The 70,962-nt window shown below is 38.8% G+C and overlaps 5 protein-coding genes, 2 long non-coding RNA genes and 2 pseudogenes across 10 annotated transcripts in view; 3 read left to right on the top strand and 6 right to left on the bottom strand.

The window, feature by feature from the left end:
- Nucleotides 1-4,237, top strand: part of LOC144644107 (tumor susceptibility gene 101 protein-like) — a 9,755-nt gene extending 5,518 nt beyond the window's left edge. Inside the window, exons 5-10 of one of the 2 annotated variants that reach the window (XM_078503521.1) lie at nucleotides 182-407; nucleotides 924-1,237; nucleotides 1,491-1,583; nucleotides 1,869-2,005; nucleotides 2,751-2,853; nucleotides 3,498-4,237. In XM_078503521.1, the coding sequence (XP_078359647.1) occupies nucleotides 182-407; nucleotides 924-1,237; nucleotides 1,491-1,583; nucleotides 1,869-2,005; nucleotides 2,751-2,853; nucleotides 3,498-3,590 (966 nt within the window). In that variant the 3' untranslated portion in view covers nucleotides 3,591-4,237. Of the gene's footprint in view, nucleotides 1-181; nucleotides 412-923; nucleotides 1,238-1,490; nucleotides 1,584-1,868; nucleotides 2,006-2,750; nucleotides 2,854-3,497 lie in introns of both variants that reach the window. The other variant, XM_078503520.1, reaches the window with a different exon arrangement.
- A 4,964-nt stretch (nucleotides 4,238-9,201) lies between these two features.
- LOC144644106 (uncharacterized) lies at nucleotides 9,202-11,258 on the top strand. 2 transcript variants are annotated; one of them, XR_013569040.1, is made up of 2 exons: nucleotides 9,202-9,829; nucleotides 10,586-11,258. It is a non-coding gene; the product is annotated as an uncharacterized LOC144644106 (long non-coding RNA). The 2 variants fall into 2 exon arrangements; XR_013569042.1 differs by having other exon boundaries at nucleotides 9,214-9,848.
- A 2,407-nt stretch (nucleotides 11,259-13,665) lies between these two features.
- LOC144641979 (uncharacterized) lies at nucleotides 13,666-15,154 on the bottom strand. The gene is made up of 2 exons (XR_013568667.1): nucleotides 14,563-15,154; nucleotides 13,666-13,938 (listed from the first exon to the last, which is right to left on the bottom strand). It is a non-coding gene; the product is annotated as an uncharacterized LOC144641979 (long non-coding RNA).
- A 1,820-nt stretch (nucleotides 15,155-16,974) lies between these two features.
- On the bottom strand, nucleotides 16,975-18,712 carry LOC144644105 (uncharacterized). Its single transcript, XM_078503519.1, has 2 exons — nucleotides 18,458-18,712; nucleotides 16,975-17,589 (listed from the first exon to the last, which is right to left on the bottom strand). The coding sequence occupies exons 1-2, from the start codon at nucleotides 18,710-18,712 to the stop codon at nucleotides 17,536-17,538; spliced, it is 309 nt and encodes a 102-aa protein (XP_078359645.1). The 3' UTR covers nucleotides 16,975-17,535.
- A 4,276-nt stretch (nucleotides 18,713-22,988) lies between these two features.
- Nucleotides 22,989-25,313, bottom strand: LOC144644104 (uncharacterized). Its single transcript, XM_078503518.1, has 3 exons — nucleotides 24,831-25,313; nucleotides 24,682-24,749; nucleotides 22,989-24,550 (listed from the first exon to the last, which is right to left on the bottom strand). The coding sequence occupies exon 3, from the start codon at nucleotides 24,545-24,547 to the stop codon at nucleotides 24,035-24,037; it is 513 nt and encodes a 170-aa protein (XP_078359644.1). The 5' UTR covers nucleotides 24,548-24,550; nucleotides 24,682-24,749; nucleotides 24,831-25,313; the 3' UTR covers nucleotides 22,989-24,034.
- Nucleotides 25,314-25,548: 235 nt separating this feature from the next.
- LOC144644103 (uncharacterized) lies at nucleotides 25,549-28,049 on the top strand (annotated as a pseudogene).
- A 1,818-nt stretch (nucleotides 28,050-29,867) lies between these two features.
- Nucleotides 29,868-31,589, bottom strand: LOC144641978 (uncharacterized). Its single transcript, XM_078500986.1, has one exon. It carries the CDS (start codon nucleotides 31,104-31,106, stop codon nucleotides 30,603-30,605), a length of 504 nt encoding a protein of 167 aa, XP_078357112.1. The 5' UTR covers nucleotides 31,107-31,589; the 3' UTR covers nucleotides 29,868-30,602.
- A 1,918-nt stretch (nucleotides 31,590-33,507) lies between these two features.
- Nucleotides 33,508-45,990, bottom strand: LOC144644102 (NACHT domain- and WD repeat-containing protein 1-like; annotated as a pseudogene). Its single transcript, XR_013569039.1, has 15 exons — nucleotides 45,598-45,990; nucleotides 44,452-44,580; nucleotides 43,593-43,831; nucleotides 43,205-43,290; nucleotides 42,882-42,998; nucleotides 42,037-42,374; nucleotides 41,521-41,702; nucleotides 40,952-41,260; nucleotides 40,345-40,569; nucleotides 39,900-40,112; nucleotides 39,270-39,513; nucleotides 37,779-38,798; nucleotides 36,218-37,466; nucleotides 35,602-35,762; nucleotides 33,508-35,036 (listed from the first exon to the last, which is right to left on the bottom strand). The product of XR_013569039.1 is annotated as an NACHT domain- and WD repeat-containing protein 1-like (transcript).
- Nucleotides 45,991-47,880: 1,890 nt separating this feature from the next.
- LOC144644111 (src substrate cortactin-like) lies at nucleotides 47,881-65,449 on the bottom strand. The gene is given in 24 exon segments (XM_078503525.1): nucleotides 47,881-48,616; nucleotides 49,163-49,217; nucleotides 49,891-50,013; nucleotides 50,015-50,146; nucleotides 50,320-50,409; nucleotides 50,517-50,578; nucleotides 51,306-51,372; nucleotides 51,710-51,765; nucleotides 51,988-52,042; nucleotides 52,131-52,186; nucleotides 53,291-53,345; nucleotides 54,032-54,087; nucleotides 54,206-54,260; nucleotides 55,067-55,122; nucleotides 55,448-55,502; nucleotides 56,513-56,568; nucleotides 56,688-56,742; nucleotides 59,154-59,209; nucleotides 59,312-59,366; nucleotides 59,809-59,869; nucleotides 62,237-62,252; nucleotides 62,665-62,717; nucleotides 63,328-63,401; nucleotides 65,265-65,449. Coding segments are annotated over 24 exon segments (1,614 nt in total). The 5' UTR covers nucleotides 65,346-65,449; the 3' UTR covers nucleotides 47,881-48,482.
- Nucleotides 65,450-70,962: the final 5,513 nt, after the last annotated feature.

Raw genomic sequence — 70,962 nt, 5'->3', positions numbered from 1 at the left:
GCAATGCAATAATGTTGCGAGACAAATTGAAGAAAATGTTGCCTGTATTACTGGGCCTAAAACAGCTTAACTACATTAACATACATGTAAGTGAAGTGAAATTGAAGTTTACTTGTTTTACTGTTGTTGTCGTTGCTGTTGCTGTTTATGCAAATACATGTACATCACTTTTCTTTTTCAGCCCAGATCTGATCTTGCTGCCTTGCTTCAGATTCTTTGTGGTGTTTTTGCAGCACAACCTCCGGTTTATGCAAAAAGTACACCAACACCACCACAGCCAACTAACTACAACAGGCCACAACAACCAGGGTACCCTCCTCAATATGGAGGGTACCCCCCTAATCAAGCGCCATACCCTGTAGGAGGGCCTGCAAGGATGCCAATGCCGACACCGATGCCAATGCCAGGCAAGTTCATAACAATTAAAATCTATCTATTTACAGGAGAAGTTCATTCCAAAATGGCACCTTTTTCTTCGTGCAATGAAAAGATAATTCCAAGATATGTCATCCACCAGAGTTTCAGCTTCTAAAGAGTATTCAAGATTACTTACTTACTTACAGCCCATTATGCCTGTGTGGTACATAGGGCAGCGAGTATTCAAACTTTGTCTGTTTCAATAGTCTGAAAATCAAGAATCCTCCACCGCCATCTTGGACTAACCTAACAGTCTGGCAATGTATGTGTAACATCAAAGAGCTCGACCTGAACATCGCCAGGCTGCTAAGTTACTCCAAGATGGCGATGACTGCTTCTCAATTTTTTTATTGACTGACTGACGGACGGACGGATAGACTGACTGACTGATTGACTGACTGACTGACTGACTGACTGACTGACTGACTGACTGACTGACTGATTGATTGATTGATTGATTGATTGATTGATTGATTGATTGATTAGAATTATTTCTTTCTGTGCAGGTAGCAGCCCTGGTGGGACAAGTGGTAGCAGACCGCCTTATCCCCCTTACTCCACTCCAGGTGGGGCTGGTATGGGGCCATCTAATCCCCCATACCCAGTGACCAGTCAATCAACCTATCCTCCCAGCACTCAACCATCTTATCCTGGTCCAGCCAGCATCCCTTCTTCCACTCGACCCACTAATTCGGTCACAAAAGAGACTGTACTCGCCACAAGTAACAGTTTAAATGAAGATGACATCAAAGCATCACTGCGATATGCTGTGGAGGACAAAATTAAAAGAAGTACAAGAGCATTGTTTGAACAAGCACAGGTTATAATCAAATACTGTACTAACTTTACTTGCATGTATTTTTCTTCCAATGTTTATTTAACATTTGTGTTCACCTTTTCATTATCTGGTGAAGTGCATAGAAATTCATCTATTTTATTTCCTTTAGTCATGTTTAGTCATAGTTGCATTTCTTTTTATCTCAAATTAGACTCTAATGTTGTAGATCTAATACTGTTCAAAAGATAGGTTGAGCAAAAAGATATCCCTGTCTTATTTTAATCTTCTTCAACAGATCGAATTAGATGAGTTGAACAGAACCCAACAGGAATTAAAACAAGGAAGTGAAAAACTACAGGACATTCTTCAAAAACTGGAAAGAGAGCAGGTAACATGATTAAAACACAACTAAAGAAATAACACAGTGCAAACTGGAAAGAGAGCAGGTGAAATGCTTCAAACAGAACTACGAAATAACACAGTGCACAAACAAAACTCAGAAGCTTACTTAAGAAAAGCTTATTTACCCCAGTCCTACCATTAGGCCACTTTGCCTCTCCCAAGTCCCATAAGCAATCACAAAGTGTACAGTCACTTATGCAAGACTTGACTATTTTATTTTTTATGGATGTATGGATGTATGATTGTTTCCTGGAACTTTTTTTTTTCACAGGCTGATGTGGACAATGACATCAAGCTATTAACACAGAAAAATGAAGAGATTTCTGACGTCGTAACCAAGCTTGAAGCTAATTCTGATAAACTTGAGATTGATGAAGCAGTAGTGACAACCGCACCTCTCTACAATCAGTAAGTGTGTTCATTAATCGTCTGAATGCCATGCCATTGAAAATACCACGGCCACTTGACCTGTGAAACATATTCGCTCAACTGACTTTCCAATGACCTTTATTGGTATCATCATTTCCTTGTGCTAAAGCAATAGGCTGACAGTTTCTTTTCTCAGTTCCAGTCAAGCATAGTGTTAAGTGACTGGAAACTTGGCTACTGACCTTGAGTGATATGCTACTGAAGTCCATACATGTGTGTAGCGTGGGTCCTCCCCTCCTGCCCCTCCCACTTCACTTTGTTAGGTTTACATTGCAATTTACTTGCACCTATTTATGCACTTGCGTAGAGAAAGGTTCCACTGATAGACAATGGTCTGGGCTCAACCCCTGTATCTGGAATCCAAAATTCCTTTTTTGCTTGGTTTTGCATTGGCTTAGCTCTCAATGATAATTGTTGTCTTACAGTCCTCCAGCAAGCTATGCTAAAAACCAAAATCATGCTTGAACTGGTGAAGTGGGCACTTGAAGTCTTATTGTTGTATAGTTTAGGATAATTATTAGAAAACTGCTTTTTTTTACAAATAAAACTGATATACATGTTATTGCATTAACTGCACATGCTCTAATTTTACATTACATACTAATGTAATTTATTAGTTTTTATTGGTCAATTTCTATGTTTAGAGGACCCACTTATAGTGATTGGAGGCCTATGTATTCTGTGTAATTTTGACACAAGTTTTTTTTTGTTTTGTTTTCGCCAGAATTCTCATTCTGTTTGCAGAAGAAAATGCAGTTGAGGATACAATTTATTATCTCAGTGAATCATTACGAAAAGAAGCAATAGATTTAGAAGTCTTTCTTAAGGTAAGTAATCAATAATTATATCTAATATAAAATTCCTATACCTGTAAGGTTGCAAAAAATATGTTGTTAGTAGCAGCTGGAAAAAATAATATTAACCTTGAGGTGGTTAAATGTTACAGAAAAGAACTACACCCAGCTGTTACATTCGACGCACTTCATTATAATAATATAATAGTAATATTAAGGAAGTGGTCCTAACAAGAGTACTCGACGAGGACTCACCTTGTCTAGGGGTAGGGGGGTTATGCAAGATACTACCTGTCTTGTTAGCCAAATAAACAAAATTTATTGACCTCAAAATTTGAGTAGTTGGACTAGGTGTGCATGAAGCTTGCATTGCTGGAAAATGACACAAGAAGGTTTGAATATTTTTCTAAGTTCTACTCCTGATAGAGTTGGGGCTACACAAACAAGACACCATCTTTTAAGGTGGGGAAAGGAAGTGGGGTATATGAAGAGACCACCTGTCTTTTTGCAGAGTGGTGGGTCCTGTCAAAAGTTTTGACCATTTCCCTTAAAATGATAATTATATTATAATAATATCATAGTACTTATTTCTATAATAGTAAGTGACTTTGTCGGGAGCATTTCGCTGGTCTCCTCTTGGTTGTTTATCTCAGCACTTTTTTTCTTTTCTTTTGTAGAACATAAGGACATTGTCGAGAAAACAGTTTATGCTACGAGCGCTTCTTTACAAAGCAAGAAAAACGGCTGGTTTGACGGAAGTTGCAGGATAGACTGATAAATAGAATTTGCCTGAAAACAATCCCCGATTATCTCCTTGAGCTAGCCTTTATAATCAGCACTTCGTAGATTTTTTCTTTCCTGTTCGTTCTTTTGTTTACAAAATGTAGCAGGTAATTTGAATGAACATTTTTATGTATAAATGTTTTCATAATTGGCTGGGGGGGGGGGGAGGAGGATAAAAGCCCAATACTCAGGTTACTTTATGTGAAACTAGTTTCTATGTAACTAATGCTTGAAGAAGTTATAAAAAATTCACCAACAGCAATTTTATAAAGTCTGCTTCTTTTCTTCCCGTCTGCTTTTCCCAACAAAAAGTTGTGGAACAACTCCTGGGTATTCCCGGCACAAAAACTGGAAATATCTGCAGAACATTTGCTGAAAAGTAAGGCAAATATTCAGTACTCAAAGTACTGTGTTTTAAAATTCTCAAATGCAATGAACACTGACATTTTGAGAGTTGCCGTATACTTGTATGTAATCCTGTTGAAATTGTTGGGGTGTTGTCAACTTTGGGGAGGGTAGCATTGTACTGCTTGCATGGAATAGAATCTGTTTGATATATTTGATTGTAAAAAGTGGAGTAATACTTTGTGAATTGTTGTACTCAATAAAATACTAAGTCGATGAAATCACGGTACATACAGTGTAACATCACGTGTTAGATCTAGTAAGAAAATTAGGATTATTGGGATTCGGTTTACGCGTAGTATCTTGGGTCGTACTTCCCAAAAATGCTGTCTTTGTTTTGCCACAAAAGGCTACCGTCACAAACGGACCGGAGTGGTGTGGACATTTAGATTTTGTCTATTTGTTTTGCCACCGTATTAAAATTTCTTTTCTGACCACCATTACGAAAAGGGATAACGCAAATGCAAATTTGTACTCTTAGAGGAACATGAAGTCAAACGTCCAGAAAAAAAAATATACATGTGTATAAACATAGAACTATATATGTTGCTTCGCGTAGTCACAGGAGTGCTCGATGCAAATACATGTAGAGCGACATACAATTTGTGGGATAAAAATTAAAGATAGTTACTCGAGTTTCACTTATAAGCGATTATCAGACTGTGCCGTTGGAAGTTACTTTATATCTGACCGACCCCCCTCAACAAGAGATTTGAACTAATCACTAAATGCTGGTTGGCACGAGAGTAAATTCTACGCGGCCAATCACAAACATGATCTCTTCAACCACTCTGTTTAAATTTTATTCTCTGTGACTTCCAACGGCATTTGGATAGTCTTAGTCTTGGATAGTCTCTTTGGATAGTCTTCTAGGATCGCTTTAATAGTGCTTGAGACTCGAGAAATTGCCTTAAATTTTCTAACCCAACATTTGTATACGTGTTTATTATATCGTTATGGAGGTGAGGAGAGTGTTTGACCGGGAACTAAACCACTCGTAGATATCCATAGACTCCATACGGGACCCGAGTGGATTGACGTCACGATTCGCGCCTTTTCTACTTTGTTGAATGAACTTCGTTTCTTGTGATGTCGTTTGCTGTTAGCAAGCATCGACAAGCGGGTTTAATTTATTTATCTAAGCGACGAAAAAGAATGGGTTTTCCGAAACACTTAAGAGCGAGAACACGGTAATGGAAACCTTGACAATTTCAAGGCTTTTAGAGGGAATTCTTCGCAAGGAATGATTCCACAAAGTGCAAGATGTTGTAAAGTAGAAGTAGAAAACAAAAGCAGTTGAGAACTGACGTCACCAAGAGTGAAGACGCATCGGATTCAAATCAAAGTTAGTGATGTTTTCAGTTCTTACGTGTTACTTAGTTGACAAGTATTTTGTTTGATTGGAATTCAGTTAGTGTTTCTATATCCTGGGCACGGATGCTGTGTGTTTTCTATGAAGACGAACGGTGGTTTGTAAACATGACTGGCTCTCGTGAGATCGTTTTTGCCACGAGAACATAAAACTCGTATGTTCTCTCGTGTATAGTTACATGGTGCCATAACAAAAACAAGATACAATTTGCTACTATTTCGACAACAGAAATTCCTGGCAAAAACGAAAGGCATTTTTATCCGTCGTAGAAAAATGCAGATTGTTCAGTAGTTTTCGCTGCGGTGTTTTGATTGACAGTTTTGGGTGAGCGTGGCCAGGCCGGGTTCCTTTAAACCGGAACTTTTGTTGTAGCGGTTAGCTGTTGGGCCTCACGGGTCTCCACCACCATGAAAACCAAAATAATGATAATCTATCCGTTAACCAAAGCCTTGGAAGGTTAACTACACCCGCCCGTAAAATATCAACTTAGCCACACGCTGGCCCTGGGCGTGGAGACATTTCGGACTGAAATCAAATTTCAAGTGAAATTTGGACTCATCAGAGTAAAGTATTGGAATTATACCTACCTATTATACCCATGTTGTTAGTGCTGTAAACTAAAAATGCCGGTAGCATAATGCATCTGCAAGACAAGCCTTAAAAATAATGAAAACCATTTTGTTACTAGGCTTTAACCTAAAAACGAAAGATTGCAATTATTTGCCAACAGTTAAAAAAATATTGTTCTCACATGCTATTCTATTAACAACAATAATTATGACGTTAAGTGAATTAAACAAAACGTGTCAGTTATTTCGGGATCCTTTGAAGCACAAAATATTCAGCTGTAGTGACAGACGGAGTGTGGGAATTCGTTTGACTTGCCGCTATAACCTGGAGAAAATAACAGGTGGGGAAAACTATTAACCTGATTCTTGCCCCGTGGATATTTTTGACTTCACCTATTCGGCCACTATAAAGGTTGCGAAAGGAATATCCTATTCCTTTCATGAGACGATGAATAAAATAAAATTAAATTTACCTCCTCAAGGAAAAATTGCTTTGACTCGCCGCACAGCCCTGACGGAATTGGATCAGGTGGGGAAAACTATTAACCTGAAACCCGCCCCTCGGTTGTTCTTTTTATTTCACGTATACGGCTGTAAAGGACGTAAAAGGATATAATTAATCTAGACGACAAAGTTAAAATTACCTTGGAAACGTCCTTTGACTTTCCTAGTAAGCTGAGGGAACTGTGGGCAGCTCCAAATGTTTACTGAGGTCTAAAACAAAATCGCTCACTGATTTACAATCCCTGTCCACTTCCAACAATTCGCAGCTCATGAAACGTCCACCTCACACACCGTCTTATTTGTAACTCAATTATGCTGTGGCATTCTTGAACTTGTTTGAAATCAGGTTTGACTCCATTTTTTTCAATGCACTTCAATAAACAGACTGCTTCGAGATGTCTGTTGACTAGTACTATTATTGGTTGGCCTGCTGTTGTGGGCAATGTAGACTTAGGGATAGTCTCCTCTCCAGTCTTTACACTACTTTAATAAATGTAATAGTTCTCTTTTGTTCCCTTCTTCGTAGTTTTTCCAGACAGCTCTTCATTCCCCGGTGATAACTGCTCAGGTGGCCATCTGACCCCGGCTGTTGCCGATTAACTGTAATCCGGCATTAAGTAGTTAATCTTGTTTAAAGGTGGTTTCCATCGCTAATTTTAACTTATAATCTGGGATCAGATCGAAGAAGTAAATGCTCAAGGGTAAAAATAAAAGTAATCGTGATCGATAACTGAATTAAGAAGACTAATGATGAGTATTAATAAATAATTTAGGGAAGCATTGTTGTACGGTTACTTTAATTCTAGTTTGAAGAATCGGGCCGAGATATTTAGACGCCACAAGCGTAAAAGTATTTGCAACTGTCGCAAAGAAACTTCCGCTTCGCCCTCATTTTAAACCCACAGACTAGCACTGACCTTACTGGCATGAGTATGTGATGCAGTTTACTACGTAGACATAATACTCCCTTTAAGATCTCTAAATGTTGCACTTCAGTTTCCAATACTTTCGAAGTCGTTTCCCATCAAGCAGGGAAAATCACGGAGGTATTTTGGTATTTGGCACGGTCTGGTTGTGCATTCCTTACTTTGACCAGGTGGTCGTCATCAACATTCGTAATCTTTAAAACAAACATTTGCAATCATTGTTCTCATTTTTTTTTTTTTTTTACAAACTAATCTGTCCGATAGTTCGTCTTCCAGCTGAAGTTTCTAAGTCATTTATGCACAGAATAGAAAAAAACGTGTTTTTAGAATAATTTTTGCTCGGCTCGTGTGCTATGTGCTGCCCGGGGAAGTTCCTAAGAGGGCTTGTTGTTTTGAAGTATAACGTTTCAATAGCGGTGGATTCCAATATTGAAGCTTTTTAAAAGCTCCTTGAAATCAGTCACCGGAAGGTAATGCACGCGTGGTTCTAATCTTTGCTTTTTTATTATTATTATTATTAGTGCTGCTATTTACACAATACAACTTTGTCTGCTATACGCCTTCTCTGGGTTCTCAAATCGTCTTAGTCGCCCATTTCCCGAAAATCGCTTTAATTAGCCAAAAAGTGTCCTCGGCTCACCATAACTTCCCACCAATTTAGCGCTGATCCCCTAAAGTCGCCTAAATCGCCTTACGTCGCCCAAAATTATAGCCACGATCCAACCCACAGCAATGTATCACTTGTAAGGAAATTCCTGGGCACCTGGGCACTTGACGTGTGACACTCCAGTTTGCACGTGGTGTCGGGGAGATCCACGTTCTTGTGAATTTTTGTCATTTTTGTGAGAAAGCAATCTTTGAGAGTTTTGGATCATTTTTCTCCCATGCCTTTGAATCAAGGTGAAATGTTCGTTCGAAGATTCAGTTCATGTTCAGCACTTTCACTGTTGGCAAAGCATTGGTTAGGGATATATAAACGTTATATTTGTTTTGGGATTTTAACTCACTTTTACGACACAACAAGAAGGCTAAAACAAATGTGGAAACGAAAGCTGTCTAACAAAGCAAATTTGTAATCATACGGAACTTAGTGTTAAGTGGGATCATAATGCATGTTTAATTGATTTGGGACCCTGGTTTTAGGAACTGACAGTACTAATTGTGTTGCGTACACACATTAACCTTTCTTTGTACTCCTATCTCTAATAACATTCTTAATCTTCTCAGTAGCCTTCATTTATTATTTTTCTTAATACCCAGCTGCTTCAATTTTCCACCCCACTAACGTTTCTTGACAGTTCAGGCAGTGGGGTATATATTTTTAGAGGTTTTCTGGCGTTGCTATGCTGGAAATAACGAGAAGAGATTTTTAATCACGAGTCCAAGCCTTAGAGACGTGAGGCGAACTACTTGGCAAGATGTTTTAGTTCCCGAATGTTCCTCCAACACCAGTAAGTGGCTTATGTCTCCAGTAAACCTACGTAAGTATGCAGGCTGTTGTTTTTATGACTAAAATCATGTTATTTAAAGGTACAGAATTGACTAGAGATCTCGACTCATTGACGAGACACGTATCATTGACCAGAAACTGCCTTGAGGGTAGCCGGTTAAATGTGACAACAGGCGTATATTTCCGAGTTTCGTAGGTGGTTCATTGAACAGAGTTTCTTAATCGTTTCCTCCAATTCCTGCAAAAGACACTCTAGCTTCTTCTAGATTCTCGAAGAATCGTAAACACAATTCCTGATTCTCGTTTTGTCGTGGCGTGGAGCCGGTACCGAACCGTCGGGCACGCCGGTATATAATGCTTGATTTTTTGTAATGTTGGATTTTGTTGTGTAATAAAACAAAGGTCATATATTACGAAGTAAAGTGAGAAATAAAAACACCAAAAGCACTCCTTCTGTTGAGGTTAGCTCGAGAAACAAGCCTCGAAGAGTCGTGGAAGTCGCGGAAGCATAACTTGCAACCGGGGCAAATCTGGAGACTGGTTGCAAGCAAGCATGCAGCGAGGACATCATGCAACGGGGTCATAGTGCCCACGCTTTGGCCAGAATAGACCTTTGAAATAGGCGGATCTCATTAACAGTAAAGCAATTAAAATCTTATTATCTGATTGGCCATTGTTATAAGTACAGTGTGGGCTTTCATTCTTCGTTAACAATTTCCGGTATTGTGTTGATAAAAAGCCGTGGCTTGACAGCAGCGAACGTTAAAGATAAGCTCAAACTAAACATTGCATCGCGATGAAGGCCATTAACTCGATTGTCCTCTTGCACTCAATACTGGGGATTATCGTCATTGGACAGCAAATGGAGCAAGGAGACGGGAGAAAGATCATCATTGTTTTGACGGGACAACGAATTGAAGAACCCGTTGTAGAATCAAAACCTGACACGTCCAACTTCAGGGAGAAAAAACAGAAGAAAGATAGGTGGCTGCAACACTGGGTAAAGAGGATGCTGTTAAGTAAGAAAGTAGTAACGTTATTGAAGTATTTCGGCTTATGCCTTCAATTTTGCTAGTTTTTTTTTTCTTGTCGGAAATATGTGCCTAAGATCGAAGAAGTGTTACTGATAAGCAGTGTGGAATCGCAAGAAAAATCTGTCGTCAGGAAATTGATATAAGCATTAATCTCCATTCTTGTTTGCTTGATTTATTTTTAAATAAGAGGGTGTTGAAGGCAGACAGTTTTAAAGTAGATTAGACGTTGGATTTACGGAATCTTCCAAACACGGTACAAATTCGAGCGACCTTGGCAACCGACGCATAATCCAAGCTGAATAATTCCGAGCATTTTAAATAAATTCTCGCACCATCTCAGAAGTGTATTCCACAAATTTGAGACTACTGAGCTATAGACAAAGAAGACAAAGAAGCAGTATAATGACACACAAAAAGTCACGACTATTGTCAACTCGTCAGTCTTCAGCATTTGTTCTGTAATCAACGGGCGCTAAATTGCAACAGTTCATTTGGATTCGTCTCAGCTTAAAACCACAATTTAGTTTTTATGCAGATCACGTGAAATTTAATGCATTTGTCAAACCCGACAAACAAGCTTGAATAGTCATAAATCACACCGTCCAAACCGTATGCATGGCTGCTTCAATAGAGATGCTGCAACATGGACATTAAAAACGGTAATTGTTTCGGCAACAACTACGTCCTTAATTCATTATTTTGCTGTTTATTTATTGCAACAGAGAACAAGAAAGGCTGACAACTCTCGTAACCGGACTGGTGGACATGTTGAAAATACCAGACGTGATAAAATATAGTGGACGAGGTCTTGGTCTGATGCTGTTTGTTTACCGCCATCGGCACCAGAGAACGCCGTAAGAAAATAAAGATGTCAACTTGAAATTTAAATTTCATTAGAGGTGTAAATTAGGTATTATTGCAGACAGTTGTCAAGGTGATGTTGTTGTATATGTAAGCTATTTATAGAATGTTTGCCTGAGAATGCTATGAAATAGTTCTTCAGTCAAGGTGTATGTTGTGGTCAGACGTCGGATAAATTTTCACTTAAGAAGGGGCGGAAAGTGTTCGAAAGCTATCTCAACCACCTCAAAGGTTTGCAACGTATCTCTAAAGATGCATTTGCCAAGGACGTGGCCACCGTTTTGATGGAACAATCAAGACAACCCAATTAGAAAGCGTTTGATAATGTCCACCAACAAGACGGCGATGACGTCACGTGCAGACCAAGTCGAAGCTCTCCTTGATGTATCTTCCACCTTTTACAGTTGAGATGAAGAAGAAAGGCAAAAGAAATACACCAACTAATTAATATGCAGTTAGCGAGACAAAAAGCAAAATGTCAAAGCGCATAGTCAGAGCTGTAAAATGTACGTAATAAAGATAAATTATACGACAGATATTCGTGTTGTTTATGTTACATGAAATAAGCACAAAAACAAGGAGACAAGTAACACGGCTGGTCTCTTATCACGCCTCCTTCTCAGTTCTCTCCTTTTCTTCTCTTGAATCAGGCTAGTTGATTTTGGCAAACAGTCTCGGAAATGAAATTCAAGCTACCACTTCTTGTGCCGAAGAATCAATAAACTTCATACATTCTAACGGCAGGATACCACCACCTAACACCAAAATATTTTCATTGCCATACATTTCAAAGATTATTTTCGTTTTCACGAGCAGAATATGCTTGACCTCGCTCACCAGCAGCCGTTCTCACGGTCATTTAGTGTGAAAAATTCCGCCCCTAATTTGGGCATCTCTACTCATACTGATCGGAGTTTTGGATCTTGGCAAGATGAAGCTTAGCATATGGCTCTCAAGATGTACACTCAAGCCATTTCCGCAAGTGAATTGAGTATAGGTCTATTTAGTAACTGTGCACGGTCAGGTGATTCAATAGCATGGCCTCAAGATGGCAGAAGGGGAGGTATTTGTGTGCTTACTATTATCGTTACATACAGGGAATTCAAAACAATTGGTTTGTTCTCAACTACTACAGTGCCTCTACTGTGAAGAAGTTAAAATAAAACTGTTAAAGCATCTCATTTTTAATAGCAGCATTTGCCCTCGGAGTCATGGATAAGGTAATCACATGATGACCAACCAGGAGCGAGGCATTTTTTAAATTATTTTCATTAGCAAACGTTTAAGCTGTTTCCACACTAAGGCGTTTTGTTTTGTCATTTTTGTTTTTTTTTTCTGAGATATTTTTAGGTCATTTAGAATCTCCAAAAATGGGTCGGACAAATGAGACAGTTTTTCTTGCCCTTCTAGACCTCTCACAACTGCACAATACAAACCCCTGCATCCACTGAGTGCTGAAGTAGCACATCATTTAGCTTTATAATGCCTCAGGTAACTTCTGTCGCTTGAGTTTGAGACTTTGACTGGAGACATTAATTTTAGTGTCACTGAAATTGCATGGCCCGCCATCATGATCGCCATCTTTTTTTTTTTTTTTTTTTTTTTTTTTTTTTTTTGTTTTTTTAAAAAAAAAAAAATTTCTTTTTTTTTTTTTCTTTTTAAGGCGGGCTTAAAAAAAATTTTTTTAAAAAAAAAAAAAAAAAAAAAAAATTTTAATAAAAAATAAAATTATATTTAAAATTTTTCTTTTTTTTTTTCATAATTCTGTCGTTTGACTGCGGTCGAGATCGCCATAGTAGTCAAGAGCACGAGGGTACTTCAGAAGCATCATGTTGTGCCGGACAACATCTAAGGCGACACGCTCATTTTAATTTGTTTTTTCCTGTTATCCTGCAGTATCATTACGCCTTCGACACGTATACTGGACGTGTAATATGCAAGATAGTAATGATAAGTAATCAGTAATGATAATGAACCTTAAATCCCATTAAATAACTATCTATATCCCGCTATTTCCTAAATTGGACGGTCCAGGCATGCACAATATTTGTTACACGTCACAGATTTACGTGAAATCTTGTCCAATTTTGGAATATATTGGTGTGAAGTATTCAGTTCCAGTTTTATTTCCTAAAATGGATAATCAACCACAAAGTTCTGTTACATAGATTGATACATTGAGCCTTGCTTTCGTCTGACCTTAATTTAACCAAGATCTCTTTTGGCACACGCCTTGCTTGCGACAAGCCATGCATAACGTTACCTTTTGTAAGCATGGTTTCCATGGTTACATGAGTTAAAATGAGATCACGGATCACGCCCAGGAGGGCATTTACATATGTACGCTCCATAAGTCTAACTTGTTTCAACAAAAGGTGCCCGGCCGCTGGGGCTGTTCACCCAGCCACCCTCCCTCCCCTCCTCGGCCGGGGGCCGGCGGTCCTGTCCCCGGCCCGCTCGCTGCAGCTCCCAGTCCCTCTCATCCACCTGTGTCTGCGGCCTCCCCCCTGCCTCCCCCCTGGCTCCCTGGCCCCCCCTCCCCCGGCACCTCCGTCCCCCCCCCCCCTCCAATTTTTTCTTGTGGCTTTGTCGGCCTTCAAGCACGGTTGCGGGTCCCCTTTTGTCAAATCAGTGTAGAAGTATATTCCGTTGGATAGGGAATGTTTTTTTTTAGGTTTTTACGCCTTCGTAGCTTGGCAATTCTTGGCTGCAAACTCTCTTTTGTCTAAAGCTTGAATATGCCCGTCAAAGGTCTGAGAAACTCTTACTGTGCGTCATTTCGATTACCTTAACAGTTTTTCTTCCCGAAAAGATTTTCCTATTTTTGCACTGTAATGAAATGTAAGGGTTATTTTCTGTAGTAACTATTTTTAGTAAGTGACATCGTGTTACAATTATTTCGAATTCCGTCCTCTAATCAAAGTGCCGTTCATGCGTGTAGGCACAATAAGCTACAATAACACCATCTTTGAACGAATACGTCTTTATTATAAATAGATATATTAGTTTAGTTCCTCTGTAAGATGCTCTGTTACAAATAAATATTAAATATCTTTACAATGATGCAAGACGCTGTTCTCTTGAATGTCCAAAATAAATACAACTGAACAACATGTTTCTTCAGTCTTCATTTTGTTGTTTGGCTTCTCGCAAGAGTAAACACTTGATTGCTTGACTGAAGTCAGGAATCTGCTCCAAACCTTCCAGTTGTCGTCTGTGTAAGCAAAAAATAAACACCGTTACTGAACAATAACCATGAAACTAGTTTCCTATGGAAAAACAGTGGCAATACCGCGGTAGCTAATCGATAACCTTGTTTTATCGGAGCAATAGAAATAACTTGTAATTGTTTATTGCGGTTCAACCACATTTTAATATATTAAAATACCAATACTGCCAAAAGGAAAACACTCCACCGCCTGAACCAAAAAACTTTGAACATGCAAAGTCCAAATGAAGTGACGTTTACGTGATTTTTTGACTCTCCAGGAACAAATAAACTGATTGCAACAAAGATTTGTCTATATGGAAAGATTTGACCGTACTATTGTTGCACATTTCGTTGTTTAAAAATGTCGGTGCAGAAGTCGTGTGTCGTCTCCACGTGTTTCCTGTGCACCTAGAAGTTCCGTTGGCGCGGGATGACAAGATAGTATTACGCAATCATCGCGCAAGAAAACTGCCAGCTGATGTAATGTTCTTCCGCTATGATCAAGGTACTATTCCGCAAAATGATTATGTGCTATTTCTTCACGTTCTTAGCCTTCTGTTTGTAAGTGCATTGGTATTGTAACGACGCAGTAGATGTATTAAAAACACTTTGGGATTGTAGGCTCACCTTAGTTCTGTGCGTTGATTTGTATCTCTTAATCCACTTCCTTACATCTGCTACTTTCCTATCCAGCTCTGCTCTCCTGTCTTCTAATTTCTTTAGTCTTTTACGCATCTTATCTTCCTCCGCGGATGCTTGCTTCTTTTTGCTTGCCTTTAGCTGATCTCGTCTTGCTGTAAGTGATAAAGCGAATCCTTCACCCGTCTTGAAAAGTAAAGCCATGACGAGAAAAATGGCAACGGATACCACCAGAACTGAACTTGTTCTCATTTTCGCTTCTGTGTCAAATATGACTTGTATGCTGCAAACAGGGGCCTTATATACCCAACAATTATTTCATTACGAAAATATGACATCAATGACATATACACGCCTCCTGAAATAGAAAGACAACATGACAAGGCAGCGTGAAAAAAGTACTTCAGTATCCATGGAACTCAAGTGCAACGCAGCCCCAGGGCGCCTGGAAGCACCTTTATGTTTCTCGCCATGAAATTGTAAAACAACTTTTATCATTTTTTTGTTCAAACAAAAGGTGACATCAACCCACAACTGTGCTAAAAATGTAAAGCTGGAACACATAGGAAGCCAGAAACATCAAAACCTGTCGTAGTCAGGGAATAATTACTGGTCCATAACGAACATTGCGAGCGTTTTGTCATGAAACACAAGAAACATGAGGCTGCTCGACATAACACCTGTTTCACCTTAACTGGTTGACCCAAGAGCACTTAGAGGTGCTTAGCATAAATTTCAAAAATGCCTGGGCTTTGCACTTGCGGGAAGTAAAAACACGTTACATTTACGAAAAGACTATTTAAGAAATGCAGAAAATGTAATTTGCAGGCTCATTTATCAAAGTTCACTTGCCCTTTTTTTTCTGATCATAAGACACTAACAAATGTGCTTGCGTTGAAACTATAACAAATATAAAGCCCAGCAGACAGATTACCGTTCGTAGCAATTTAGCATTGTAGGTTTTGACGCATGATTTTGCTTTGCGTTATATTAGGTACAACATTGTTTTTTGGCAGGATCATGCAACTCTTGCACGGTTTTATGCTAGTCACATGACACGAAAGGGCCAATAAAATTAACAAATTTTTTAATACAGCACACAAAAGTCGACCACTAGGTGATTTAGAACCGATCGGTATTAAATGTTTGCAAGTTCTTGTGATTTTTGCAATTTCTTCACAGTCGTCAACAACTGAACAAAACAAAAACCCACAAATAAGGTGCTTAGCTATAGAGGTTACTAGTTGCTTCTTAATGCAAACATGACGCTTCTTTGGCTTTGCGTGCGGTTACTGAAAGTGATTTATCCGTTTGAAAAAGACAAAAGCTATTGAATTTTAAATCAACTGCACAAGAAGAAGGAATCCAAGGTATTTTGTTCGTAATTTTTTTATAAAAGAATTATAATTTGAAGTTACTCTGTTTGAAGAGCTTCAGAGTCGGTAATGTCGTAATAGTTTCCGCCATCCATTCTACGGAACCGATCGTTTTCGATTAACGTAATAGTAAAAATCCACAAGCCAAAGGAAGTTTTCTCCTGCATACAGGATATGCTCATTCCAATTTCGTTTGGCTTCTGGTATTGAAAGGTTTTGCACTTCTGACGAACATGACGAATAACAGCCGTTCTTGACATTTTTCTTTAAAGTTTGAAACAACCGACATTAAACTGAGTAAGAAAAGTGCACAATTTTTAAAAGAACAATTATTTCTGCGGTTGCATGGCGGTCAGTCTTAGTATGTGCTTTTATTTAACCAAAACTCTCGGAAATAATCATGAACAAATGAGCTGTGAAAAGCAAAGTTCACTTCATTTTCATGGCCTACAATGCCACGCACACATCCACGTCATATCCGGGACTTAAATATGCCGGAAACGCGCGAAAATTCTAACTCAGTCAAGAAAGTTGATGGTCAGATAATAGAGAAAATGACCTAGTGTAGAAAACACTTCATAGAATTGGCGAATCGCGATCGATTCTCGAGTACCGAAGCGTCTTTTTCCAGAACTAAATTACCAATATTACTATCGCCCACGATGTAACTTCTCATAGCAGTCGGCCTTTCTGCTTTGGCGGCATGGGCTATGATTCGCATTAGGGGATCTTTGTTTTGAGTCGAGCTATTTCTGCTGGTATGCCAAGACTTTCAAAGTCACCGCCAGTGATTTGAGCGTTCTACAGTGAAGTCTGGGCTGAATGTATTGACGCACTTTGGGTTGATATGTGCTCTTCATCTCTTAAAAATTCGGAGTTTACAAATTACACTGACGGGCGGAGTGGATCTGTTAATTGAATGCCTCAATTAGTGGCTCCTTGCCCATCATATATATTGATTATAAGAGTCACTGTAAGTACACTGAAGATCTTAACTGAAAATCAAAGAGAGACACACTTGTACGCAATACAATTTACAATAACTTTATTTATATATGGGTTCAGTTCGATTAGTAACCCAGGCGTCAAATATAACCAATCTACGTACGCATTCTCAATACAACAACTGTACTAATAGAATGGAAAATGCTGCTCAAACGTTCTAAGTCTAAATTGATAAAGTACTCTGGAATCAATAAAGATCTGCGTTAGTTCTTCTGCACCAAGATATCAGGCAGAAAGTTTTTTCTTCGACCGCAAGCTCGTTATAGTAACTGCATTAAAAGTCACCTTAGGGGAGCTAATACTACTGTTTGTTTTCTATTCCAGTCTTTTCGATCGCTTTAGGCTGTTTTTCTTCATAAGATGTATCGTGAGATAAATGCAATCGTCTTTCTACGAACAAACTTTCTATGTAAGAATCTTGCGGATCTTGTATCTTGGTTTGTTGGATGTAAGGTGATTTTCTAAAGCGGCACAATGCCGTTAGTTCTGAAGATTAATCCACTGAAGGCAACATGGCTTTGGCTTTCAGTGTCTCGTCAGTGGTAACTGCATGTCTTGTCCTACAGCTTTACCCCGAGGATTACCATATGGGCTTCGTTTTGAAGCCTCGATCGCCATGATCGGAGTTTTTGTCCTGCAAAACAAACCAACACATATGTTCGTGAGAACGTCTTTTACTGTTACTCCAGGTCTGAACTTTGCTTTGTGTTAAACTAAACAAAGTGTCCACCAGCACGTGCAAGGCATAAACTTTTTATGATTTATTTTTAAACTTTTTTTAGTTCTTACTCAGCGAACCGCGAACAACAGTGTAATGCTGCTTTATCTTTTGGATCTTTCTAGCGATTGCTTGTAACCTTGGTTGAAAATCACGTTAATACAACTTTTATAAGTACTGACTGATAAGTCATCTCAAGTTATCGAGCAATCGAGCGACTTATTAGATATGTTTTTATCTACAAAACATGTAAAATTATGTAGAATATAAGTGTTTACCTGCGGCCTGTGTTTTTATTAAAGATAACGTGTTTCATGAATTTATTCCCGCTTTCCACAAACAAATGTTACGTCCACCCAACAAAGTGGTTTGGAATACATTTGTTTGTTTCTGTGTCCTCACAGATGCGGACACCCAGCTTGCTAGGCAGATTAAAACTTGACTTTCACTGCACGACTTTCTAAGTTGTTATTATTCAGCATGGGTGCGAGAGTTGACAAAATTTCCATAATTTTGAATGCATTGAGAAGTACATTGGATTACAACAAAGTATTACACATCGAAAAAGATGCGTTACCTTCAAAGTGATCTCTCCAATGAGTTTAAAAATGCTTAAGGTAAACCAGGGTGGCACATCGATTTCATTCTAGACGAGTTAACCAGTTCATTATCGACGCTTATAAACGGAACAGTCACTTAGCTGTATTAGCCTTGTGGCGCTGAATTAATTATTCCCTTTATTATATAGTAAGTCCTATGTCTACACACCCGACTTGCTACTCACTTTCTTTGAAAATCGTTCTAACCAGCGCTTGAGAGCTTTAACTTTTTTCCTCTCTAACTGTCTCTGTTTCCGCTTACGATTCTTGTTCCTTCGCGCTTTTTGTCGCCTTTTCAGCTTTCGGTCATGTCCCTTCCGCTGAAGGTTTCTTACTTTGCCATGAGTAAGAACAAAAATGACACCGTGACTTTCCTCAGGGAACGACAGCAATATCAGAATGACTGACGCAAAGACGAATAGGAGCACGGACGTCTTCATGGCGAAGAGATGAACAACCACAGCCGCAACGACGGACACGGCTCCGCACAATGTTTAATAGAAGTAATTGACTTGCCACTTCTTTGCTTTGTTATTTAAGCTGTGATTCCTTCTTAATGGACTGCTATTAAGAATATTGCGACCGGTGGTAAGTGTGTTTGTTGACCGCTGGGAACTTTCTTTCTACCGCCACAATAACCTGGTTGGAGTGATGTGTGCAGTGGGAAGTGATGCATTATAGCGTCACAAGTGAAATTATCAAGGAATTTCAAGTATGCTATGAAGAGACTAAAAGGATAATATATTTAAGAGCCTTGAGGCAAACAACGCGATTTGTAGCGTTTATCCCAATGTTGTTTTCGATAAAATCCTTGTAACAGCTTTGTAATTTTAATAATTTGCCTAAGTGCATTTTTATGGAATATTGTCAACACCTTGTTAAAAGGATAATAAATCTCTCAGTAATCGCCAATGAACAGTGTTGTGATGTAGTGTTTACAAAGTGTTAATAAACTTGAGACCGTGATGGTGTTTGCCGAAGCATAACTCCCAAGTGCTCCTAACCGAGCCGACTGCTTAACACTCTACAACAAGAATGTCAACAGAAGCAAGAAAAATGCGATGATTAAACTGCTTTCATCTCACTGATCGAAAACTCCTATCCTGGAAATCTTGTTTGACTAGTTAAAACTTGTTCTCATTGACCTGTCACTGATATTCATCTCAGAAACAAAACCCACTCGTTCTCATTTTCCTTTGAGATAACTTCTTTGCACATTTTAAAAGAAAGGGTTTATCGAGCTAATTGTGTTCACTATATTTTTTTCCATAGAGAGATTTGGTTGATTGTTTGCTTGCTTTATCCTTATTCTAATCATGCAAACAACCGGATTACGGAAATGCGGGTACCAAGTGTGCCTACAAAACAACAGACAAACTAGGGTGGTTCCAACGGGGTGGAACAAGTGGGTTTGCAAAGTAAACGAGGGACAAAAAGCACTTGACTGTCTGCGCCGCAATCATCGTCATTATAACCTCCGTTATTTGTTTGATCACGATAGATTATTATAATAACGCTTTTAAAAAAGCGGAATTGCGATTGTTTGCCGAATAATGAATTCCAAGTATGCAACAAAGCACTGCCACGCCGTTTGAATGTCAACAGAAAGTAAAAAGGAATGGTTATTAAGGTACTTTTTGTAAAAATTCCCTGCAGGCTTTTTCTCTGTTTAACGTTTCCTGGGTTAGTGAAGATGTACCTTTGCGGAACATAGAATTATGTTATCTCATGTGAGATTCCTTTAACATAGTTATTTAAAAGCATGTAAAAGAGAAGGTTGATTTAGTTTTTCATAATAAATAGCTTGCTTTTAAAGTACTAGAGAAGGTTTGAAGCAGTTGCGTTCAATTTTGTAAGTGTGTTTTATGTTTAGGCGTCCGGATGGCTAAAAGGTCTGGTACCTGTACAACTGAAGCATTTTTGTGCAGAACTACGGACAGAAATGCGGTGTTAAACGAGGTGAAACAATTAATTTTGGAAACTAAACGAAGTCACGGAAGGCACTTGACTTGCTTCGTTAAAATTACTGTCATCATCATCGGCTTTTATTCAAACAGGACAGCCGAATATTATTAAAAGCGTTATGACGTTGGTGTGGTCAATCGTGTGACGATGACAATGAGTTTGGAATGTTTCGGAAAAGCTGTTGTGCCTCCTACTAAGCAGGCCGTCCAAAAAGGAATGTGTTTGCAAACCTGACTGCATAAACCACAAAAGTCAATAACTTTTCTCGCAAAATTCCAATACTGTTTCCTCTACGCAAACATATTTCATGGCAACGTCACAGAAAGTTCTGGAAATTAAAGAAAGCCGCCCAGTATCAACCGGTCCGAATACTGTTTGCAGACTGAGGGTTCAGAAACATTCAAGTTTAGCATTCACATTTAGGCCAACTGCATGTACGTGTGATTTCCTCAGTTATATCGGATCGACAAGAAGAAGTCAAAGTTAAACATTTTAAGAGGAATATTTTATTATGAAAAAAAAAAAACTACTAGCATAATATCTTATGCTTGGGAAGTCAGTGTACAAAACAAGCCAAACAGTTTGGAACATCGATGAAGTGGCTGTAGACAAGGATATTTCTTAATTTGATCATTAGTGGCATTTTTCAGTAAGCATTCAATAGGACGCCCCCACCCTTGTACAAATATCCTGTAGCAAACGTTCAACTCGATTCTCACTCAATACCAATAAAAAGTTATGCTGATGCAAGTCACGAAAGAAAAGGAAAAAACAATGCATGCACTAAAAAGGAATTTGTCTTGGTATTTCATCAGATTCTCCCAATAAGCATTTACATCAAATGTGCGAACAACAGTACGGAGAATTTGGGTCTCGGCAACGCTATCCTGTCACACTACCTCGTAGTTAATACTGTACTTTAGTCCTCTGTTTAACTGTAGCTGGTGTTTGCACGTCCTAATTTCTCTCACGATATACCATAAGATTGAAACCGCCCACTGAAACAAACCGATGATTAATATATCCATGGCCAATTACACAAATTAACTTTTAGAACGACTTTTCATTGACTGTCGAATGCCGTCATTTGTTTCCTTTGTTTTCGTCCTCTGAGCTTTGTCATTAGCAAAACATATCTCAAATTGCCTGATCTAACCATCCCAGAACAGAAATGCTAGAAGCTTTTTCTAAGGAATCAAAAGTCACACCAAAATCTCCGTGATTTGTCTGGCTAGAATCTGGCGCGCGTTTGCCTGCGCTTGGCACTAGTTGCAGGGCCTTTGCTCTGTGCTTTGATTGGTTAATTTCGCGATTGCGTTTATCGCAAGTGGCTAGATGTCATAGTTTTGATTTTTAGTGGTGTTATGATAAACTCCTCTCTAAATGGTAAACTCCTCTCTAAATCTATTGAAACAATATGTTGAAGAAATACTCTTATAAGCCGCGGCTACAAATCTGTCAGCTTTAACGGACCAAAGTGTTTTCCCGTCAACTCAATATAAGCAACCTCAGCAGTTTCTTTGGAAACATTTTTCATTCATAGAGCAAATATTGCAAATTGCTGTTATGGGATTTATGGAATGTTCAGTCACTTAAAAACTTAAAAACAAATACAATATCCAGTCTAAATGAAACCTGTTTGGAATATCCGAACACGTTTTTGCAGGAGAGCATTACTAGTGCACATTTGCTTTTGAAGACTGAGTTACTCAATATTTCAAACAAAATCAATCAACAATGTTTCAGAAGTCACAAAAAACAACACACTGTTTATGCTGCATTTGTTGTCTTTCTTTTTGTGTATCATGCCGATGCATTTTAGACGAATAGACATTTGAATTATGTCTTGCTAATGAGTGTTACCGTCTGGTAACTCTGAGAGTTTTATTTTTTTGGAAATAAACATTCCAATGTTAGCCCTGAAGATCTTAGTAAAGTATTCAAATTTGCAATGTGACTCAAGACAAAATGGGATGACTTCCTTCCTCTAGATTGTTATCAGGTCCTCTGTGGACAGAAGGCGTATGAGCGGAGCACATGAGGGTCGAGGCGGGGGGAGTGGGGTGGGGTGGGGTAGGGTGATTCTTTTCTTGCGTTCGACGATCAAAGAAAAGTACGAAAAATGTAGGGCTCCCTACACTATTCTTGCTCTAAAATGCTTAAAAGACCGATTTATTCTTCCACAAGATTGCAAAGCAGAAAACAACCCTATCGTGCCAGAGAAGTAAAGCCGGAGGGGCTAAGACTGGATGGCGGCCGGAATTATTCCTAGACAGGTGCTTAGAGTATAGGCTCCGCAGTTAATTGACCTGTCATTGTTTGCATCTTAAATGATGAACTCGTGATAACATAAAAATGCTGATTTAAAAAAGTAATATTTGATTAAGTCTAAATATATTTATCTCACGACTGCGAACTTCCCTTGGCTTATAACTTCCTTCTACGTCATAGTGTTTTATTTGTCCCCTTTGGTTGTCATGTGATTTGATTGATCATTTAACCTTCCAATAAAACTTCTTTATTTTACGCTCTAAATGTTAAACATGGAATGAGTTCAATGTCCGTTTCAACGATCAATTATTTCGTCGAGTTTGATTCGGTCGATTAAACAGGCGACAAACGTGACGAGGCGTGAAAATTGTAGCAAACATGGTGTGGTAGTCATGGCAATAAAGCCAACAAAAAATGTATATGTTCACCCCCCTTTTTAAAAAAAAAAAAAAACAACAAACACAAAGCCCTGTGATGTTCACCTGCGAACTGCAAACCTTTTTTTAATTCTTGCTAGTTAACCTTGATATGCCAATACTTAGTAAAAACATTACCAGAATATCCTGCATTTATAAAACGATAGAGTCAAATTATGAATACTGCGGATGATGAATAAATGAAGAGAAGATCCTCACAGTTATGAACACAACTTAAACAGTTGCGAAAATTAAGCCTGAAAAAATCAGGCTTGCCGGGACTCGAACCCTGACCTCTGCGATACCGGTGCAGCGCTCTAACCAATTGAGCTAACAAGCCAACTGGGAGCTTTCATTAAATTGGTTTGTAATATACCCGGGGAAGATGGAGATGAAATTATGAATATATGAAATCATATATTTGAACTGCGGATGATTAATTAATGAAGAGAAGATCCTCGCAGTTATGAACACAACTTTTAAAAGCAGTTGCGAAAATAAAGCCTGGAAAAATCAGGCTTGCAGGGACTCGTACCCCGACCTTATTACTACTAAATTTACCACTTGTCTTGTATCAGAAAAAAGTCCCCGTCTAAGATCTAATCTCAGCAGTATATTTTGAAGAGCCAAGGTCAGACAGTTATGAAATAGAGTGATTGTGTATAGCGGTCAACGATGGGAGGTGTTAGAAACAATTCAATTATAAGTCAGAAGGGGAATGCAATACTATTAGGAACCAAATCACATGTCTGCATCCTGACTAGCCTCAAACTGTCTGCTAATGCGACAGATTCTAAATGAGCTTAAATACGTAATGTTTTCTTTTATTGCTTTTATTGATCTTAAAAGATCTTAAAATACTGGACTGCAGTTGATCCAAAGCTCCTTATTAATTATAGATTGTCTGCTAGATCACTTTCTTTTTATAATCATGAGCCAGAGTAGATCCACAACCAAACACTGGGAAAATTCGATTCCGCACCAAACCCGGTACCTGCAAGCAGGGTCGTTTTCGTAGCTTGGCTACATGTGCGTGAGACCTTAAACGTGAGGCTCCTCACAGACAGACGCCAAATGAGCGATTCCTCGAGGTCCACATTTAGATGAAGCTTACTTTGTGTCTTTCGATTTATCGGCCGGCAAAAAAAGTTGCGATCTGCTTGCAGAACGCACAGTCCAGCTATGTAGCATTGTCAGTTTAGTCTTAAGTCCAGCGACTATTCTTTCACGTTTTTCCAGCCGTTCCTTTAGCACTTCATTCCTATGCGTGACCTCTTGTCGCAGCTTGATATACTTGTCAATTTCCTCTCTTACCAGTCCAATGACGGACTCTTTGACATGCAAACGATCCTTCATTTCTTGTATAACATTCTCGCATCTTTGATTAATCTGCTCCTTTTCAAATCTCAGTTTATCTGCCTGAAGTAAGAGAGTATCTTGAAAGTCTTGAGAGTTCTTTAATGCGTGGTTTTTCTTGGCGAGCTTTGCTTTGAGTTCATCTATTTCGTGGTGTGCCCTGGCAACTTCGTTCATAATGTCGATTTTACTCCTCGCGAGCAGAAGCAGTGTGTTATTATTTTCTTGAATTATTCTGTCTTGTTGACTCATTGTTGTTTTCCTCATGACCTTAATGGATGACAAAAGCGTTAATATTTCTATAAAAAACCTTCGCACCTTTGTTTGTTTCAGTATGGATATAGAGAGCGACTTTCGCCCTTCAGCGGCTTCGTGCAAGAAAGCTTTGTGTACGTACTTACGTTATTGATATTTTGTTCGTCGACCTCTGGACTTCTTATCACCAATGACTGAACCCATTCACTTACAACTGCAATACATTTTTCATTAGTTCACATTTAAATCTTCTTAATGGGCTAAAACAAACTATGATAACAGATTTCTACAGCACCTTAATCCCCGGAGGAGAAAAGCTCTTTCGCCTGTGCACTGTGTTTGGTTTTTTTCTCTACAATGCCATGACGCCATGACAACTCTTCCATGACGAATGGCACTAGATAACTTGTACAAACAATATAGTTGATGTGTTTGAGAATTTCGCCCGCTTTACCCCATAACACAACGGCAAGGCATCATTGTTTGTTATTCTGACCCGCAATAAATGTTATTTTCTGCAAATAAGGTTTACCACTATCCCTGGTGTTAAAACAATGTTTGCGTTCATATTTCTTTTGTTTTCGTTTCTCACTTTGCCGTTGCCTAACAAAAAGGTCAATTTATTGAACGTTAATTAACGTTTGGCTGATATATCAGCTGAAGGTTTACAGTGCACGTGAGTCGAGAGTGGGGCTGATAACTATTGTAAACGGCCCTTTCTATTTGTACAAAACGTACAAACGCAACGTTTATATGGCTGTAAGAACTTGTACAAAATACTGAACATTTTTGGAGTGTGCGTCGTCGCACGCTCACGCACAAATATTTTGAGACAAGAACGAATTTGACATTTGACCAACCAATCACCTCTGCCGCTCAATGGGGGGTAACATTGATATCCATCTACGTATTGACATAACATAACGGTATTTAAATTATGCAATTGATTTGTCTATTTGCTAAAGTGTTCGCTTGACAAGAAAGGGGTCTATATCACCAGAAGCTATTTAGCCCAACCGCACCAAAGTGCAATGAAATGCTAGACTTCCGTTTCATAGGCTCCAGCTTGTGGCATGACTGGGTGCGTTCAAGTTATATCCTATTAGCTTCTAATGCAAATTATTGCCCGGATTTTCGTATGTTACAGGGTTGAAGTTGACGCGAGATTTGTAGACTTGATAACAAGTAAAGCACGATTTCATCATAATTGCAGTGACGAACATTTATTTTGGAAATGACTATAAACAGCAGATCATTTGTCACCCAAACTGTCTTGTCATTCTTTTGAAGCTCTTTGGAGTGAAATTAATTCTTTTGTGATAAATTGACATCTAGCATACGTATTAATTACATGCGATATTTTCTTAAGACGGTAAACAATGTCTCTTTCCGGCGTTGCTAACGTAGAGAGGAAAGCAAAAGTTGCTGCAAATGTAATAGAATGTTGCTAAACGGCTTTGGAGTACTCAAGATGTACTAATTATGATTTTATTTGTCGGGTGACGAGCCATAGAAGTGAACGTCTAGTGCTACACATGAACTGTGCTTTCCTACAGCTATACGTGCACAATCAGCCGGTATTGAACAATATTTGTGGACCAACGCGATTTCAATATGACCGCAGAAGGAATGGTGACTTCTTTGCCCTCAGTAAAGCAAGAGAGTAATTATGGTGAAAGCGAATCCTTGTCCAAGGAAAGGCAATACGAAAGTAACACTTGCTCCGAGAGAAATCTAACATGGGAGGTTGCAAACCACCAGGAGTGGATTGAACCAGAGATAGTTAACGCAAGGAGTGCTGTTCATCGAAAGGCTACAGCTAACCGAGACATCAACGTCGACCAAAGCCACCCGGCTGAAAGATCAGCGTCCGAGTAAAGAAGACACAAAACTTCCAAAACAGGACGTGGACAGATCTAGAGTATTGAATGCTGCTTCTTTGGATTCTTCTCGCAATCAGTCAAATCAGCTGTTAACGACCGAACTGCCAGCGATGCCGTTTCTATTAAAACGAACACGATCTTTTACTGAACCTTGCCTGCTGTCCTCTAATGAAGATGCTGACGGCGCTCAAGGCAAACTGTTTCGTGAAAATCTCAGTTTAATATATCGTCAACACAAAGAAATAAGAAAACTAGAGTATGACAACATGGCGTCCAAACAGACGTTACAAGAAGCGCAAGATCTGATTGGCGATCTTAAAGATAAGATTAATAAAAGAAATAAATACATCAGGGAGAGACATAAGAAAGAAGGAGACATGGCTCACGTTGTCGAGACTTTAAGACGAGAAAGGGACGAAAAGTTGGTGGAGTATAAGCTGATATTGAAAAAAATGAAGGAAGCTATCGCTATGAAGGACAAAACTGTGGAGGATACAGAGGTGGAGAGGACGGAAGCCGAGACTCTTTACCAAGAAAAGTTGAAGCAAAATACCGATCTGATGAGAAAAATAGAAGCGAGAGAAAAACAAATAAAGCAATTGAAAGAAAAGACAGAAAAAGCAAAGAAGTGGAAAGAAAACGCTCGAAGCTAAGCACAGGATAGCCTCCTTCGCAGACGTTCTTTGGGCTCGTCACGCGTTTCTCCACGCGTGACGAGGCCAAAGAAAGTCTGCGAAGGAGGCTAAGCACAGGGTAGATATGCCAAGTCTGACATCTTCACTGAGTATTTACATTGGAGGATTAAAGCTTAAGATATATAGCATCATTTATTTGAAACAATGTTTACTATTATAGGATAAGTGGTCATTTAAATAGCGTTACTTTTAGTTGCAAGGTAGTTGACTTCTGAACAGACTGTGGGTGTGATAGCCTGGGTCGAGTCGGGGCGAGCAAGTTCTATGGGTAACAGCCAGATGCAGTTAATCGCTATTCGTTTGAAAGTGTTAGACCTATGCAAATGTAAATTAAAATGAGTCCCTTTACAGGCTCGATTTCCACTCGAAAAGGCGGCGGAAATCGAGCCTACTTTTCACAGGGAGCAGAAGATTCCTTGCAACGGCCAAATTGTACCATATACTTTCGTTTTTGCTGATCATGGTTACCAATAAACCATTAAGAAAATATCCTGCGTGTTTATTTCTTTTTTTTTTTTTTTCTCGCTTGGTATTTTTTCATTAGATTTGTAATAGCTTCTGAATTAATTGACCTAGTCATTGGGGTTTAGTTTTAATAATTAGAGGAAAAGCCGATTACAGCACGTGCTTAATTAACGATGTTTTGCAGAATTAAAAAATCACAATGTATGACAAGAAGTTTTCGTATCCACACTTAGAATATCAATGCGGCACAATTTTCAACGAAAAAACGAGTTTGCGTTTGTGCTAGCAAGAGCGCCTATAAAATCTAACTTATCTTGGTAAAAGGATTTACAAAGGACAAAATATGTTGCCAAAGGATACACACAAATAAAAGAAATTCTCTTTTTTCTTAGCAAATTGTTGCCTAATTGGGCATTGACGAATTACGAGCGTGAATCGTGAAGTTATTATTATTAAAACTCAGATATCTCATGTTGTTGCTTGTTTTAATCAATTCAAGTATTTTTTTAAAGAAATGTGAAAAATAAAATAAAATAAATGAAAAAGGTTAGCAGAAACAGATTGACTTTTAAATCATCACAACTTTAAAAATATCATAAGGTCAAAGTCAAACACAATCGTTCCGAATAACAATCATGTGTGAAAAACGATTGAAAATGTTCATTTACAAAATACAAGAAAGAAAAGTTCAATAAACCGGCTTTAAAATAATAGTGGTAGCAATTAGCGAAAATGTTAAAACGTCGCCTGCGGCTTGTATCCACGAGGACAACTCGTTTCACGTCGAGGAAAAATCGGTTAATGCATGACTTATTTTAAATCCTGCTTATCTCGTATTTATCTGAACATGTTAAGCGTTGTTTGAAATAAAGAGGCTTGTGTTAAAAGTCATTTAAAATGGACTACAAATCAAAATTAATTCAAAACAATTAATAAACGTGTTTTTTACATTTCTGCTATTGTTATATTGGCATTCTCCAGTACTAAACGAAGAAATGTGTTGTTCAGTTTTTTTAATTTACTCTGCGATTTTTACCGCAGATTTACCCAGGAAAAAAAACAAGAAAACATCAACATTGGAATACTTGTGCTAAACCTTTGCTGATACACCAAGCTGATAAAAAAACCTTTACTTTCTCAAAGTGCGCTTCTTTCACAAGACTACTGTTGTTTCTTATCACACAAAAACCTTTAAATTTGATCTCTGTTGCGATATCTCAGTTCCGTCCGATTTTATGCTAATCACGACTATTAAAGGACTGAAAACAAAAACCTTTACTAGGTAGTTCCATTAGCATGAATTCACGATCATGAGGTTGCCATTGTGTGAAAAGAACGAAGCTGGATAAACATCTTTTGGGGAATCAGCTGGCTATTGTCTTCGTTCATGCATACAAGCCAAGACGTTTTCCGGTCCAAATTGAAGAAAAAAGATCCATTGACTACCCCCGTTTTTAAGTGATATAATACTAATGGGTCTTTTTCATTGGGTAGTTTGTCTGTTCCTGAGTGTTTCGCGCTTCTATATCACTATACTTTACGGTTCTGTAGCTAACAAGCCCAGGGAATCAACGCATGTAGTATGTTAATGTACTTCTGATGTAAGGCTCCTTTTTACGGCTGCAAAAACATTGTAATCAGACAAAATATAACAGATAAAACAATAATATACAACGCAAAGCTAGAATCTGTAATAAAATTTTGGTTTGATTTTTAATCTCCTCTCTAACAAAAATGGCCAATGTGCCTAAATCTGTATTAAAATATGATTAAAACGCGCACCGAGTAAATTCAAATAACACTAAATTCAAATCATTTTAAAAAAAAACAAACCTTGAAATAGTAATAGTAATAGTGATAAAAAAAACACGAGAAGCATCGAATATTAAAGGCTCGATCATCACTCAGGAATTCATTGATCACAAAGAAACGAAAGCGTGAATTTAAAGAAACTTTTAACGACAAGTTAACGACAGCGGCAGCTACAAAAGCGTTGAAAAGTGTTTTTCGCTCAACGTGATTACCATGCGTTAAATACAGTTTAAAAATGTCATATATACTCGTAGTTAAGGTTCACTAAAATAACCTAATAAGAGCATCGGGATAAATTGACACTCTCCTAGATGCCAAATGGTTCACGATTCTGTAGACAATTGGTCCTCTCTTGTTTCATCTGTAAAATCATCCATCAAGGTCGCGGCAATTTAATGATGCGCTTTTTTGGCGATCGAAATAAAAGAGCTAGAAGGAAACAAACATTGAAAAAACTTCATCACAAACATATGGGGTAAAGAATCAATGACTTTAATAGAACCAACATCTTTTAAAGAAAATATATTAAACGCTTATAGATATCTTGTCACTTTTTATCTGTGGATCAAATACAGTAGGTGAATATTACCTATACAGGTGGCAAGCATAGAGGAATATTAATGACTTCTCAAGAAGGTGGTATCGCAAAAATAGATTGCTATCGTCTCGCGCGTTAAAAGTTAATGGTGTATGATATTTATAAAGAGAAAAGAAACACGCGACACTTAGATCATGAAACTCAAGCGCGCGCCCAGCTCGAGATCGAAGATCATTGTGTGGGCTTTTTTGCTCTCTTTGCTCGCTTAATGCTCGGCTACTGTCACACAAGCTGTTTGCTTAATTACAAATGGTTTAAATATTCACTGGCAATCAGATCTATGCAAAATTACAAAACCTATACAATAAACCGTTTTTAAAATTAACCGCTTCGTTAATATAAACTTAGAACAGGCGATTCCGCAATATTCACCAGGAGATCGAGGCTAAACTGAAAAAAAAAATACATCTTTCGCTCACGTTCTTTGTTCACAGAGCGGATAAATAAATATATTTAAATGTGAAGTTTGCTTTATTTCGTTTTTCTGTCTTGTTATTTCAACCGGACTTTTTCGTATACCTCACATGGTTTTCGCCGCTGTTCAAGTCTCTTTAGTTTTTCTTTGACCGATGTTTTGGAAACCACCAAACGTACTTATCAGGCCGAACTCATGTTTAAAGCTCGCAAGACAAAACACTTAGTAGCTTCTCTGGAGTGTCAATAAGATGCGCGGGACAGATAGGATTCTGTAACTCTAAAAACGTCGCAAACTCCGAGAATGAGTCTAAAACGTCCCACTCAACAGTTAAGTTCATATAGCACATTGCCGCGGATTGTTGTGTAATAGCGCTGAACGTCGACCGGTTTGCAAGTGGAACCTCTTGGGTAAATCCACAACTACCACCTTTGGCTAAGATTTCGTTTTTCAGTTCTGTTGAAGACACAGATTGCGTACTTCTGTCCTGTCGAGCCTTTCTTGTGCTCTCCTTTTCTTGCCTTTTACGTATTCTTACATTAACCTTTCCTGTTTTATGTGTCTGATTTCCTTGAGGAGCTGGTTTCAAATCAGACTGAGTCTTTGGAAATGTTTGATCCCAGGTCTGCGTCCCACTTTCTGTAGAAGCTGCAGGAAAGTCAATGTGATGAAGCCTTGTAGTGTTTCCAAATCGTAGAGCCATATTACAAATGCGTTCACTATAAATCCACTGAATATTTTAAATTTCCGGTTATCAGCTGAGACCCTGGGTGAAGGTACTTTGGGCGAAGTGTCCTTCCGCCTTGTTGAATGTGATACGCTTATCTTCTGTATTAGGTGCTCTTTCTAGCCACGAGGTAAAAACTGTGTTTGAAAATTCAGCTATTATACATACACCAAAAGTTTACCACTGGGCGACAAGATCAACACTGTAAACAGAAAGTAAGAAGTCAACAATTTTTGACTTGCTGTTCACTCCCCTGCAATTTTTCGCTAACAACTTGCTCGTTTGAGATTTGTAGCGTAGTTAGCTGCTCCTGTTGTACGAATTGGCTCGCGTGTGTCGTTGGGGACATTGCTAGCACGTTGTTATCGTTGTCTTCCATGAGAAAAAGTAACCGCGAAACATATGGTACCTGTTTGAAACACAACAAGGAAAGTCGAATCGAGTCATTAGCTAAACATCTGCTTGAAGGAACAGTGTTATTGGCTGGCGATATCTATTGTTTAGAGTCCGCTTTCTGACCGGCTTTGTCTTATTCTAGCTGGCCGAGTATCAGAGATAAATTAGCTTCTTAAAGACTAAGTGAATGGTGATTTAGGTGATGCTTGATAATTTATATTGACTGTATGTATTGACTGCGAGTCTCGGTTGTAAGTCTTGTGGTACAGATCGAGCAATTTTAGGGATTATTTAAGATTGCCCACGTTTTTGCATCCGAAATTATAAACCGTTGTTTGTTTTTCTCGATTGTTTCTCATATATTATTCACACAAATTAACCATCACATGGAGAAAGTTTCAATTCTGTTTAGCAACATTAAATGAAAGCTCAACAGAAAATATTTATAATAGTTACTAGTCGCATCAGCAATAAAGAAACGGCGATGCGTGAGCGAAGAGATTTGTTTTAGCATTTTTATCAAGTGCAGAAGCGATTTTATTCAAATTGTTACTTGGTTGTACGACAGAAGTACACTTTTGTTTTCTCTTGCGAAATTTCCCCACAAAGAAAAAAACGGGTCATTGTATAGTTTCACCTGCTTTTAATGTTTTGTTATTGTGACGGATTTGTCCGAATAAATACTCACTAACTGGCGTTTAGCTAATGTTACTCGCGGAAAAGGGAGAATGCAAATTTCTTTTTGTCATAACAGAGTCTTCTCAATTTTCAATTTAACAAATTCTCACCAGGCTTTTTAGCTTCAACAATGAGCGGCTAGAAAAGAAACTGAAAAAAGCTGTAACCATCATATAAGAAAAGTGAACTTAATTTAACTTCTTTTTCCTGTTTCGGGTGACTGTTATAGTTGTTCATGTTTTTCTTCAAAAAGTATTGAAAGATGTTTTTGACCTTACTAGTGCTTTTAACAAAGAATGCAGTGAATTTAGTCATTAAAGATAAATGCAAGTGGCCAGAAAAAAATATAAACGTCTGGGTACATTTTTAATTAAAATGATATAATTTTCCACCTCTTTTTTCAGAACTGTGCCATTTTAAACTTTTTTCGAAAACCACGACCAATCATTGAGCGTGAGTTTTACATCGCAGAAACAAGGGCCATTTAATTTACCTCTTGTTCAACGAATTTTAGAGTAAGTGTTATACACTCATTTGCAATCCGCGTTTGTCAGTCATGAATTGTGCTTTGGTTCACTGCTAATCCCTTGCATTATTTATACTTTCCATAAATATCATCATTGGGGTTCTTTCCCGCCATTGATTAACCCTGAAGATTATTTCCAAATAGAATATTCATTATTTTAATTCACTAGTTTTTAGTCCAAGGTTTTTGCTAATGAAATTGTACATTAGCCATTTAACTCGTCTACCAGTGTGACCCTCAAACTCAGTGAGGTTTTACAAAGACAGCACATCCTGTGTTCTTAAAACAGGAGTCTTCAAGAAAGCCATGTTTAATAAATAATATGTCATCTGACTTGAACAACCTTTCTAATTCACCTCACAATAATCTCTGGGTCCAGATGTAAATATACCATTTTGCGCAAGAGCTTAATCTTTGCTTTGTCTCGTCGTTAATGTATGTCCAACGCGTCTGTCTGAAATAACACCTCCAGGGCGGCGGATGCAAACCATTATGGCAAGATTGGGTTTCGAGGGTATAGGCAAAGACCTGCCAGACATCGTTTGTTAAACATTGTAAGAAAAAAAAATAATAATAGTACATCCTGTTATAAAACATTTTAAAAAGCCCAAACTGTTCAACATACTGTTCAAAGAACTATTCTTTTTGGTGCAAATAGGCTGGAATATTCATGACTAATAATCCACCATTTAAACGTTTTAAAGATTCTTTTGTTTTGTATGCTCAGAAAATGAGCAAATGGTTTTGGCGGAAAACAACATGATAACACCACTCATCAACCATATGGTTTTCTGTATTAACTATTTGAAAGGAACAACTGTGGAAAAACACTGAAAGTTAAGTTTTGTTTTTAATAAATATTGAGTCTTCGTTAGTTAAAAATACTTGACTCTCTTAAATAATTTCCAGACTAATTTTCAATTATTATAAAACATTATCTTACCATTTTAAATATATTTCGTAATTTTTACACTGTACAAGGGTCGATTTAAGCGGTAAGGTTTTTGTTTACAACTGTTATAAGCGACATGCTTAAGACAAGTGTGTCCCAATGACAGTCATCCTTGCTTCTCCGAACAGATGTTTTACAAACAAAACCATAGTTGAGTGCCCCTGCATTGACACACATATGCCTATGCCAAGACAATCGTGAACTAGCTGTAAGTTCAGGGAGATCAATTTAGATGACAAAATTAACGTCGTAAGCATGTCGCATATATTTACAACTATTCATCTTTCTATAGCAAAAAAGATATCGACGTAAGTGTGAATCAAGTTATATATAACAAACTTTTTGAAAAATTGTCATCGACAGCCGAATAGTTTTCCTAAAGAAAAACTACTTTAGTTGTCGAAACCGAAGTCTTTTTCTAGTCTGTGAGGCAGTGGTATAGAACTAAGCCATCATCAATTTCAGCGCAAAAACATGCCCTCTAACATGCGCAGCTATCGTTAGTTACCAAGGTCTTGCACAAAAATTTTGTTACCGGTGACTCTGGGCCCTAATGTATGGAGAAGCTTTATCCAGAAGTTGTCGACTCATTTTAGTTGCCGAATAGTAGTCTACAACTACCTCTCTAGTCTTTCGAGGTAATTACATGTAAACATGCTAGAATAGAAATTTTGTATTGATTTTGTGACTTATCTATAAAGCGGACTTGGCACCCTTTAATTGCCACATGGTTAAAATATGCCTCTGTACATTGTGACCTTAAGATGAAAAAATTACGTCTCAAGAAGTTTAAAGTCTCCTAAATCTACAACAAAGCTGCAAGCAAATCGATCCAAGTTACTAAATTGCAGTTTCTCTCTGTTTGTTTCTGTAACAAGAACAAAAGGAACTACTTCTGTTATTTCTAGAGCTACAAGATGGCCATCACCAGAGAGGTTCATCGACGATACCTTTGCGTCAGGAGTAAACACTGTCAACAAAGTTATTCTATTTCTGCTCATTCTCCAAAAGCGGATCGAGCGATCCTTCGAGTCTAAGCCCCCTGCAGTCGTCATAGCAACTGCTCCATCGTCGGTGATGTATATCCGATGGACTGCTCCAAGATGTGCATGCGTAAGTCTGTGTGAGCAGGTTCCTCTCTCGATGTCGTAGAGTCCCATGGTGCCGTCAAACAAGCCCAGAATTAGGGTGCGTGTTTCAGAGATTATGGCCGATGAATGAACGTGGTGCTCCGTTTCGGAAATAAAAATACGTTTCCCTGTGTTCAGGTCATACACGACTACGCGGTAGAGCTTCATGCTAACATCGAAGACGATGTCTGACAGATGGTTTCCATCTTTGGCCAACTGCATTTCTACAAAAGCAAGAAAGTAGTTTAACAGTGAAAAAGGCAAAAGGAAGCCTTCTTTTAGTTATAATACAGGTTGGATACCGGGCTTGTTCTAAATGGGTGAAGAAACGTGTTGTTCTCGGACTGAGTAGAGAGATTTCAACACAAACATAGGTTATATAAATAAACACAGTTCCGACCTCTTCAAGCCGTCTTGTCAATTATGTTTTGAAGACTTGTTTATCGGTTTTGAATAGAAAGCTTGAAGAAGTCTTTTTAGTTCTGTCGCGCGTGGATTGCCATTTAGAGGGTGGAGGCTGTAAGGATTCAACCACGAATGGGATCTCATTTTAACTTGTGTGGTCACAGCCTTTTTACAAGTTTTAGCCTGGTTTAATTAGGAAAGTTTGCCTCAGAGACTACCTGGTGACAACGGAATATTAGGGACAATAATAAGTATTGTGTTCTCAACAAAAAGCTAGCAGATGTTATTATCCCAAAAATGAACCATGAGCAGCTCGTTTGGCAATCAATTTTAATCGTCTTCCGTCTCATCCTTTCATGATTATTGGGACAAAATGACACTCACCGCAAAAATCTGCCTGTGCCTCCTCTATATTAATTTCCCGGATGCACTTCTTCTGATTCAAATCCCACTGGGAGTAAAAGTACCGAGATTTGGCCTCGTTCTCGTCGTTTATTACACTGTGCCCACAAACACAGATTTCGCCTTTTGGAGAATGCACAAGCCTGCAACATATATCATATACCAAGGTGGAGTGTAAGATATTTATTTTGTACATTAATCATGATAACATCATTTCTTATTACTGGTATGCTACATATAGTACTAGAGATATGTGTTCTTTGTTCTGAGTTTTTTTTTTTTTTCCTCTCCTTTAATAATTTTCGCTCCTCGGCTCCACGGGATTTTGAGCACGCTTACGTATACTGAATTTGATTGCGCAGCTCTGCTAGCTATGTTAAAATTCATTTTGAACCCGGGGAACATTTTTGTTTTTGGTCCTATGTTTTTGTTTTTGTCTGTCGCGGGGGAAGAGAAGGGGATGATTTGCCGACGTTCACATGAAGCCTAAACAGAAGCAGGTCTAGGAAATGGAGTTGGTTAATGATCTGTGCTATAAGGGTGTAATCAGTACTATAAAGGCATATCTTTCAAAACTAAAGTAAGCATTTTTACTCACCTTCGAATGTGTTCACATTGCAGCTGGGCTATTCTTTTACCACTGCTAATGTCGAACACGCTCAGAGACCGCTGGTCACAAGATATCGCAATCACTTGAACTTGCTTGTAAACAAAACAGCTGTTCGTTAGCCCTGCTTGGTACACGTCTCCATCAAATTGACGAATTCTCTGCCTCTGGTTTAAGTCATACAGGTGCAGTTTCCCAGATGACGCAATGATGACGTCGCTGTCATTTACAAATACCATTTGAGGCTGTATTCCATTCACGAACTGGATGAAATGTCCGGCTTTAAGATCTACCAGACGTACTCCATTTTTCTCCCAGCAGATGGCGTGGTACCCATGCAGGTCGACGATTTCCAGCTCAGCTTCCTCTTCACTCTCTTCACTCGGTGACGTGACATTCCTTTCTAAATCCCAGAGACGGACAATTTTGTCACGCGATGCGGTGATAACGTGATTTGAGTCTATAAATTCCATTAAGTGAATGGTGCTTGGGTACGTCAACATACGTTCTATGACGTCACCTGACTTCAAGTCAAACACTTTCACTTCCGCTCGGAAAACGTTAGCATTGGACAAAAACCTGGAATTCCCCAATGTCAAGGCTTTTGATTTGTCCGACGACAATGCATAGCATCGCACCTTATCAGACAAGTCAGCAAGCTTGCGAACAAGAATCTTCTTTGTAATATCCCAAAGTTCCAGTGTGAAAAACTTGGTCTGTACTGCTGATCCCTTTCTCAGATCCGACGCTCCTTCACTCAGTACTAAAAGCAGCATGTTAGGCTCTGTGACGCCAATGAAATGCACCATGTTGTTCGGATTGACCTTCAACTTCTCAACAACCTCTCCAGTGTCTAAATGTGCAGCTCTAATCCAACCGCTTGGTGAGGTTACAGAGGACAGATTGTCTCTGCCCGAGTAAAGGACGCTGTGTTCCTCAAGAGGACACACGAACAACGACGTCGACATGGCACAGGGCTTTTGTAACTTGCTGTCATAAATTTCTTGAATGAGACGCCCTGTCTGCAGGTTATATAGCTTGACATTTTGGTTGATGATCGTTGCAAGAAAAACTGTGTTCTTCTTTTCGAACACACAGATCGGTGCGATTGTTACTTTGTGCTCCTCAACGGAAAACACCCGCTGTCCATTACAAAGTCTCCATGCCGATATGGAACCAGTTTGTGACGTCACAACTGTTGAATTGTCAGGGGATATCACCACAAACCAGACATCGTCACCTAAAAAACCAACAAATTAAAATAAACGGAAAATGTTGGCAAGTATGTTTTCTTTGCGCCCGTCCTAGTTGGCTAGGCGTGAGTTCAGTTTTGGGCCGGGGCAAACCAGTCCTTCGTGTTTGGTAAACGTTAAATTTCATTTCTCAGGGGTCTTTAAAATATTAACAAAAACTGCTTGTAGTAAGCGTTCTGCAAGCAAAATTCATCTTAGAGAGCTACGTTCCGGGAGGTAGTGAAAGTTCTAAAGGGGACCATAGATTGTTCAGACTAACTAAAGTTTTAGAAATAATAATATTAGAGCCTATCTCTTACCTACTCCTTCCAAGGTTCGTACCAATCGTCCTGAATTGACATCCCAAATTGTGCAAGTTGTGTCAGTAGAGGCACTTGCAATAAGCTTTCCATCTGCACTGGCACTGAGAGCAGACGATGGCTTCTGGTGTCCTGACATCGAGTGTACCAGTGGCCCACCAGGTGACGTTAAACACACGGAACTTGGCAACAAGCAAGGCTGTCAAGACTTCTGAGCCTGGTGCAACAAAAGCCTGATATGATCAGAGTCCGGAGCTTGAATGCGCCCGAGTAGCTGAGAGGATAACTGGGCAGGATGCTGAAGGAGAGCAAAGGTTGACAGTTGAATAGTTTCTTTAACAAGTTGGATGTCCTCATCGACGATTTTGTGTAGAGCAAAATCAAAATCATCCATAAGATCTCGGAGAGAGGACGACTGTAAGCATGATAGAAGAAATGTGAAGTTACACAGGACCTCTCTTTTCAGTGTGTCTGTGTCATTACACAGAACCAAATGGTAGGGTAGTTCGTTTATCTTGCGGTAATTGAAATTCTTTTTCTTTTTGCTCCCTTCGAATGTCCAGGGCTGATTGGACACAAAGCGATCAGCTTCCAATTGCTCTCCCTTGGTTGTCTTGTATGGCTTCTTTCTTCCATTAGCCCACACACCCAGAAAATAATTGCTTAATGCCTGATGAGTAAATGTTCTTTCGTCTTCTGACAACAAGTATCGGGCTCTTGCGGCTTCAATAAACTGTCGGTGATACCATGTAATGACACTCGCACCGTCTGCTCCTCGGTCTACCAGGTAGCCTGCCAAGTCACCCCTTACTCGGACCCAGAGCAATGGAGGGATACGTCTGATAGGTGGTGTCCAGTACTGATACACGTCATCCAACACGTGATCGTCGCATGACAACAAATCCTCTATTTCAGTACCAGTCAGGCCACTCTTTGCGGCGGTTATGTAAGCAAGAGCATGTCTTACCAAAACTCTTCCATGTTGAAGCTCGACCCTCTCAAACAACGCATTTACAGCACCTGAAAGATATCGAAGAAGGCGCATATTAAAGTTTACCTCTATCTCTGCTTAGAAAAATTACTGAAATTCGTTAAGGCCCTTGTTACTTCTCAACTCTTTAAATAGGGGCTTCGAGATTTGAAAATGAATTGATACAAAGAGATGCCTTTTAATAGACAAAAGGGTTATGTTTAACATGCTTCATCAATAAAATCACCTTTTTGCCAATGTTTATTATTTGGGGCTAAGGGGTGTAAGTACTGGGATTGTATATTTTTCCATAATGATCCGACTGCCATAGAATCTATCAGCATGTTTCGTTGCTACTAGATTTGGTCTTGTTTACTATATTTTAGTTATATTGGTGTCTTTGCTTTTTTAAAAGTGGAAAGATTCTTCACCATGAAGGAAAAATAGTAACTGATAAATACCCTGGATTTGATCACTTGTTTGTACAGATTTATGTGCTGAACGCATTTATTATTACATACCTCGGACGGTGTCTTGAAGTACGGTCTCGCTGGGAAGTGAGTATGACTTCCATCTTATGGCTTCATCATACGCTACTCTGATAAAGATTGGAAGAGAACACTTTTGAAGCGCGTCGCTCACAATAGCTTCCTGCGATGGCGAGAGCGTTCTTCCAGCAATACTCAGCCAGTTACTTAGAATTTGAAATGCGTCATCTTCTGGCAACTTGGGGACTTCCACAAAGTTTTCTTCAGAAAATAGTGACTACAGAAGAAGACAAAAAATGTGAGGTTTATAAGTTATATCGTTAGAAATCAGTCAAACCTAGTATAAAAGTTTGAATATGGCAATGTGTTTCTTTTTCAACCGGGAATGTCAGTCGTTTCCATGTTTCTCAACCAAATCATTTCAGTTCTTTTGTTCCTTCTGTCCTTCATATCATAACTAAAAGTAATTTTTTCCTCCAAGGCCATAACTTCCGCGAAATCAAACAATGCGGTACCAAGAGAATTCCTAACTTGGGTTGCTGGTTGTTCTTTTAACTATTTTACAAGGTTTAATTTGAAATTTTCGTTCAAGCTAGAACGTGGGCATGCTCGGAAGTAAAAGGTTGCCCCTTCCCTTCTATATGCGAAAACGTCTTTACGAACCTGCAAAATTGGAAAGCACTCGTACTCGCCATCGGGTAAAGTGGAAACAACAAGTTTGACGTGGGTAGGGAGAGAGGTAGGCAGCCACGCAAGTTGCCTGGCGTTATCTTCAGGACCAAACTGATCAAGAGAATCAAGAAAAATAAACAGCGGCTCTTCTGCACTGGCGAACTGAAGGCAAGTGATGAAATCTTCTTGAAGCTCCTTCATGTCCTATAAAATAGAAAACAGACTGACTTTGACGCAACAAGACCAACTTTCGCCTTGCGATCAGCAATGACTGAAATGATCACTACTAAACATGACAAACATGTTTTAACCTTTCCTGACAATTAAATCTGCACCCAACCATTGCTGCTTGGGGAAACGAAGGCTTTGGGAAGGATCACATAACATGGGCCAACACTTAATTAACCTTTTTACCTGAGCTACACTATATACAAACCTGTCTAACTTTGGAAGAATCACGACCATAGATGGCGCAGATTTGTTGACAGACACTGTGAAGTAGCAGACGAATCTGCGATGAATTCGGAGTGGTTCCAATATATCGGATGAGGATGTTTGGTTGGCTGGAACATTGACACGATTCTTTGGCCACCATGGACATCACTGAAGTCTTGCCACAGCCTGACTGTCCGTGAATTACAAGAGGATAGGGCGTATCATCCTGTCAAGGGAATAGTCCAACACTTAAAAATGAAAAAGACTTTTACAGCAAAACAGTTTCAATGTCTGGAAATGTTTCTTCGATTTACTGCGCGGGAAATACACGTTTCGCACGCAAAAACATTTTTGAAATACTACAAAATTCAAGTGTTGTTTGCTTTCGAAAACATACGCGTCCCAGAATAGGAAAACAAGGAGGCTCTACTTTAGATTTCAGCAACTTTGTGTTCATTCCTTAGTTTTTTTATGACATTTTGTATGTTTTTTTGATACAGGTTTGACGCTGGTTAAGGACCTACTGGCGTTTGAAGATGTTACAATGCAACAACCTTTTATTCAGTTCTCCTCTTGTTATTTGGTTAAGACAAAAGAGATTTATTTACCTGAATATAAGCTTTGCATCGGCCGAGAATTTCCTTTCGTCCGTAGAACGTGTTACACTTGGTTTGACAAAACAGCAAGTGCTGAACAACTTCCTCATACAGCGGATCGCTTACATCAACTTTGATTCTATTGTGTATGGCGTTCGTGATTTTTTCCTTCATTAAAAGCTCAACTTCAGTACACAAGGCATCTATATACTCTGCATGCTCGGACACGTTGGAAGGGGATATTCCTTCTGAGTTCCATTCAACCTCAAATTTCCTGATGTTTGAACTAGGTACGGCCTCAGTAACGACTTCTTTCAGTTGCTGTATAAGAAAAACGAAAAAGTGCAATCAAATCTTTGATCGGGTTTTCTTTCACATCTAAAGAAATCTTCGTCTTTAGAACTATCCTTAGCAAGGTGTAAAAGATGAACTTTCATATCGTCGCTGCAATAAACGTCTCAAGAAGAACCATTGAATTCGAATATCTTAGTTCTTTCATCAAAATCCGTAACTTTCCATGTGCTTTTAGGTATGTCCTCATTCATATTTCTTAAGCTTTTTTAAAGTTGTGACTACGGTACCTGTAAAAGTTCTTGTGCATCAGTGTCAACCTCTTTTGTCTCGCCATAAACATCAATGAAGTACTGCGCGTTTTCATTTTGTAAATGTTTCTCAAGATCCCGGATATTTCTGCTGATCCACAAACATTGCTCCTCTGGATTTGGTTCGCACAGGACACCATGGCGGATCTCACTCTCCGTCACTAAACAGTTAAACACAGGGGATAGGACTTTAGCCGAACAAACTAAGTTATTGTATAATAACATTGGAAGGTTATCCATTAGTAAAGGAACTGATCCTTTCTCTTAACATGAATAGCCAAGCTAGCTAACACGACAAGTAATTGAGCGAAAGGAAAATTTCTTTCTCACTTTCGTTTCGTCCAACTTGGTCTGTAATCACAATTGTGATTAAACCAGTTAGACTCAAATTGGTGTCTTATAACTGGCCCCAATTTTTTTCTCGGAAAGTGGTGCCTAACTTAGTAAATTTCAAAATGGCAATTGCTTTCTGATTTCAAACGTAGAGTCTGTTACCTGACATGAAATACTTGTGCAGCTGTTCTCCACATTGATTTCCAAGACGTTTTCTAGCTTCACGTCTGAGGATGTTCTGAATCCGAGCAAAAACTTGGTTCCATTGTTTCAGTGCAAGCTTCCTTTGTTCGGCATCACGAGATAGGTTGTTAGGTATGTGAGAGCTGATTGGCTGCAAGACATAGGTTGGTGGTACGACGTTCACATCACATTTAAACCATGTCTCCAGTACTTCTTTCTCGCTCCTGGTCTGTCATGTTATTGAGAAGTTCTTCAAATTCAGCGGAAGGTATTTTAGATGGAAGCGGACGAAAACCATACTTTTGGCCCAAAAAGGTCTGATAAAGACAACACGCAAGCATTAGGTATTCAAGGACTAATGGGAGCAAAAAAAGCGTCAGCCGCATTACGATAAGTTAAAAAAGTTAGGTATAAACAAATATAACTAGGTAATTAATCACTTTTCTTAAAGGGCTACATGAACGACCATCACATTCAGGGAGAGTACGAGGACTTCTAGCCCTTTCTGTTTCACGAGGCTAGGCGCTGGCCTGTTAAGCCAGCACTACAAGCAAGCTACACATGACTGCTTGTTTCAAATAAAGAACATTTAAATGACCAAACGGAGTGCAATGTCTGATGCAAACGTGCTATCTGCATACAATCATGGGTATCCTATAGTTATGGAAGTTATTAATTGGGTCGAAAGCATAAAAAAACCTGTCAGAACTTCTAGATTTCACGAGACGTTCCTCACCAAGAATCGATGAGACTATCTAAAGCAGCACAGAAGAGCGCAACGTAACTGACGGCCGCCGATAAAGAACAAAATTTAATATATTTACCACAAAATTAGGTCCAGTAGAAAGGTCCTGACAGGCTTTTAGTTCCTTTAAACACAGTTCTAGTGTAGAATGATCATCCGTAGACTCGTCACGCACTCCCCAACGCATGTCAACCACCTAAATACAATAAAGTTGAACTTACTGATAAGCTGTAACTGAAGATACTGAACAAAAAAGTAACAATAACCAAGCCCAAAAGCAAAAATATTAAGAGCCTATATATTTCGTCGAATCTACTAATTAACGATTTGACTAAGATACCGCACCTGTGTCAAAAACACGATGAATGCAATGGGTGGAATAACAATAATAATGTAGCCAACCTGAAACTCGTAGCCTTTCTCCTGTGCAAACTCCTTTAGTTTTGGGTAGATTCTTTCCATCAAGGCATTCCTCTCAGCCGCCATGTCTAATGATACAAACCACAACAAAGTTTCGGTAAAATGATTTGGTCAATACCTGGTCACCTCTAGGAAGGTAGGTTGCCTAAGGTAACTTAAGATTAAAGGGGATTTTCTGCAACCAGTCCCTGATCTTCCCCAAGGTCTTTGGATAAATCAGCTGAAGGTGGATTAAAGAGTATGGGAAACTCAATGCTGGATTACTGTGCATAAAAACCCACTTACCAGAAAGTTGCTTTCGTACTTCTTAAGTTAATACTTAATAAAACTAAGTAGATAAACCACTAAAAGAACTGAGTAAAGAATTCACCTGTGAATGTAGAGCTGGTGAATATGCGAATGATCTTAGCTTTTGCGGTCAAACGTTGTTCCAAGTCTCCACGCATGACTCTCCGATATCGTGCCGAGAGTTCAGGAAACTGGTGTAAAGTGCTCCTTGTAGCAGCTGAGGAAACCCTGGAGCCTGATGAGGGACTTTCATCAAATATAACAGAGCCTGGTGACAAGGTCGACCTCTCATTTCCTCTGCTGTCAGAATCGAAGGACGCCCTGTAGAAAATAGATTAACCGTACGGACAATTAGTACAAGTATCGCGTTCCCGAATCGAGTCGTCCGGGCAAGTATCGTTCGGAGTTTGCAGTGATTAACCACACACTCCAACGTTGTAACTTCACTGATTTATTGCTTGATTACAATCATCGAAGCATGCGGTGAGAACTTAAAATTACAGAAATGTGCGTTACGCGATGAAACAGCTAAAATCAAAGGAAAAGGAATACCAAACAAAATGAATAGTAAAAGGAAACTAAGACGAAACTTACGTCATAATTCCTAACTCCATTTGAGAAAAACTATAAAAGATATCTCCACTAAATAATCTCCACTTAATAACAAATATCTCCGTACTAACAAAATGTATCTCCGTACTATCTCCGAGCTATCTCCGTTCTGACTGCGTGCGATTATGTTACGTTTACAAATTGTGAAAGACTAGTGAAAAATCAAAACAAAACAAATAATAAAAATAAACAAGCGTAACGCAATGTCAATGACCGCGACAACAAGGGTTCACAAAATTGAGTGATCGAAAACACTGTAATTAAAGCTGTATAAAAAGAGAAAAACGGTTCACTTTTTAAGCCCCGGGCTTTAACAAGGAAAGACTAACCTTGTTAACACAACAGGTGCATTTTCATGTTTAATCTGCTTCAGCGACTTTGTACACACTGCACCCATCTGGAGGACTCTTTATGTGAGGCAGAACATACTTTCTTCTTGTGCTAAAGGTTTCTAAACACTGAGAAGAAGGGTAAACTGTTAAACTTTAAACTTCACTTTAAAAAAGTACAAAAAAGGATATCGGGATCATCTTATTCAGAAGAAGATAAAACGTTGTGTTTGGAGCCCACACTATGTACATCGGATAGGACATGTAAGCCCGATAACTTTCAAACCAATGACAAATCAAACTCTCTTTCAAATGAGAGAGAGTTGTTGTACTTGTCGAACTTTCCTCCTACTTTCTGATGTCATTCAGGTCTCGTTACTGACGTCACTGTATTTATACGGTATTGTCTTACAGTGTTGTAGTAGTATTTAATAATTGATACAAATTAACGGTCTGTAAAGAGTAGAAACTGAGGAGGTTGAACTTGTAAACGTTCCGCATAAATATTGAATGTCATCCTATTATTTTCCTGTCCATTCATATACTCAGAGCACTCTAACGGTGGAAGATATTTTACGCGAGTAAATAAAATAGAGGAAATGTATGACATGTATCATGTATGGACGACTGGCTTTGCGGAAAAAAGTTGAATATGGTTCAACATTTCTCGCGGACGCAAGCCACCCATACATTTTCTGTCCTATTGTTTATGATTTATGCGACAGTGGAAATCTGTGCAAACGGGAATTATTTTGATTGGCTTTATACGACGACATACAATATGTAAACCCGTACCCACTTCACTGCGGCTACAAGTTGACAGGAACGAGAGAGCTGATCAGATTATTATGCATCCAAACGATACGGGTGGTTGGAGCTACACTGCTCGCCGTCATAATCCGTGTACGTGTTTGCGTTCATGTGCTTAGAAAATCAGAGTATTGTCGACATTGAATATTTTGCAGGTGTACCAATGGAATCTTGACCGGCCACCGATGCCAATGGTTCTAGTGAACGAGCGGTTATTCAGCTTATAATGTGTCTATCAAATAGTAAAGCTAAATGTAAATACACATAAACCACTAACTAGAGGCAATTAGACGTGACACTAAATGAATAATCTAATTTTCACGAGCAAACTCTTACCACAAGGCGCCACCATTTGTCCAAAGGAGCTCACATCTTTACTTGTTCCGTCCTTCCGCCTGTACTACATTTCACATGCGTGATACACAGTAATCCATTGCTTTGAGTCCTTTGAGACACATGCAATTCGGGCGCCTGCGTTATGCAAATGTTTGTGAGATTACTTTGAACACAAGACTTGTTGCTTGGCAATATCAAGTGTTAATCACGAACACTGAAGGTATTTTGACGCAAGACGCCTGGGGAGCTGAATTCATTATATCAAGAGAATTAAAACTTTGTAGGATGGCGAAAACAACCAGCTCTCTGACACCTTTTATAGGTTTAGTACGGTGGAAGTGCTGATTTCAGTTAACGTACAGCGAAATTGGCAGACACACCCAACACACTTCTGCATCACGGTTACCCGTTGAAAAAGTATTTAATACTTTGTCAAATACCATAGATTATTTTTTGATGTAAGCAGGTGAAAAACATTTGTATTTCAATAGGATAGCAGCGATAGTACTGAAATTCAGAGAACAGACAATATTTAATACTACTGGACTGTTTTAGGTTTTGCAAAAACTCTTTCGCGCACATTTCATTTTGCTGGAGTTTAGTGCAGTTTTGTAGTACGGTTATAGTAGCTACCATCTTTAATTTTACGTATTTACGTCAGCCTCTTTCTTAGTAAGTTCTCTAAAAAACTGTGGGCTCAGTCTTTTGGTTGAACGTCTGGGATTGCGAACGAAAAACTGGGTCCAATAATACGTCTGTTAGATACCCTGGTTTTGTTGATATATTTTCAAATGCTTTATGCAGTCACCAACCCGAACAAGTTGTAACATCACAATTTAACAACCAGCTAATACTAGGTTCAAAACTTTTAATTGCTAACAATTTCACCCTAGATAACAACAAGAGATCAGAACGAAATTGTCGAAAGAAACAGTTAATAAACGTAGTAAACTTACTGTAGAATACATGTATTGCAAAACTCTCCGAGCCATTTCACGATTTTCTGTCTTCGTCCACCTCTCCACTTTCCTGCTCGAGTATATTCATTTAAGTGTTTGCTTGTGCTCTTTGCTAGTAAAACTGCGTTCATCTTTCCGAAAAACCTTCTAACTCAAATGGTTGATCAGATGGCCGTAAAGCCGTACGCAAGTACAGCTAAAAGTTAGCTACACAATGAATATAATGGCCTGCCGTACACCCTGCAGCCTCACATAGTATGTAAATTTATTGCAAGTTCAACTCGTGTAAACAACCGAACGTTCAGTAACAATTCGAATTTTGACACACGGGTGACATGGGTACAATTAAATTGCTAGAAATAAGCTTTCATTCCCTCGCTCAGAGCATAGTGCTAATTTCAAGAGGAGCGACTAGAAAAATTGACACAAGACAGGGAAGGAACGATGAGATTTGCAACGGTAAAGTAATAATAAGGAATTATTCATGGACAAAATAGAATTATTAGGCTGAACAGCCAACTTTGGACAGCCATATATACATGGAATCCCTATTTCTCGAACCTGAAATGGAAACGAAAATTGGTTCGAGAAATCAGGAGAGAAACTGCAGTGTTTGACTCGTGAAGCAGGTCCAAGGGAAACGGGATTTGATTCAAACGGGAGTCAGAAGGCGGAAGGTCTTTCCGTATCGACTACACGCCTCTGGAATACTATACCCAGCATCATAAGGAACAAGCCTTGTTTAGTAAGTTTTAACAAGGCTACGTTTGAATTTTTTAAAGATACATACAAACATTTAGGTCATTTACTTTTAAGTTAATTCTTTTATATCAATTTCGTCATTTTAGAGTAATTTTTACCTTGTTTTTATATTATAGCGTATTTTTAACTAATTTTGTAATTTTAGATTGTTAGATTTTTAGCATTATTTTTAGTTCTTGATTTTATTTTATATTAGAGGGCCACTGGTTTGTCAGTTTTTTACTGTTATGTGTTCACCCTCTATAAATAAAGTTGATTATTATTATTATTATTATTATTATTATTATTATTATTATTATTATTATTATTCGAGTTATCGAGTGTTCAAGAAATCGGCATTGTATTGTATTTAAAATATTCCTCGAGGGCGCTGGATGTAGAGATGGTATACGATTTGCTTAGCCCCTAGTTGGCTATCTACCATCTCATATCCAACAAATGTTAGTTGAATAAATCCTCATCGATGGACTTTACTAACGCCGATTTTTCCTGCTTCGTTTCGACTTTCCCTCGCCTTCATTAACTGCCCCGGGGTTTCGAAAATGTGATAGTTACAAACAAACATGGAACAATTGGTCTTTTATTACGAAAATTTTATCGCCGTTACAAAATATTTGTCTAAATTATTACTCCGATTAGCACAACAGAGTATTGAAAATTGATATCACTATACGAACCCGGTTTTATTTTACTTAGATTACATTCCTGGTCATTAAAAATAACATTTAGAGCGAATAGCCAGATACGCACTATTTAAAACATTGTAGCACTGAAAATGAATTCACGATCAATATATTATTACGATACACCACGCTTAAAAATACCTATTTATGGACGAAGCGAAAAATATGCTTACCGTAGTACATGTGAAGCAATGTGAAGCAATGTGAAGCTAATACTATGCCAGAATACTTAAGGGAACTTTTTTATTGTGCATTCAAGGTCTGGGAACTATTCTTTGGTTTTGTGTGTGGGCTTCCATAAAATAAGCCCGAGTTATAGCCGATTGTTTGCCAGCCACAGTATCAACTTTCATTTTGTTTTTAGTCTTAAAATCTTTTGTCGATTACAAAGCAAAATCATCTTTAATGAAAGTTTAACTGTCTTGGACTTCTTTTTCCTCCGGCGGATTTAATTATGCTTCTGAGCAAACTGAGTTATTTTCTAATTAGCTTCTACGTAATTAGACGGGAAAAGACCGCGTCTGCCATGACACGTGCCCATCCACCATCCTTCATCTACTTCCTCGATGTCAGTAATGACGTCACCAGGATCGAATGTTATCTCATCATCTGCAGCTAAAAAAACAATAAACCACGAGGTCACTCATTTATTTCGAATGCAGCACGTTAGGATTTCCCCGCTATCGAAAGTGCGATGTGCAGAATAAAAGCAACGTTGTGGTGTTATAGAACCAAAAAACTGGAGCACAACCTGTACTGATAACTGAATATTGGTAGGCAACTACCGATGGGTTGGATCTCATTCCAGAGTTAAGCTCCGGCTATACGGTCCTTGTGGCTCGCAAACATACAGGACCGTTACAACAAGACACAGCGTTAAAGAAAGTCGTGGTTTAACCAGTAGCCACACACTTGTTACACTTCGTCTAAACGCCGTCCACATGAACTGTGGCTCATCCAAAGTCCCTCGACACCTCAATTCAGCCATAGACTGCGTTAAACCCAGACTTACGCTAAAAAATAACCCACAATGTATTTTTTTTTTCTGGTTGGCCTGTTAGACAAATGTGGGGCAGACAGCCCAAACGAGAAAAACCCATTGCCGACAAGAAATGTAAGGTTCGTTATGCCAACACGCAGAAGAACATGAATGGTACTTACTTGCTTGGTAATCGTATATTGCTGTTGCACTCCGCCCGGAGCCTTCTTCTTCAGCCTGAAAGAATTAACAACAAAAACGTGATGATTACAATCACAGAATGTATTTATAATAATAAGTGGAAATCGGGTAACGTTTCTGTTGTCTCTATTGAACACAACAGTAAGTGCTACATATACTGCGAGACACTTTAAGCCACTTCACATTTTGAGGCAAACTATTAAGACCGCAGTTCCTGTAGTTCAGTTTGCACAAAAATTTGAATTATACCCCTACAGACCAATCTGGGCTTGGTTCAAGCTTTTTCCCCCAAAAGATATAAGTTTTCACGCCTGATCAGTCTAGCCCGCCAACACAATATGACGACGTTTTTTTTTTTCTTTCTTCACGTTCAACCCCAAGCGAGACCTCGTCGGCTAAAAAAGTTTGTTGTTTTTCCCTGAACACCTAGCCTACGTTGCAGACGAACTGAACCCTATACCGAGGTTTTGTGATACGTACGGCTGCGATGCAGGCTATGAACACCCAAAGGGAGTTAAAAAACCGTAATTTACACCCCTGAGCGCGACGACGAGTATCCCATCCCTTTCATATGGGAGTCCCCCCGGGGCTTAATGCTTATGCTTATCGCACGTGCGAACAGTCTGGTGCTTATTCTTGCGTTTATACTTATAGGCATTATATGAGCTCCTAATCTCCCGATTGGTATAGCTCTGGTATCTTCATGTACCTCGGCTTCCTGAGTTGGTTCCTGTGGTTGAGTGACTTCTTCATAAAGTTCTGTGGGTTCCTCTGGCTCTTGTCTTGTCGGTTCCTCGCCGGCTTCCTCGTATACTGCTTCTGGTTCTGGTTCGGGCTTCTTCATACTCCTGCTGCTGTTCAGCTTCCTCCTGTTGCCGCGCCTCTTCCTCCGCCTGGCGTTGAGCCTCTTCCTCCTCACGGCGTGCTTCTTCCTCCTCAGCCTCCTCTCTGTCGCGTGCGTCTTGCTGAAATGTCAACACCCCCTTTATCATGTATGAACACCTTCTAATTATGGCAATTATATTCCACGCTTTTAATGTTGAGATCAGAAAAGAACAATACGTTTATTTAAAAAGGACACGATTGTTTATGAATATTATTGGTTCGTTTGAATTTGAATCAAAGTTTTGTTTCATACCTCTGCCTGCCTCTTCTCGCCTATCTCCTTCTCTCTTTGTTCTCTGGCTTGTCGACGAGCCTTTTCCTCTTCCGCTCGCCTCTTATTTTCCTGCAAAAAATCGATCGTTAACAAACCAGAAGCAATATATTCAGGCTGTGTTTTACGAAACGAGAATACCTTAACAGAAAAGTTTTATAACTTAAGAACTAACAAACCTCCTCCTGTTCTTTGGCCAAGTTTTCGAACTTTGATTTCAAGTTACCTGCAGCCCCTGAACCTGTAAAATGATACACAGCAAGTAAAATGCTGTCCACTATTGGCAAGCACTAACAGCAGGTTAATGCTTACAGTTGCATCTGCAGCTTCAAATTCATTTATTTCTAAGCGACTACCTCCCCTTGTTTATATATTCATTTGAGGGACTGTGTATTGCCAAAGAACACTGCACAACGATAATGGCTATGCAGTAACCGTTACTCCGCCGTGCCTTCCACCCACAGATTAGTTAGCTCTGAAAAGATTCTAGGGTTGGCTTATCAGTGCTGCTGCTTCAGTCTGGTTTCGGTGGCTTGAAGCAGCCAGCCCCAGCATTTTACGAACAAATTTCACTGTGAGAGTTAAGACTTTCAGCCAACACGACACAATGACCCTAGCCAAGCTTGAACCTCTCATGGAGTGTAGTCACGACATCCAAAGCAATAGACTGTCCACAGCCCTCTATTTTTTTCGTGTTTTTTTCGATCGATGAGCGCGCGGTGAGAACGGCGAGAGAACTGGACGCCAGCGCAAAACGGAAGAAGCAAGGGGGAGAGGCAGTGGACAGTCTACCAAAGCAATAACCATTAGGATACTGCGCCACACACAGCACACTAGTACAAAACATAAGATTTTGAAACACTGTGTACCGAACGGGGTAGCTCAACTGTAGATTAACTAGTTTTTATGATACAGAATTTCACAAGTTCTGTTTTAGGGGTTAATAGAGGTTTGTAAATAAATCTTACCTGCACGTGGCTTGGCTGTGTGATAAGTTGATTTCACTTCTTGCATTTCATCATAACTGCCAGCAGACTAAAAGCAAAAGAAAAAAAATAGGTAAACTGACAAAGAAAACTTCGCTCTTAACAACGTAGTAAGTGTAACCGCCGTTATAAAATTTAAACAGCTGACTTCTTGAGCGTTAGATCTTCACTGGAGCGACGAAAGGTAAACGCTCGAAACGTCACGTTTTCAAAATCTATTATGGCGGTTTTGAAGTTGACGGGAGAACCTTACAGTGGCCACTTGCAGATATGCTACATATAATTATTTTCAATTCCATATTCTCTGACAGGATAAGAGATTTGGAATAAAAAACAGTGTATCTCGAAATGATTTGAAATTATTTGTTTTTTATGATCCCACTTACCGCATCCTGTCTGTCAGACTGAACGCCATATTTCCCACCAAATCCTTTAGAGTGGTCTGCAAAAGATATAAAACAGTAGCGTATGAAAATAGGCTCATTTACAGACAGCACTGACAGTTAATAATTTATCTTGGTATAAACAAGCCACAAAATGCTTTAGTAGGAAACATGTCAAGTTTAAGACAGATAAAACTGATTGTATTCTTTACTTAACAAGTGAGCATTCATGTAAACATCACATGTACATGTATACAGCAAGTGACAGGAAATCAACTAACCCTTCTGAGAAGCGTGTGCCTCAGTTTTGCCTTCATACTCAAAGCCAACAGCAGACTGGTGAGATTAAAAAAGAACAACAAATAAATGTATCAATTTGCATAGAAAAAAATATTTCTAACTGGAATAAAAAAATATTACTGACCTGATCGACTCTTTCCTTTTGGACTCCATATTTTCCTCCAAAGCCTTTGGAATGATCTGGTAAAATAATAATACATAGTATCTTAACGAAATGAACAAGTTTTCAACAGCCAATTAGATTAAGCCATCTTTTTGGTGGGCTTTCATTCTAGCCCAGAGGGTCTTGATTCTTGGTGCTCACCAAAAGGACTGTAGCCTATGGGGACAAGATTAACTCCTGGATGGAGAGACTTGCCAGAGAACAAAACACAAGGACTGTGTCCATGCCTGATGGTTATTGACTGAACGGAAGTTCAGGCTTGTTTCCTAAGACATCTTGTACAATTCATTACCACCCGACACACCTTACATAAGGTGATTGCTTGAGATGTATCTGTTGTGGTTCAATTTTACTCCTGGTAAAATTTGGTATTTTCCATTTGTTTTGTATTTATTATCATAATATTACCATACACCAGAACAAAGGAAAATACCAAATTGTGGAAACGGAAAAATTGTACCACAACATATCCAATACATCCATTTTATTCACAGGGAAAAAATGTGTTGTATAAGTCTCAAAAATGAGTTTTTTGCATACAGTTGAATCTCCAATAAGCAGATAACCTTGGGACCTGAAAAAGTTTCCACTTATAAAAAAAGGTGTCTACTTATGGGTTAAGATGTAGTGTTGAATGAGGCTGTGACCATGACTAGGTGTCCACTTATAGCAAGTGTCTACCTATGGAACATGTCCATTAGTCGAGGTTCAACTGTACATGTAGTCCAACGTTTTTACAAATAACTTTAGACAATGTTCTAAAACTACACCGTTAGAATAGTTCTGCAACATACGGTGACAATTTGTCATTTTTACTTTTACTCGCACCTGTATTAACAGGAATGAGGCCCTGCCAGGGGGGTTCCCGTGTCGCTTGTCTTAATTTAAAAATGCCCCGTGTCGCTGTTTTATCGCTCTTCATGTCGCTGTTGGTAATTAAATTGAAGGAAAATTGCTTGTCCTTGTCGGAATTTAAGTTTTTCCATAAGGGTTGTCGTTTGTCGCGATTTTATTAATATGCTGTCGCTAGTTTTTGGACCATGTCGCTTGTCTGAATTTACCCTGGCAGGGCCTCAGGAATCTGCCCAACTACTAAAATCTAAGTAGATTTTTAATGGCACCTTTTTGTGATGCATGTTCTTCAGTCTTTCCTTCATATTCCCAACCAACAGCTGCCTGTAATTACAGTTACTTAAAAAATTAGTCTTGCGGCATCTAAAATACTGATTAACATCATAAGCCAACAATACTTGAAAAGGGCTACAGCTACATGTACATGATGTTAACCAGTTTAATACCTTAAGAGTAGTAAGGGATGACAGTCACTTGAAAGTAACTCAACTAAACAATGTAACTATCCAGCCTCTGCATTGTGTCCAGTTGTATGAAAGGGTACCTTGATTGTTACATAAAAGGTGTGCAATAAGGAGAAAGTCTCCGGCCGGTTAGCAAGACATTAATACTCTAATTATACTAACTAACTACAGGAGGCAAGAAGGCAAGGGGGCAGCGTGGCCTAGTGGTTGGGACACTGGACTCGTAATCTAGAGGTCCCGGCTTCAAATGCTACTCCCTGCCACGAGATGGATTTGATTTTGGTCGTCCCCAATTCAATTCCTCCACATTTTGTAAATTAACTGGTAAGCCTCCTACCAGTTGGGATTCTTAACAAGTTTCTGTTCGATTTATAATATTTGTTTATCTATTTTCAGTGTCCTCAATAAGCACAGAAAAAAAAAAAAAAAAAAAAAAATAACACACAGTCAGCTAAATACAATGACACTTAGATAAAGTGATTATTTACTTATTATTATAATTATTATTTATTTATTTAATATTTATTTATTTATTTATGTTAGCACCTTGTCCATGTGGTCTTTTTGCACTCCATACTTGCCACCAAACCCTTTTGAGTGGTCTAGTGACACAAAAGACAAAATCAGTTACAGTGCTATATTAGACAAGACTGTCCTACCAAATGAACTAAAACAAAAAAATAGTTTCCCTTCAAGCTTCAGGTTACGGCATTAATTGACCTTTCTGTGATGCATGAGCTTCTGTTTTCCCTTCATAATCCCAACCAACAGCAACCTGAAGGAGAAAACAAGAATGATTTACTGAAAGCTCAGCCAACTGTTTTTCTTTGCAAATATAACAAAACATTTTGTGCACTTATTTAAGTAAACATGAATGCAACAAGTGTATGATGTTTAATGATTGCTTTAGACTTTGCTATTAATATCAACTTTGAAGCTCTCTCCATGCTTTACTTTCTTAATTTATTTTTAAAAAAGTGTTGATCAATAAACAGCCAGTTGAAATTACCAGTAGTAGGAGTTGAAGTGGGGGTTGAAGTATACCTGCCAACTTTTTCTGGGTCAAAGGTGTGAGATTTTTATCCTGAGAGTGCCAGGATTTCCGAAGAAGATACGACAATGTCCGAAGTTTTCCGAAGCCGTCCGAAGTATTCCGAAGACGTTCCGAACATCTCCCGATCCCAGTGCGTGGACGTGTTTTGCTAAACACGACCTCGTTCCCAATGCTTTTTTTCGTCCAAACTCTGTCATTTCGGGGAAGGTATCGCCATTTACTCATTTTACATGGAGTTTTATTTTCTCACACTGGTTTGAGATTACATTTTTGGAAAATGTGTCGTTTTTGGTTGTAATAACTCACATTTTTCGACTAGGCGTGAGAAATTGGTTCGTAAGCGTGAGTTGGCGTGAGATCGAAGTTTTCAACTCGTAGGCGTGAGACCCGGGGAGAGTTGGCAGGTATAGTTGAAGTAGTCCTAATCTCCAAATGCTATAGAAAGTGGATTTCATTGCTAGCAATGATTAACCAACAGGCTCACAAAAAGGATATAATTACAACATATCTTACAATTTATTTCTAACCTTATCAACCCTGTCCTTTTGAACTCCATATTTGCCACCAAATCCTTTGGCATAATCTACACACAAATAAACCACATTTGTACAATGTTATTCCCTTATTCAAGTTTTGTCTTTCAAATGTCTTTGGATAACCCTATATACTGTAATCCCACAGCAAATATCTGCTACCTAAATATCTAAATATCTGAAATCCCCATCAGGATAGAAGATTGCAATCCCAATAATTTTCTAAAATATACTAATTCAGTAACCAGATTGCTGGGAGGTTGTTAATAAAATGAGGAACATGTTTTAATTTGCACCTGATAGCTAGTACTGTACTTAAAACTGTCGGGATGGCTGAATGTTGTGGTCTGTATTGAAGTGAAGAGTGCAACAAACCTTTTTGAGAAACATGTGCTGCAGTCTTGCCCTCATACTCCCAGCCTACTGCTGCCTGTGAGGAAAGAGAGAAAACAAAATATTCAACTTCAAGTTCAACACAGCAAAAAAGGAACGGACAGGAAGTACACTTGACTCTTCCTATTTTGAAATTTTTTTGGTATACGGCATGTATAATGCAAAAACCTCAATTTTGATGAGACATCGATTGACTGATAGCTAGATCTTATGTTTGTTCTATGCTGGTACTTGAGTCTTTTCAGTGTGGATCATCTAGATGCAAATTGTCAACAGCACCTTTCAGCACCTTTCAGCTAACCAAGACACTCTTATAATATCCCACATTTTATATTAAAACTAAGGCTAATTCTGCCCAACTTGTACATTTATGTATATTTGGTTTAGCTTTTCTTTGTATCAAGTCTCTTGTGAGAATTAACAGACAAAGGAATATTAGAAAACTTGCAGTTTTAGTCGGAAAGCGTCAGTGTCATGTTTGATATATCCCACGTGTGCTATTAAATAATTTTGTTTCAAAATTTAATGGTGGATCACTTCCTATGTAATGAGGCTTATTATATTTGAAACTACATTTTACCTACAGTCAACTCTCGCCTTGTGGACACCCCGCTATTGCGGACACTCGCTATTACGGACAAAATCCAGATCCCTGGCGAATATGGTTTGACTGGAAATGACTCCTGCTATTACGGACTCTCGCTATAACAGACACTAAACGACACCCCGAGCGTGTCCGCTTTAACGAGAGTGGGCTGTATAGTGCAGCAGAACCAGGCACACCCATCTTAACAGCATCATCCTGCCATCTCCACCTCTCACTGTTTCTCCTTCTACCCTAGAACAATACCTCAATGGAGAAGTCTACCTCACTACTTTTTCAATGATAATCTAACTTCGGCTACTTTAAAACAATCTGTATCTACAATTCATCATGACTCTGTCTAGTCTGTTAAAGAATGTAACTAATCTGTATATATATTAATGAAACATCCTCTCAATTATGAAGGCTAGGTTGTGTATGGTAAATAAAAAAACCTTCAGTACCTGGTCAACCCTGTCCTTCTGAACTCCATATTTCCCACCAAATCCTTTTGAATAGTCTGAAGGTATAATAAAAGCAACATTTAGAAGATAAAAGAATGAAGATTCCCAAAGATCACACGACAGTTGAATAAGCAAATGACAACATTTTTTTCAAGTATTTCACACACACACACACCCTTCTGTGATTCATGCTTTTCAGTTTTGCCTTCATATTCAAATCCAACTGCTGCCTGCAAATGAGACGAAAGCAAAAAAGTCAGTTAAATGCCCCTGCACATCAGTTGCAGTGTTTTGAGAAACTCATTAGGGTTTACTGAAAATATAAATCTTGCCCGTGTAAAAAAGACACCGGGATCTCGGCGGGGATCCCGCCACGAACCGGGATCCTGTCAAGATCCCGCCAAGATGGCGATATCCCGCCGGGATCCCGACCGGGAAAAATTCCCGGCACGTCGGGATCCTGCCAAGAATCTTGCCGAGACCGGGATCCCGCCAAGAAAACAGACTTCCCGCCAGGATCCTGCCTGGGTAGAATTTCCCGCCACGGATCCCGGCAAGATTCTTGCCGGGAATTATATTCTTGCCAAGATCCCGGCAAGAAAAAAAATTCCCGGCAAATTTTTCACAGCGTGAATAAATCTCGGTAGCGTTCCTGGCGAGATTCAACTCACTTCTCAGTTCTCACCGGGAAAAAGTTGATGCTTTGAAATTCTCACAAATAGTATTATGCTGTGGTCGGAACGCAACTCATGGCGTGTATTGATGAAATAAACTTAAAGTACTAATGAAAGAAGTAATTTAATAAACCAGTTTGATTTTTAAAATGTCTAGACGAACTGGCGCGACAAAGAGGCGCGTCATAATAAGTGAAGATAAATTAAAAGATAAGAATTTTTATTGATCCGCGGTCTGTTTTTCAAGCTTTTTTAACTCTTTCTTTCTTTTCTTACCTTTGAGGAACCTTAATTTATACCTTTAAGTAATCCAATGACAAAAGCCAATGGCAAATTTCTGTCGGCCTTTTTCTTCCAATTGCAAATGCACTCGGGAATTCGCTGTAATTGCGCTTTTTGCATTGAAAAAACATCTAGATGCTATTTTAATTGTGGCTCCGAAGACGATATGAAAGAGCTTCTTATATTTTTAGAGCTTATTTACCTTCCCGAAGACCACCCAGATAGCGAACATGTCCAAAGAATATTCCCGCCTTTTCCCGCAAGGTGTCGTGAACTGAGCGTTTCGATTGGCTGCCTTAGGTCATGTGGGACATTGTACACGCCATCGTGCATCCCGCGGGAAGAGAAAAAAATTATTTTGAGTTCATGAAGTGCTTGCTCTTTGCAATCAGGGCTGGAAAAATGTGTTTTTTGGCTGCTTTTGTTATGAACTTGAGTTTAGAATCGACCTTACTTCAGGGAAAAGCTCCTCTGTGGAAACTGCTGGAGTTTGCTGTTAATTCGAGCGACATCTTGTTAATTTGACAGCGCCATCTTGTGGGATTCGCCATGGACTTGTTGACTGAGCAGCTGAACTGTATTTTTTTTTAAAACTACAAACTTCGAACAGTGGAAGGAGATAGACGTTTTGAGTAAGGGCCATTCAATGCGAAGTTGTACCTGTTGATGCTTGAGACGTAAACTTAATGCTTAAATATTGTATTGTTATTTAAAAAGCTTCGGGAAAGAATGCTCCTTCGTCTTCTTCGGCGGTTCGCAGATGATCAAAAGATAGTTCGCTTGTTTGGTAGTTCACATCATTGCATCTTCCTTCGCTTGAGCACAAGGTAAAGGTTAGTTGCCTTGATGTATTTGTTGTTTCGTTCAAAACATTTTACAGAATAATATTCGCTTTTTTGCTTGTGAACTAAAGCTCGCGCTCTCCGACTTGTGCAACCATTGAGAAATATATTATGTGCTTGGTAGCAAAACTGTGGCCATGACTTTTTCTGTAAGCTTCTGTTAATAAATGATGTTGTTTTGATACAGAACCAGTGTGTTTGTTTTAATTTGTCGGTATGCGAAACGCCAAGATATGTTTACTATGGTTTTAATTAGTTTGTCAGTATTTGATTTTCGCTGTAAATAAATGCCAGAATTCCTGCCATGAATCTCTTTGAGAAAAGAAATTGTCGGTAACCAAAAATATTGCTGGGATTCTTGCCATGAATCTTGTCAAGATGTTGGCTGCCGGGAAGTTCTCTTCAGGCCAAGATTATGGCCGGCGGGAAGTTTGCTCCCGCTGCGAATCTTGGCAAGATTTTCGGCAAGATTATGTCCGTCGGGAATCTTGGCAAGATTTCAAGGTTCCCGACGGGATTATGGCCGCCGGGAATTTCGTTTCCCGCCAGGAATCCCGGTCAAAATCCCGGCGGGAATCTTGCCGGGATTATGGCCGCCGGGATTTTATTCCCGCCAAGATCCCGGTTGGTTTTTTACACGGGTGCTAATTGCACCTGCTCATGTGGACAGGAAAATATTTGGTTTTACATGTATGGGACAATCAGTCAACAAATTATTTTCTTGCTAAGCTTGGTACTGCGTTTAAATAATGCTTTCCAATTAAATCTTTTTAATGCAGACTCATATAAACAGTAGTTTTGAAGTTAAATAAATTAACATCAGAATGAACTGAAGGGATGTACCTGATCAACTCTGTCCTTCTGTACACCATATTTGCCGCCAAACCCAGTGGAATAGTCTGTCGGTAAATAAATTGTATAATTCAAATTTTGATGTTGTACTGTTACATGGGTAACCTCCACCGATAAGAAAACTAAACGGAATTGTTAGAAACACCAACCTTTTTGTGAGGCATGCTTGTCAACCTTTCCTTCATAGTCCCATCCAACTACAGACTTAAAAGAAAGATAACTAATTTAACTGGTATATTGTGCAACATGGTAAGAGAAAATGCTCACAAGTAAAATTCCCAAAGATCTCACAATGGAAACCTAACAAAAAATTACATTCATGTTTGTTTCTGAGATCACAAGTATGCATACGTGTCCATGTACGTTGTGCCCAATACCATTTATAGCACATAATAAAAATAATAATAATAATAATAATAATAATAATAATAATAATGGTTTATTTGCATTCCAACAATATTGGCTCCTCTATGTAAACTGAATTAAAAACTAAGATATAAGACTAAGATATAAATAAAACTATGATAAAAAGTTATGATATAATGTATAATAATTTACTATCATAACTGGGCCTGGGTTTAATTTATATGTAGTGGCATAAAGATTTGGTCGCTATTAATACGAAAGAAACAATATTAAGCCATACCTTGTCCATTCTGTCTTTCTGAACACCAAATTTTCCACCATAGCCATAAGAAGCTTTTGGACTAAAGCAGGTTATTAAGGAAACTAGAATGTGTTTGTCATAATGTTGCTCAATAAAATAATATAAAAAAGGCTAAATAGGATAAAAAGTTCTTAAAATCAATGCATTGGTGATGAATGAATGCCTGTTGGGCACAAAGGTGTACCGAAAGCCTACGGACACTGAGCTATTGTTACATTATCACAGCCATGTGGATGAAACGGTCACTGTTGAACACCATGCTTAACCGTGCATTCAAGCTCTATTTCACCAAGAGTGTAAACGCCTCAAAGTGATCTTTTCCCGTCTGTGCTACCCAGAAGAACTTGACTGTGCAGTCTACCATCCGTCAATTTATTGAGTCAAAAGTGTCCTAGGATGCACCTTTCCAACAACAAGAACTTAAGAAACAAGAGCCAATCAGAATCGTGTTGCCTTTCAAAGACCAGAAATCTGCCAACGTAGTGCGCAGACAACTAGGAGACCTTAGCCGGAAGATCAATGTAGACATCAGCCCAGTGTACACGAGTCGGGATGGATGAAATCAAAGTAAGAGAAGACCAGCCCTTGTGAATCAACAGTGCGTTGCGTATAACTTTCAGTGTAACCTGTGTGATGCAGGGTATGTTGGGTGTACGTGCCGACATCTTCACCAACGAATTGAAGAACACAAGGGATCTGCCATTGGTAATCACCTCAAGGAGCAACACGATATGGTCCCAGATCACAGTGCGCAGTTTTTTAAAATTTTAAAAAAGTGTCAGAGCAAGTTTGACTGCCTTATTTTTGAAATGTTTTTATCAAAGAACTGAAACCAACTCTAAACAAACAATGTGATTCCATCCGCGTGAAATTATTTGTTTAGGTCGGTTTTTAATTACTTTAATTGTTTTTAACATTTAAACTTCATGAATATTTTGTCACTTATTTTTTACATATTTTATTGCATTTCAGTGTGCGTGACATTTTTGCCATTTTACTATTTTAAAATAATATATTTATGCTGATTTTATATTTTACTCTCACTTGAAAATGACCTCGGAGAGGTTGAAACGTCGTAACTTTATAGCGTTCAATTTCGTAACAAAATCAATATAATATTAATTATTATTATTCATTTTAAAATTATTTAAAGAAAGTGAAGTAGTTATCACTGTTAGGGTGAAAAGAGAGCAAGCTGTTGAACAGACATTTAGGATAAAATGAAATGCTATGGCTAACATTACTGTAACATTGGTGGGGGTCATTTAGCAATCTGTAAACCTAGTAAACCTCATTTTAACCATTTTAACCCTCCAAATTAAGACCAGTTTAGTCATTTTAGTTACTACAATCTGTAAACCTGTTAAAGGGGACAATTGAAATGCATGCAGTAAATCAAATCTTGGTTGTAAATAGTAACTGATACCTTGAGTACTGCTAGCCTGAATTTCAGACATCCCTCCTTGGTCGCCTACTCCCAGAAGAGACGTCTGAACACATTTGGCTCTAATGCCGTCCGGTGACGTCACTACACTTTGGTTTTAATTCATGCGGAAAAGTTTCTGTCGAGGCCATGAAATTGTGAAAGAAAAATCGCTTCAATAAAGGATTACAGGGCAACAAATTGTTTTAATAGTAAACTATTGAAGACTTGCGACAAATGAATGAGATTTTAATCGACTGCAGGCTATATTCTTTTACGGAACCGATTTCTGAACTGATTTGCTTTATCTCAGTTATCTAGCGATCAAAATATAATATGTGACGCAGCGGACAAATACAACACACTCGTGAGTACTTAAATGAATCAATTTAGACGGTTACAGAGGCATCAAGAAACGGAATTCAATACAAAAATATCCTACTTGACCGTGGGAACTGAGTTCAGAAATCACTGGCTCATCGAGGCTGCAGGACATAAGCGTCGAGCGGCTTTGTTGACAAAACAAGAATACATGTACGTATAAATTTGGCAAAACACTGCATGTCGAAGCGACGAATGCCGCCAGCTTAAAACCTACCGGTTTCCATTACTATTCTTCATCCGTAGATAAACTAATAAAGTAATAAACTCAAGGTAAATGACTAGTAAATTCATTTCTGGGAAGGTGAAATCTTTCGAACTCTTTCCAAACGTTTTCAAATTACTATTCTCGCGCGGTAAAATTCAGTCATAATTTCACATAATTATGCAAATAATTTTTAAATCAACCAATCAAAATCACTACCCGGTTTTCGGGTAGTGACGTCACTGGACGGCATTAGAGCCAAATGTGTTCAGACGTCTCTTCTGGGAGTAGGCGACCAAGGAGGGATGTCTGAAATTCTACTGTACTGCAGGGTAATCATTAAAAACTGAGATACACAACACAAAGCTTTGTTTAGAAAAAACTACTGAAAAGGATACCCTTTCTCAGTTTCATCTAAAGAAAACAAACAGAAAGAAAAAATAGTAGTGTAAAGATAAGCAAAACATAAACTTTCAGCTTAAAAATCCTGTTTTTTTCTTGATTTATGGCATGCAAAATATTTATTAGTCTAACTAATATTTACAGTGAGGCATGTATTTAGGGCTTCAGAATCCTGCAGTGCAACCCTCCAAATTAAGACCATTTTAGTCGCCATGGCGACTAAACTTTTGGAGCCAGGGACTAAATTGGAACCGAAGTCCCCAGCCTGGTGACTAAATTTGAGAAGAAGGATTGAAAGCCTGAGCTTAACTTAGTGACTACAATTTTTCACTGGCGACCAAACTTGAGCAGTTGGTGGCCAAATGGCCACTAAGGAAAAAAAAAACTTGGAGGGTTGCAGTGATTATTGTCTTAATAAATTTACCTTGTTTCAGTTTTGCATGATCTTGTGCCACACCTTGTCGCAGTTCCTTAATACTGACAAGAAAGAACTTTGTTAATTATCAGCCCTGAATGCATTGATTAAGTTTGTGACTTCCAAATGCACAATGAGGATTCATCCATTATAAATTACATGTAATTTAAAGTATTTTAATGATCACCATCATTTTTTGATTACTGCTTCAACAGGTGAGAGAAACTAAAAAACCCTTTTATCAGGAAACACATGATGCAAGATTGTGTTCTATACAAAATGTACTTCAAGCAATGCATTTAATATGCATGAGCCTCCTGTCAATGGGTCTGAAACTTTAATCTAAGATAGCATTTTATACAAACAGACCGATTTAATTACTTTAGGTACTCAGAAAGATCTAAACTTGCAAACAATAAATTACCCACTTTCAAGAAGTTTTGTACTTGTCCAAGACAATCCTGAGGACTATTAACAGATTACAAACACATCTTGGTATATAATTTTGGGAATAACTTTAGAACATTATGTTCAGGCATCACTGGGACTTCTTTGGGAGTCTTGGGGAATCAATCAATGCCTTTAGAAATCATCTGGTTATTTTTGGAAGTTCTGACACTTACAATATAAAAACGACACATTAATAATATGTGTAATATTGTTAACACTTACCTTATAGACTCCTGGTGTCCAGATCCCTCAACTGTTTTAGCTCCCCATCTTTGCTCTTGTTCAGATACATCATTCTGTAAAGATAATTAACAAGGTACATACATAACTGCATTGTACAGTGCTGCTTAGAAATACACAAACATCACATACACAGATTACACAGGCCTCTTTTTGCATGTACATTGTAGCGTATGAAACTTTAAACCCATGCATATACACATGTCTTTATTATGCACCTATCAATGTTAAGCCCGAGGGGGGGGGGGGCAGGCATGGGTGGGGATTTTGACATTTTCTTTTAAAAATGGCAAATTCCCCACCCCCGGGACAAAATAATTGGTCAAAATCCCCACCCAGGAGCAAGGGAAGGTGGTCAGATGTCCTTCAAACTTTGTTGCAGGGGATCATATACAACCAAAATCCCTACCCTGAAGATATAACGTACAATCTAAATCCCTACCATGTGGACTGACCTCATGATCAAATTCCCGTGGTTAGCCCAACCCCCTCCCCTCCTCAGGCTTATTAAACATTGATAGGTGCAATATTCAATGTCGTAAGTTCATTCTGTGCAGCACTGTTGGGCAAAACAAAACAAAATCTCTGTGTGTGAACAAGCGGCAGCTGACTAGAGTAAAATTTGCTAATCAGGGCTCGAGACTAACTTTTTGGCTAACTAGCCAAGTGGCTAGTGATAGCTTTGATTTCACTAGCCAAAATGTATTTTCTACTAGCCACAATTTTAAGCATAGTTCTTTTTTAGGGGGGGGGGGGGTGAAAACAATGTCCGATAATGTTTAAACCTTTAGCCGTAAAATGTTCCTTAAATCTTCACGTTTTTTTTCCTTAAAAATTGGGCTTTGTTCTTCACTATAAAAATTGTACATGTACATGCGTTTTTGTCAACTAGAATTTTGTTTAAAGCTTCACATTCTATAATGTCAACAGTTTACTTGTTAGTTATAATTATTCTCTGAGAGACGATTTTAATAAGTGCGGTTTCTTACCACTAATGCCTGATTTTTTCACTAGCCATTTTGCCTAGTGAAAGGCCAAAAGCTACTAGCCAAAACTGCATTTTTACTAGCCTTTGGCTAGTTAGCTACTATTAGTCTCGAGCCCTGCTAATGGTAAAAACATCTGAAATAAAAATATCCGATTTCGAATCATGCTTGCTTTGCAAATTTACCGATAAACAACAGCTTGAGTAAACTATCACTGTTGATTGCTAACTGCGTTTCTCTACCAGGTATTTGTTCAAGGAGCACAACTGTGCATGTACAGCTGATTATTTCTGATAATTTGGCTTTTTTGAAAGCTTGTTTTTATTCCTGAGTTCATTGAGTGACTTAAGTTTAAATTCCCCATCAAAGAAAAAAATAAATACATGAACTTGTCATTCATGCAAGTGATTTTATCCTTAGAGTATGAATCCCTTAAGAGTAAGGAAAGCCATAATAATGTAATATTGATTCTTAATAGTCCACTAAACTATTGCAAGGCCACATCATGCCATATTTGTGCATACAGGTTTTACTGATGTAGTTTTCTGACAATCTTTTTGATGATTAAGTTTCATGCATATTCTTGAACCAATCAAAATGCGTCTCTGGGGCATAAACGTGCTATTGTCAAGGCTATTATATTATCTAGTGCTTGCACTGTCATTAATTCTCAAAATTATCAGCTAGAATTTTTATTTGAAACATTAAAAATACACTGTGTATGTAGCTAAAACGAGAAAAGAACATCTCACACTGCAAGTAGCTGGCTAAAAGGGAAAATGACGCGCAATCGCGACACAATCGATCATGCAGTGTACGATCCAGTACACCTACTGCATGAAAGAGTGATTGAACGTATTAAACCAGCAAATTGATCATTCAGATTCGAAACCTACAGAGGAAGTCAACTAATCAATTGAGTATCGCACTTACCACAAAGTCAGGATCAGTTTCCCAGTCATCGTCATCTCCACCATCAGCATTCATTTTCGTGTCAACCCCTGCTCTCCACATTTTTGTGATATAAAAAACTACAAAGTCTAAAATGTGAAAGAATGTCCAAGCGCTGTACAGGAAGGCAACTTCCTTGCTCACTCCCTCTAATCACGTGATATCTTGTTTATAAAACCGCTGGTCCGCTGGTCTCTTGTTCGGCGACGATTTTCAAAATGGCGTAAAAGCAGAGAAGACCCTGGGCACGAGGTCGGTCGGTTGACGTTCCACGGCGCGGGCAATAATTTTTTTAGTTTACACTTAGTTTTTCTTTCGAATTTTATCAAAGTGGAAAAAAGGAAAATATTTAATTTAAAGTGCCCGAGGTGGAGTTAAACTCGAGTGGTCCGACTGAAGAGTGAGTGTGATCACCACCAGCCTGGATCGTCTGGATCACTACTTAACAAGGGAGCTGGCAGCCTGGCACCCAGAATTCGAAAAAAACTAGCTGAGATCATGCCCTCCCTCCCCACTTATCATCGCAGGTTTATTACAAATATAGAGGGCTAACCGTAAACAGGCTAACTGAAGTGCATAGTAGATTACCGTAAATGATCTATTAAACGCCCACTCTCAAATAAACGCCTCGTATCTAATCAACGCCTCCCATGAAGTGCAAAGTTTGTATTAGACGCTCCTCTCTAATAAACGCCCCGTGTCTAATAGACGCCTCCCTCCAAGGAAATGCTTCATAGAGTAAAATCACGCAATTTAGTTAGTTTTTGCTAGACTCGGATATCGAAGAGGCCAACAACGCCAACATGGTTGACCCTGATGACGAAAAAAACGTCGATATCGAACTATGAACAACATCTCTAGGTTTTGCATTAGCGCAGATTACATTAGTCTTCTACTCACCAACTCTGTTAAGTATCTTACTCCACTAGAAAAACTACTCATCCTACTTGTTTTGTTGACGTTGTTACTGCTAAATTGAGATGAATGCCTCTCTCTTATAAACGCCTCATATCTATTTAACGCCTCCCCTAGGACCCCAAAAATGTAATAGACGCCCCGGGCGTTTTTTAGTTCATTTACGGTAACTGAGGTGCAAAGTAGGCTAACCGGTTACTTAAGTTACCAGTCTATGACCGAAAGTAGCGGCCATCTTGAAGTGGGCGTAAAAAAAAATCGAAACATAGGGAGCCCATACAAGCAGTATAATTCTATGTTCAAATTATTTCACAAATCGACTACATTTTCCATGGTCTACACCGGGGGAACTCTCCTATAAAACTGACGGGGGTGCTCGTTGGAAAATTGCAAAACACCCCTAAACCACATTTGTGAATGTGGCCCAAATCAATTTTCACCCCAATAAGAGGGTCCTGAAGGGGGGTCCTAAATCCCAGTTCCCAGGCTAATTTTGGTCGAAATCCCAGTTCATAAACAAAAAAAATAAAGTAAAAGACAGGTCTGCACAGACTCCCCCTGTGCCTTGTGGTCGCCGGTCTATGTTCTTAAAGGATTCACATTCGATCCTCAACCCCCCGGGGGGGGGGGGGTACTCCCATAAATTTCGGATAGGGGTGTGCCGCCAAGGTTCTTAAACCCTGACCCTATTTAAGGATAAAGAAAGCGAAAATTGATACCCTTTTTAAGGCCCAAAACCGAGAAATGACACCCTATTCAAGGGGAGGAGAAGCGTTCCGTGACGACCCAAATAACGGCTAACCGCGCACGGCAAGACGCAGTTCTTTATAAAATCGCTTTTCAAATACCTGAACAGAAAATTCAGTTTTAAGAAATTTTTTTTTCGTTTAGCTGGGCGTTTATTTTAGCTAATAGAATATAGGTACCCTATCTAAGGATCACACCGGGAACACATTGCCAAAAGGAGCAAAAATGATACCCTATTTAAGGACCAAGAACCTCAAAAACCATACCCTATCGGGCGGCACATACCTATATAGGCCACATATGGGAGTACCCCCCCCCCCCGGGTCGATGACGCTTTGTACATAGCCAACTGGTCTGCCTCCTGCCAGTTGGGATTTTTAACCTTGTTATTTTCATTTAAAATATTTGTTTCCTCTGTTTCAGTGGCATGCCTGTAAACTAGCTATCTCGTTGAGATATGAAGCTAAGTGCATGACCACTATAAACAACATTTACATTTTTTTTTTACATGTGTTCGACACGAAAACGAATTACGAAATTAATTATGCTTATTGTGTAGTTCGAATAGGTCACTCGGCCGGAACAATATTAATTAATTAATTAATTAATTAATGTCTATTGTCGTCTGTTTCTCACGCCACTGGGCCAGAACAATGTCTTTTGGACATCACTCTAAAGCCAGATGCTTCCAGAGGGTAAATTTTAAAGCAACATTTCCCTATTTTTCTGCTCGCAGGGTAGTGATTAAAACAATATGTATTTAAAATGAGTTTTCCAACTTTTTCAGCAACCCTCTATTCTCTACCCTTTCTACTCTCATAGCCAGCGAACACAGACCAATGTGAAACAACTGTTACGTCATCACCATTCGCAGGCTACTAACTTGGTTGCTGGAAATTGTTCGTTCGAATAAATTACACTGGCAAAACGGAGCCAGCAAGTGTACAAACATATCAATGGCTAAAGCCCATCCTATCTTAGTGCCAAACTCAGAAATAAATGAGAGAAATAGTCGATATGGCTCTGCCAACTTGGCCTGCCCCCGTTTCAAACGAGAAATCGAAGGAGGGCGATCATTTAGCGTGAGAGCAGCTAGACTTTGGAACACTCTTCCTAATTTAAACTGGTCTAATTGATTTTTACTAATCTAGCCATAAAGGGACATTCATCACTTGCTGTCCCAAGAGAAATTGAAAATAATGCTTATGCAAATTGCCTATTTTTATGAAATTTTAAATTAAAATTTTAAATTGTACATTTAATTTAGTTGTAAGTTGTAATCCGAGGGCCGCTGGTTTGTCAGTTTTTACTGTTTGTCGTTACCCCCCCTTAAATCAAGTTGTTTGTTTGGCTTGTTACGTTTACCTGTGTAATAGAGACTGCCTAACACTGTACCCACCCTTCCCCCCCCCACCAACTTCAACCACGCTGAATCCAATGAGTCGTACAATAGCAGAGTCGGCAGTAACGATGATAATGAAACCAGCAGCGTACAAGATGATAATGATGGCGACTTTAGTAGAATATGACAATTTCTGATGAACCCATGGAAGAGCCAGTCTTAAGACAACATTAGCTAAGCCCGTTGTTACAGTCACTGCGCCCGTCGCGATGGAACTTCCCGCGAGGATATCCGCAGTGGCTGTCAAGATGATTTCGGATTGCAGTTTCAGAAGAATCCCGAATATGATAAAAGCTAAAATGTTTTTTCCTTGCTCTTTCTTATCCCCCTCTCTTTCGTTCTTCATTTTACGACGCCAATCTCACGAATAACGGTGACTGAATGTAAACGGCTCTGTCCCGGCTTTGTCTTTTCACATGTGGTCAATCATGCATTTATCAGACGTCTAGGTTGTGGTAGTCTCCTTCACCGCCGTTAATACATGGGGCCGTCACGGAATGCTTCTCCCCAAGGAACATTACAATAATACAAAACAATAATATTTAAATCAGCGCTTATCCGTTTAAGTGCTACGCGCTTTACAATGCTTAAAAAATAATAATAATAAAATACATTGTACATTGGCTACATCATTGCTTTCCAAAATGCTAAAATAAGTAATATCTTGCTTAAAAAGGAAGGTCTTTAACTAAGATTTAAAAGTATTTATATTGTTATATTGTCAATAGATCTAATTGCCATGGGCAGATCGTTTCATAGTCAGGGGGCAATGACTGCTGATGTATGTAAGTTGTTTAGTTTAATAGCAAACCGCTTCTTGTCAGAAGATGAGCGAAGGCGTCAGGCAGGTTCATAAACGCGCAACAGTTCTGTCAGATAACTAGGAGCTAAATGGCCATTTTCGAGTTACCCTTTGCCACTTTTTCAAAACGAGTCTACGTGCGCGCGAAACCATTCATATAAAAAAATGAGTTTCACATACAGGTCCATTTTCATGCAAATCAAACTCATTTTCATTTCAGTGGTTTCGCACGTAGACTCGTTTTGAAGCAGAGGCAAAGGGTAACTCAGAAATGGCCTAGTATTGTCAAGGGTTGTCTATTTTAATAGCAAAATTCAATTGAAGTAAATTCTTGGTTGTCTTCCTTTCCGCGGACCTGCTACCGTCATGGCCGATAGTCAAAAATAGTCCACCCCCCCAAGGCCCGCCACCTATGTCGATAGTGGCATATAAGTGAACAGAATTCTCTCTTTGGCTCAGTCCCAGGGGGACTACTCCAAAAAGTTTTGTACGGGGAGGCTCCGCCCCAAAGTCCAACCCCTTTACCCTTTTATATACCATTTTGCCAGAAAAAGCACCCCTTTCGTATACCTTTTACTGTAAAAAGGTACCCCTTTCATATACCGAAAAGACATGACATATGCCTAAAACAGAAAGTCTTGATGCCATTTTTATGTAGCGTTTAATAAATTTTAATGATACAGCCATAACATGCGTCTGTTCGAAATATTTTAATTGAAGCACTTTTAAATAACGAAATGACTGATACTCCTACCCTTTCATATACCTAAACTTGTGAAATCCCTACCCTTTTATATGCCTAAAGCCTAAAAAAGGAACCCCTTTCGAGCGGAGCCTCCCCTTATAGGCGATTATAGGGAGTACCCCTCCGGGGGGCTCAGTTCTTCCCCCAGTTTGTTTTACCCGAGAAATTCCATTCTAATGACGTAGCTTTACAGAGATCCATGCTTTGTACTCGTTTATTTTTTCGCAGGAAAATTGAAACCGTTACAGCAACCAATCATAGGCACTACAAGGAATGCTAGTACTGGAATTAAAATTTGCTGGGAGGGTCAAATCTATGACGTCTGCCGAACAATCTGACCACTAGAGACAGAGTCACTAAGACAATCAATAAAGAGTGGCATTATTACGACGGAGTCTAATTCGGAAAAGGATTGAATGTTTAAGTTATTCTTATTTTGATCTTGCTGTGAAAGTTTAAATGAAGTGCTCCTGTAGTTTCTTATGTTTCATGGATCGGATTGAGCAAATTGGACCTAGTCACGCCCTGGAACTTGCCTTACAAAGAAATTCTGCAGAATTTGATTTGATTTAAATGATCGAAACGACAGTTGTTAACTGATTTATTTTGTTGTGAGTTTCTCCGTTTGAAAAAGCAAGCTAAGTGTTGCAATATGCTTCAGAAACTATATGGAAACTATATAGTTTGCGGCAATACGATTTTTTCGGAAATGGTTGCCTCGGGAAACTATTGACCAATCAAATCTAACATTGTTAACTCTTGCGTAGCCTTTTGTAGGACAGGTACAGAAAAAAAAACAAGTACAAGGGGAACACTAAAATATGTTTGATTACTATGATTCATCGGTTTTGCCAGAAAATGAGCTGTCTTTTTTGGTAATTCAACATCTCTTGGGTGCAGAATGTCGTAATTTCTATGCTTTGAACTCTTACAAAGCGATCGTGAATTAAATGCGTCACACTACTCCCAGGACTGACCGTAATATACCCCATGCTAAAACCAATTTTTTTTAAAAGTAATAAAGCCTTGTAACTAAATTAATCGGCATTAATAATTCAACATCTTTTTT

This window comes from Oculina patagonica, chromosome 2, assembly GCF_052425735.1.
Source record: "Oculina patagonica isolate OP01 chromosome 2, crgOcupat, whole genome shotgun sequence".
In the NCBI taxonomy this organism is placed as follows: Eukaryota; Metazoa; Cnidaria; class Anthozoa; order Scleractinia; family Oculinidae; genus Oculina; species Oculina patagonica.
Note: the sequence above shows the minus strand (reverse complement) of the source record. Positions and strands in the feature narration are given on the sequence as shown.

Excerpts from the sequence above, each read along its gene's own strand:
- LOC144644105 (XM_078503519.1), bottom strand. The coding sequence starts at position 18,712 with ATGAAGACGTCCGTGCTCCTATTCGTCTTTGCGTCAGTCATTCTGATA. Across the intron at positions 17,590-18,457 it reads TAGAACGATTTTCAAAGAAA|GACAAAAACTCCGATCATGG; the intron begins GTGAGTAGCAAG and ends TTTGTTTTGCAG.
- LOC144644104 (XM_078503518.1), bottom strand. The coding sequence starts at position 24,547 with ATGAGGAAAACAACAATGAGTCAACAAGACAGAATAATTCAAGAAAAT.
- LOC144641978 (XM_078500986.1), bottom strand. The coding sequence starts at position 31,106 with ATGGCTCTACGATTTGGAAACACTACAAGGCTTCATCACATTGACTTT.